This window comes from Sus scrofa, chromosome 4 (genome assembly GCF_054392235.1).
Source record: "Sus scrofa isolate SSC_HxYL_T2T_F1_AM1 chromosome 4, Sscrofa_HxYL_maternal_Yorkshire_Landrace_v2.0, whole genome shotgun sequence".
In the NCBI taxonomy this organism is placed as follows: domain Eukaryota; kingdom Metazoa; phylum Chordata; class Mammalia; order Artiodactyla; family Suidae; genus Sus; species Sus scrofa.
Genome location: NC_139386.1, coordinates 130,764,009 through 130,835,145, shown reverse-complemented (window position 1 = coordinate 130,835,145; position 71,137 = coordinate 130,764,009). Strand labels below are relative to the sequence as shown.

General features: G+C 44.2%; 1 protein-coding gene, 1 long non-coding RNA gene and 1 other non-coding gene across 25 annotated transcripts; 2 read left to right on the top strand and 1 right to left on the bottom strand.

The window, feature by feature from the left end:
- Positions 1-15,536: 15,536 nt before the first annotated feature.
- LOC106510230 (uncharacterized) lies at positions 15,537-43,369 on the bottom strand. Of its 4 annotated transcripts, none has more exons than XR_002343621.2 (5): positions 43,253-43,369; positions 34,183-34,318; positions 31,617-32,005; positions 19,599-19,792; positions 17,551-19,016 (listed from the first exon to the last, which is right to left on the bottom strand). It is a non-coding gene; the product is annotated as an uncharacterized LOC106510230 (long non-coding RNA). The 4 variants fall into 4 exon arrangements; XR_002343623.2 differs by lacking the exons at positions 17,551-19,016; positions 19,599-19,792 and adding exons at positions 22,387-24,005; positions 25,235-25,286; XR_002343620.2 differs by lacking the exon at positions 19,599-19,792 and having other exon boundaries at positions 15,537-19,016.
- On the top strand, positions 22,095-22,201 carry LOC146404270 (U6 spliceosomal RNA). Its single transcript, XR_014845058.1, has one exon. It is a non-coding gene; the product is annotated as a U6 spliceosomal RNA (small nuclear RNA).
- Positions 43,370-43,477: 108 nt separating the features above from the next.
- On the top strand, positions 43,478-69,936 carry CDC7 (cell division cycle 7). 20 transcript variants are annotated; one of them, XM_085024028.1, is made up of 13 exons: positions 43,478-43,561; positions 44,270-44,413; positions 48,879-49,115; positions 50,852-50,935; positions 53,001-53,136; positions 56,368-56,461; positions 56,547-56,689; positions 58,281-58,533; positions 59,129-59,224; positions 59,998-60,176; positions 61,192-61,274; positions 63,464-63,613; positions 68,247-69,936. In XM_085024028.1, the coding sequence occupies exons 3-13, from the start codon at positions 49,052-49,054 to the stop codon at positions 68,642-68,644; spliced, it is 1,680 nt and encodes a 559-aa protein (XP_084880154.1). In that variant the 5' UTR covers positions 43,478-43,561; positions 44,270-44,413; positions 48,879-49,051; the 3' UTR covers positions 68,645-69,936. The 20 variants fall into 20 exon arrangements, with proteins under 20 accessions (XP_084880154.1, XP_084880158.1, XP_084880151.1 ...); XM_085024032.1 differs by having other exon boundaries at positions 44,236-44,413; positions 63,485-63,613; XM_085024025.1 differs by having other exon boundaries at positions 44,236-44,413.
- Positions 69,937-71,137: the final 1,201 nt, after the last annotated feature.

The following is a 71,137-nucleotide window of genomic DNA, read 5'->3' as shown; positions in this document are numbered from 1 at the left end:
TATTCTTCACTGCTTCTGGGAAGCTTTCCTCTACTTTGCCATGTATGCCTCCCCCAGCACCGCCTCCCTGAGTGAGGGCCTTTCCCTGTGCTGTTCTTAGAGCAGCCTGTACAGACGTCAATGCCAGCTTGTGGCCCCTGCATTGTACTGTCACTGTTTGCTCACACGTCTGTCCCTTGAAGGCCTCATGTTGTATTCACAGTACAGCCCCTGACACAGAGAGGAGTAAATGAATATTTAATGATTGAATCTTTACTATAATTTCACTGAAATAGAAAAGAGTATAACTTATAATTTTCATGTTAGAAAACCATTATCAAAACAACCACAAGCAGGTGTAAAATAGAACTTCATGACATCCGCAGCACACTTACAACTTCCGATCTTTTGCAAGCACCTTCCTTATTAAAACTTGTCTTGATCTGGACAGGCCTCACTCATTCTCAAATACACAGAACTCTCTCTTGAGACCTCTGTAAAGCAGTCATATTATTTGTAAAGTTTCAGCCTTCATGCTTTAAATTTCATCGCTCTTTGGGCTTCAAAAGAACTGTGGTCTCCATTCCTAAAAGTTAAGAATTCCTCACGTAAATCAAATAACTCGAGGCCCAAACTCCGATTAACGGAAAGTTTAGGTAGATGTTTGGAAATGTGTGTGTTTCAATTCCTTTTCTCTCCGAATACCGTCTCCAAGTTCCATCTCGATGAAATGCGATTAAGATCATGTCACCTTTAATCAGCTTGATTTATAAATTTGATCAGTTCACGCGGATTAAAAGGGTGTTCTCGTCTCATAAAGATATCTGCCTTGTATTGATTTTCATAGACATATATTCACAAGTTGGTCATATTTTTATAAATGATAGATAAAGCATGCCTTAAAATCAAGAGCAACTTCCAATAAGTATGCCTTGTTCAACAGCGCTCAAGCTTTTCTCAGGAAAAAGGAAAATGCTTTCCGCTAGGTCCTGCTTTCTTGCCTCAGGCAATATATGGTCGACAGAATACTTAGAATGCTTTGAGTTGCAGTTACACAGACATAGCTAATTTTCAAATCTTTTAAGACGTCACAGTCTTAAAAATGCTAGCTAATTCTCTGTGAAGAAGCACTCTAAAAGTCTTAACTCCAGAGTGGGAGTCAGAAAATTTTCCGCCTACAAAGACTCAACGTTGGTCCCTAAACATGTGCAAACTATAAATCATTTGCTATTTATTTCTAGTCTGTGCTTAGGTTTACTTGTTAACATGAGTCAATAATACCAATTTTGACATTTGAATTGGTAGAAGATAGGATCTAATTCTGTTGAACATACTCTATTTTGTATTTTGAATACTGATAAGCATATATGAGGATACTAAGTAATATTTAATGATAATATGGCAACTTTCAAAAGTTCCTTCTGGGAAAACGCTTTTTTCCCCAACATTGTCAAACATAGATAAGATAGTCAGATGGGCTATATTCAGTTGAAAGTTCTCTTCTAAATAGTCTTTCAGTATTAAAGAATTCTGACCTCTGACCCTGCTTTATTTTTTATGGAGAAAAATTGACCCTTATCTATGAAGGAAGCCTATCTTTCTAAAAAAAGAGTATCTCTCTCCCATTAGCTGAGTGGATAATAGAGTCTGGATTCCTCTTTCAGTAAGATTCCCCTGACACCACCACCCCCAGAGCTTAGAGGGGAGTCTTTTATTTACATTCCAAACTGGCCTTGTTCATCTTTATGCTAAATCAATGGTGTCTAAGCCAACTCAATCAAAATGCCGTCAGGTTTTTATTAAAGAGCTTCAGGGCAGGGAAGCTCACAGCATCTCTAGCGATAACTGTCTGTATGTGAATAAGAAGGAAAGGAAGAAGCAATTTTAAAAAAAGAAAGAAGAAGGCAAGGGGAGGGAGGGAGAGGAGATCTGGAGGGAGCATTGAAGACACTGGCCCTTCCTATTGAAACAGCCTCCCAGTCTCAAGACTTGAGCAGATGGGAAGGGCAGAATGGCTGGGCTCGTTCCAATGGCCCCTTGAGTTTCTTTTGTACCACCCCCATGCCCAGATTTCACTCCCCTTAGAAAGCTGGCTCCAGCTGAAACGGGGACAATGACCAATTCTTTTCCCTTTTTCCCTAAAGGGGAAAACTGAGAGCCTCAATATGGTGAATGCGCATGCACCATAAATAGGAAATTGCTTAGAGCAACGAGTATCCATAAGGATGTGGATTAGCTCCCGGCCCTACCCAGAGGGCTGGGGATCTGGCAGTGCCATGAGCGAGCGGTGGTGCGGGCCGCAGATGCCGCTCAGATTCCAGGTTGCTGTGGCTGTGGTGCAGGCCAGCGGCTATAGCTCCCATTTGCCCCCCAGCCTGGGAACTTCCATATGCTGCTCCTGTGGCCTAAAAAGCAGGAAGGAAGGAAGGAAGGAAAAGAAAAGGAAAGAAAAGGATGGAAGAAAGAAGTTATCTTCCTTGATATGAAATGGAAAACTCATTGATATGTAATGGAAATATTTGGGTTACCAGTTTCTAAAAACATACAATTAAGGCCATGAGGTCGAGGCTGCTAGCTGTTATCCAGTATCCATTCTCTCCTTCTTTATTTCGTAATGAAACCACCGACTTTGAGCTGCTCAGAATAGAACTGTATTTCCCAGTCGGCCTTGGAGCTCTGGGTATAATCACCTTACTGACATCACGGAATCTGAGTAGATATGATACACGCGTACCTTGATCTACCCTTAAACGGGAAGGATACACCCTCCGTATTTTTCCCCTGTGGTGGTAACTGGAGCGCAGAAGTGATGCTGAACCATTCTGAGCAATGTGTGCATGGGAACTACCTTGTGGCATCAAGACAGAAGCAGCCTGAGTTCCTAGACAACCACTAAGTCTCCTGGAGCAAAGCTACCTTGTAGCCCTGGACCACTGACTGCTAGACTGCTACATAAGAGGAAAGAAAGGAATAAATACCCACCTTGTTTAAGCCATGACTTTGGGTCTCAGCCTAGGTACTGAACCTACATTCTAACACAGACCAGTGTGCCCGTGAGTTAGAGAATACCAAAAAAACCCTAAAGTTGAAAAAAATTTTAATTATCTCCAAAAGGATGCAGAGGAACTCAAATGTAGTCAAAACAATAGCATCACAGGTGAAAAGCTGACATTTAAATTTAAATGTTTTTAAAAGGCTGACATACCATTTGAAGATTGATGACAGAAAAATGAAACTGCTAGAAATTTGAAAAAATAGCAAAGAACATTCAAAAGATTAGCAAAAAATATCAGAAGAAAGCAAAAAACATCTTGTCCCACATGAGATGTTAAATTTTAGCAAGGAGCAATTGGAATTTCGAGTTGATAACAGTTTGCAGAAAGGTTTGACATTCTTCTGTTCAAACTAGTGGAAAGGAAATAGGATGTCTGGAAAAGCTTTCTAATTTCAACTGTATAACTGTATGTTTAATTTCTCAAATAATATTCATAGTTTTTCTTTTTTTTTTTCTCTTTTTAGGGCTGCAATGGCGGCATATGGAGGTTCTCAGGCTAGAGGTCAAATCAGAGCTACAGCTGCCAGCCTACACCGCAGCCACAGCAACACCAGACCTGAGCTGCATCTGCGACCTACACCACAGCTCATGGCAACGCTGGATCCTTAACCCACTGAACGAGGCCAGGGATTGAACCTGCAACCTCATGGTTCCTAGTTGGATTTGTTTCTGCTGCACCATGATGGGAACTCCCATACTTTCTTTAATCAGTAAGAAAATATAGGGAAGTATGTGTAAAAGATTAAAAAATACATTGACTAAACCATCTGAAAATGCCAAGTGAGAAATGGCAGAATCAACCGTACCACATGATAAATTTGTTGATTGTTAGAAATAAACTAGCTTCAAAAATTCTACTTAAGAAGTTGGTGAGAGAATCCTAAGAACTCTAAACATTGGTAGGACAGAAATGTCATTGAAAAGGTTTGAAAAAAATTAGTATATGCTGACTTTTAAATATATATCTGGCATTGCCATTAGCTGTGGTGTAGGTCACAGATGTGGCTCGGATCCTACGTTGCTGTGGCTGTGGTGTAGGCCAGCAGCTACAGCTCCGATTAGACCTCTAGCCTGGGAACCTCCACATGCCATGGGTGCTGCCCTAAAAAGACCAAAAAAAAAAAAAAAAAAAAAAAAAAACCACGCACACACACAATTGATACGGTAGAAAGAGATTGAAAACAGAGGCAGACATAGATGAGAATGGGGTGGAGGGGAGTGGTGGGGACACAAAGTGAGCAATTGTTTTGTTTTATTTTTGTCTTTCTAAGTCCGCACCCACGGCATATGGAGGTTCCCAGGCTGGGGGTCCACTCAGAGCTGTAGCCGCCGGCCTACGCCGCAGCCACAGCGATGTGGGATCCGAGCCATGTCTACGACCTACACCACAGCTCACGGCAATGCTGGATCCTTAACCCACTGAGCAAGGCCAGGGATCGAACCCACAACCTCATGGATGCTAGTTGGGTTCATTTACTGCTGAGCTATGATGGGAACTTCGAAAGTGAGTAATTGTATGAGCTGTAAATTAAACGTCAAATGAACTTCACCCCTGATTGGGAATACGAGGGCAAAAGTGACCAGATTTCTCCCGTTTTATTCTTGTTCAGCACACAGTGGAAGGTTTTTAAGCTAGAAAGTTTCCAAGTTTTTTTTTTTTTTTTTTTTTTTTTTTTTTTTTTAATGATGCTGATCTGTTTTCAAAAGTAATCTTGTATAAAAGCCCAAAGTAAGAAGCAAGCAGTAAGCAGGGGCAGTGGCTCTTCCTGAACCTGAAGCAATTGCCAGGGCCCAGAGTGTGAGCCTTTTCTGAATCTTCTTCCCGGGCTCTGCGTGGGTTGTTCGGGGGATGGGATCCCTTGCGGTCTTAGAAGTCCCATGAAGACTCATTTAAATGCCGTTCTTATGCTGTTACCTGTTTGTCCTGATCAGTAATAGCATTGATATCTATTTGCCTGGAGAGCAAATATTTATTTCCCCAGTGAAAGGAAACGCTTATTCCCTTGAAACCAATATTTAGCTCCCTTCCTTTTGCTAGACATCCGTTTAAGTTAGGCGCTGTTTTTCCTCTGGCAGGTGGTTCACGGCAGGCGCTGCTTCCTTGTCCTGACCGTAGACACAGAACGTTCCCTCCCTTCAACCCCTCTCTCCTTTGGAGAAGGATTATGGTTCAATACCAACATCAAATATTTGGTTAGGTCTGAATAAGAAGTTGTTGAAACCTTTTTACTTCTGGTTTTAAAAAGAGGACAAAAAAAAAAAAAAATCCCAGACATCTTCCCTTTAGCATTATTTCCAACGATGTCTCTTTTTTCTCATCCACTTTTAAAATGTGGATTTTAAAACCTCTCTACAGGAGGTTAAGTTCTAAGCCACCCTCTATATTCAACCACTCATTCACAGCTATTACCATTGCCTTGGGCCTTGTCCTCTGGGGACCATTTTGACGATGAAACTGAACGCTGAGTTCTGAACAGTCTTCCAACCAGACCCAAAGCCACAGTACAGTGCAAGACTTGTTTCAGAGGAAAGACGGCAATGCCTTTCTAAGAATGTGTTTATTAATTCCCGGTAGAGGACAGAAACTTCTTTAGTATGAAGAGTATGCATTTCTTCCTCACAATTTCTATAGCCCACAATTAACAAGGAAACTTATCATTAGGAAAAAGGATAAACGTAATTTCCATGCCAAAAAATTGGAAAAGGAAAAACGTGCTAGATCATATGACGCCACTAAATGTTTCCTAACAATGAATTGAGGAGTTCCTGTTGTGGCTCAGTGGGTTAAGGACTCGACATTTTCTCTGTGAGGGTGTGGGTTTGATCCCTGGCCTTGCTCAGTGGGTTAAGGATCTGGCGTCGCTGCAAGCTGCAGCATAGGTCACAGGTGCAACTCAGATCCAGGGTGGCCATGGCTGTGGCATGGGCCTCAGCTGCAGTTCTGATTCCACCCTAGTCTGGGAACTTCCCTATGCTGCAGTTGTACCCATAAAAAGAAAACAAAACAATAAATGGATACATTGTTATTGTTATTTGGAAAAAACTAAGACTGCTCTGATACCCCAGTCCAGTTTATTCAATTCAAAATTTAAAACCATCAAAATTGGCATCATTCATATTGAAAAATTCCTTTTTTTTTTTTTTTAATACTTTGCCTGGCCTTAGTAGGCTATGATGCTCACTGGAATAGAACTTCAAGGGCGAGGAGGAATAAACAGGGTCCAAAGTTTTCTGTGATTCTGTAGCCCTTTAATCATTGTGTTCCTAGAACAGAAGAGTGGGGATAGACAAAAGCAGCTTCAGGGAACTAGCTCCTTCGGAACATAAACCACAGTCCCCGTGCAAATTCTATTTTAACAATAGCCACAATAGTCCTTTCTAAAGTATTGCCTCATCTTTAATATTTTAAACCCGACGCCTTAAGTGATATACTGGTTATTTTCTTCTCTCTAGATGATTCTTGCTTTGATGAGTTGCTTTATGTCTCAGGGTTTCAGCAGATGGTCTGCTGGGTATGGCAAAAACATTTCACATTTGGCTGCCGAGATTCCTGTACACTTCTGACAAGCTGTTGGATTTAGGGTAGAGCAAGATTTTCTCTGAATGTGCTTCTTTGTTCTATCTTGGGGTTTAAAATAATTTTCTTAAAAATCCTCAACCTTTTTTCTTATTGGAAGTGAATGAAAAACAAGCAGAAAACTTATTATAGCTTACTTTTCGCCTAAGCAGTACAAAAGAAGATCCTTTAAAACCCATAATCTTTGTGTCTGAAAAGTTTGTCGATTTTGGTTTCTTACAAATTAAAAGGTAAGGACACCAAGTCGTATTATGGAAAAATAATTTGAAAGAGGGTTTTCCAAGATGGGAGCATAGTAAGTACTTAACGAACTCAGGTTCATTACTTTCTCTTGAGGCCATCAGGGAGGTCTTCCTTCTTCTGCCCACAAAATTATTATTGTGCCAAAGTTCTCCTTGCAGCCCTCACACACTTGGGATCATTATGCTTAATGGGCATCTGGTTACTGAATGCGTTTGAAATTGGACTTGCGAGGCCATGGCTGTATCCATTATTGGGAGGGAGCGGTGGGGAGCAGCACAGGCTGTGGCCAGGAGCATGGCCAGATCTGTGGTGGAGCCCAGTGTTCCCAGGTGGGTCACTGCATTTCTCTGGGCATCTATGTCCTCATGCATAAAAACGGAAGAAATTATACCCGCTTCAAAAGGGGTCGGTAAAAACAGCGATTATGCATGTAGAGCCCAGCCCAGTAACATACCTTACAAAGGCTCAGTGATTGGGTGGTGCTGTTATTACTGTCATTATTGTCAGATGCCCAAAGTGTCAGAGGAGAAAAGCAATATTTTAATTTATTTATAATAAAGATGTGTCTTCTGCATCTATCTATGAAATTAGCACTTTCTACATGTGCTAGGAAGAATATGACAAACCTTTTTATTTTTTAGAGAAAATATACTGAAACATTAGATTTTTATCAACTAAGTGACCAAAAATTATTTTTTATATGTTTACATGTATATGGAAGCAGGATAAGCACTCGGCGGCGGCGGGGGGGGGGGGGAATGCAAAAACAAAACAGTTCTGAGGCTTCGTGTAACATCTCCTCAAGCCTTCTAAGGTTCTGCCTTAAAGATCAACCGTTTAATTTTTTCCTCTGGCTTTTAAAATGTATGCTCTAACACACTGTCACCGCCCACCAGAGGTAATAGAAATCTATTAGAAAGAGCCAAGTGAAAGTGACATCACACTTTTTCATACTCTGTTTTCATGATATTCTATAAACTTAATCATTAAATGATATAATTAACCTACAAGGTGATAAAAACCAGAGCAAAGCAAAAACAGGTTTTTAAAAAAGGCTTCTTAGGGCATACGTGTCAACGACAAGCTCTAGCCCAGCTGAACCTTATAATTTCATCTAGAGATTTTAATATGCTGCCTCTTGACTCTTTCTTTCTTACCTGGAGTTCAACTTACCCCATCCCAAATTGTCTTTGTTTGGGAAGAACTTAGCCCTTACTCATTCCCCATCTTCCTGTACCATTTTCCTGCCGCCTCATTTCTACTTTTTCTCTGGAGCATCTTATTTAGCATCAGCCTGGTACATCTTTGCCCTAAAATCCCTACTTTTCTTCCTCACTTAGATAGGCTGGCTTAATTCAATCCTTCCTTCTTTTTTCCTCACAAAATATGCAGCATATACAGGCATACTTCATTCTATTGCACTTGGCTTTATCGTGCTTCCTGGATACTGCATATTTTTTAAAAAAACAAATTAAAGGGTAACTCTGCACAGAGCAAGTCTATTGGCACCATCTTTCCAATAGCATTTGTTTACTTCATGTCTCTGTGCCACATGTTAGTAATTCTTGCAATAGTTCAAGATTATTATTATTATTATTATATTTGTACGGTGCTCTGGGATCAGTGACCTTTGATATTTACCATCGCTGTTGTTTTGGGGCACCAGGAAGCACGCCCACATAAGACAGCAAACTAGCAAACTTAACTCGGTAAGTCTTGTGTGTGTTCTATCTGCTCCACTAGCCAGCTCTTCTCCCATCTCTCTCCCTCTCCTTAGGCCTCTCTATTCCCCAAGACACAACAGTACTGAAATTAGGCCAATCAGTAAACCTTTAGGGGTCTCTCCAAGTGTTGAAGTGAAGGGAAGAGTTGAACATCTCTCACTTTACATCCAAAGCTAAAAATAGTTAAGCTTAGTGAAGAAAGCAGGTTGAAAAGCCAAGCCAGGCCAAAAGCTAGACTTCTTGTGTCAAAGAGTTAGCTAAGTTGTGAATGCAAAGGAAAAGAAACTCTAAGTGTGACTCCAGGAGTTCCCGCTGTGGTGTAATGGGATCAGCAGCATCTCTGCAGCACCAGGACACAGGTTCAATCCTCAGCCCAGCACAGTGGGTTAAAAGATCCAGCACTGCTGCAGCTGTGGTGTAGGTTGCAGCTGTAGCTTGGATCTTAGCCCTTGCCCACAAACTCCATATGCCACCCGGTGGCCAAAAAAAGGTGTGACTCCAGTAAACACATGAATGATAAGAAAGAAAAACAGTCTTACTGCTGATAAGGAGAACATTTTAGTGGTTTCAAAAAAAGATCAAACCTGCCATGACATTCACGTAAACCAAAGCCTAATCCAGAGTAAAACCCTAACTTTCTTCAATTCCATGAAGGCTGAGAGAGGTGAGGAAGCTGCAGGAAAGAAGTTTGAAGGTACCAGAGGTTGGTTCATGAGGTTTTAGGAAAGAAGTCAGTTCCAAAACATGAAAATGCAAGATGAAGCTGCAGGTGCTGATGCGGAGGCTGCAGCTAATTATCCAGAAGATTGAGCTAAGATCGTTAATGACAGTAACTACACTAAACAGCAGATTTTCAGTACAGACAAAAACGGCTTCAAGGTGGAAGAAGACGCCCTCTAGGACTTACATGCTGGAGACCAGAAGTCAATGCCTGGCTTCAAAGCTTGAAAGGAAAGGCTGACTCTCTTGTTAAGGGCTAAGACAGCTTGTGGCTTGCAGCTGAAGCCAGTGCTCATTTTCCATTCTGAAAATCCTAGGGCCCTAAAAATCAGGCTAAGTCTACTTTTCTGCCTGTGCTCTATCAAAACAAAGTCTGGATGAAAGCACGTCTGTTTACAACATGATTTACTGAATATTTTAAGCTCACTGTTGAGACTATTCAAAAAAAGAGAGAGATTCCTTTCAAAATACTACTGCTCATTGACACTGCGTAGGGTCCCCCAAGAATTCCGATGGAGATGGACAGTGAGATTCGTGTTGTTTTCGTGCCTGCTAACACAGCATCCATTCTGCAGCCCATGAGTCGAGAAGTAATTTTGATTTTCAAGTCTTATTATTCAAGAAATACATTTCCAATGGCTATAGCTGCCACAGAGACTCATTCCTCTGATAGATCTGGGCAAGGGACATTGAAAACCTTCCGGAAAGGATTTATCATTCTAAATGCCATTAAGAACATTCATGATTCATGGGAAAAGATCAAAATATCTGTATTAACAGGGGTTGAAGAGAACTTGATTCCAACATGTATGAATGATTTTGAGGAATCTGAGATTTCAGTGGAGGAAGCAACTGCAAAGATGGTAGAAATAGCAGAAGCGGTTAACGAACCCTATTAGGATCCATGAGGATGTGGGTTTGATCCCTAGCCTCACTCAGTGGATTAAGGATCCAGTGTTGCCATGAGCTGTGGTGGCTGTGCTGTAGGCCAGGAGCTGTAGCTCCAACTGGATCCCTAGCCTGGAAACTTCCATATGCTTCGGGTGCATCCCTAAAAAGCAAAAAAAAAAAAAAAAAAAAGTTTATTTTACTGTCAATCAGGTATTTCCCGTGTGTTATTTTTCAATATTTGTGATGAATTTCTCCCTTTCTCTACTTTAGGATAAAAAATATACTGTTACAAAAGACTGTCTCGGGCTAAAGTAATATTTATGTGGCAGTTCTTTGTTGTAAAAAGGTAAGTGACCCATTAAAAATTACCCCACTCCCACTGAGCATCAAACGTAAACCAGTGAATTTATTTACCCTGCCCCACGTGACAGATAGATCTCCTTACCACTAGATGGCCTGATTCTCTCAAAAAATGAATAAGAGCAATTTAATATTGAGACTTTGGCGTTAATTGACCTATAAGTAAGAGAGAACTAAGTTCAAGTAAGGAGACAGGACTGAAATATTTTCATTGTAATGAATGAGCTTTAATTAACTTGTCCCGATACACTTTTTACAGTTATTCCCACTTCTACTATTATTATTTCAATTAATATCCCTCCGTTTTGTTTTTCGACATGATATATGCTATTTGCCTTTTAAAATTCTCAGACTATCTTGCTATGGTAACGATTAGCAATGAGCTGTCTAATTCCTATTATCACACATTTTTTCAAACCACATGATTATAGTTTCATCACTGAAAAATAGATACTCATTGTCTTGGAAGCCTTTCATTAAGGAAAAAACATGAGGAGGTGTCATTAAAAAAAAAAAGACCAGGAGTTCCCGTCGTGGCGCAGTGGTTAACGAATCCGATTAGGAACCATGAGGTTGCGGGTTCGATCCCTGCCCTTGCTCAGTGGGTTAACGATCCGGCGTTGCCGTGAGCTGTGGTGTAGGTTGCAGACGCGGCTCGGATCCCGCGTTGCTGTGGCTCTGGCGTAGGCCGGTGGCTACAGCTCCGATTCAACCCCTAGCCTGGGAACCTCCATATGCCGCGGGAGCGGCCCAAGAACCAAGAGATAGCAACAATAACAACAACAACAACAACAACAAAAAAAAAAAAAAAAAAAAAAAAAGACCATATGCCTTTCATAAAAGTCCTCTGGAGAGAGTTCCTGCTGTGGCCTAGGGGTAAACATCCAACTTGTCTCTGGGGAGGCGCCGGTGTGATGCCCACCCCTGCACAGTGGGTTAAGGATCTGGCGTTGCCACAGCTGTGGCACAGGTCGCAGCTTGGCTAGGATTTTGATCCCTGACCTGGGAATTTCCATATGCTATGGGGTTTGATGAAAAAGAAAAAAAAAAATCCTTTGGCGTTCTTAAAATGAAATAAATTCTTTCTTTTTTTTTTTTTCTTTTTTTTTAATCTTTTTGTCTTTTTGCCATTTCTTGGGCCGCTCCCGCAGCATATGGAAGTTCCCAGGCTAGGGGTCGAACCGGAGCTGTAGCCACTAGCCTATGCCACAGCCGCAGCAACTCGGGATCCGAGCCCCACCTGCGACCTACACCACAGCTCACAGCAACGCCGGATCCTTAATCCACTGAGCAAGGCCAGGGATCCAACATGCAACCTCATGGTTCCTAGTTGGATTCGTTAACCACTGTGCCACGACAGGAACTCCTGAAATAAATTCTTTAATAAATAAAATCCTTTAGTAAATACCTTAGATCTAATTTTCTCTCCCTTTACATTCATAGCACTTGCAATGATTCAGGGCTTGAGCCTTCATTCTGCAAGCTAATGCGGAGACCTAGTCCTCTCCTAAGGGCAGCTTCCCTTCGCTTATGTCCCTTCTCCTCAGGACCACGACCACAGGATGGACAAGGAAAAAGCAAACACTCGGGTCTTTTCGAAATGCGCTCGTGGAATGTAGACGACTGGTGTTGCCCTCGCTCACATCCTGTGTTTTGAAAGGAAGCAGATAGAAAAGAATTAAAGATGAGCTATGTCAGGCACAGCTCCATACCCGGCCCCACGGGCATAGCTAGACTGAGTCAGGTTCTGCTTTGAAAAAGCAGAAACAGAGGCTCTCTTGTCCAGGTTCCTGGAATTTCCCTCCATTTGTATTTGCGAGTGTGAGTAGAACGGCCTGACCTTTGGTGCTTTTCCCTGATCGTTCCATTCTGTGAGCCCAGAAAAGGAGCACCACATGGACACAGACGATGTACGTGCTTCTGTAAAATCTCCATTTTATTGGACAGTCTTGGGCTTGCCTTATTTCTTGAAAAGCACATGCAGGTTAGGGCTACTCTCGCTGCATTCACAGAAGCTCAGACTTACGGAAATACTCCCAATTAATCTACCAACCACAGAGAGATAAAGTGAATATAACAGCAATTGCCTTGCCGAGTTATTAGAGGATATTAACATTATTAGAGGATTACAGACCTAGGTAATGGGTGCAACACAATGTCTTGCACAGTCATAGATGCTCAATAAATGACTATCACCGTCATTCAACTGAACTATAGTAAAATATATTCAGCCATGACAGCAGTCTTAATTACTTCATTATTTACAGTATTTACTAACAAACTTATTGTCATCATTAGGTAATTCAGAAGGAGCCTCAGAACCTGGAAGTATCTCCAGGTCATTGTCCCTCATACCCAGTTGGTGGCCATTATTGCCTACAGCTCTGAAAGCACCTAGCGGCCCTGTATAAGCTACAACAAGCGGGCTTCAAAGCCCCACCCGAGACCTTTTAGAATTTCTGCCGCACTCCGTCCGCCCTCTCTCCTTCCGAGTCCTTATCTCCCTTCCATATCCTATTTCTTCCCTTTCCCCCACCCCAGTGGGTCAGTAATCTTGATCATAGTTCTTTGTCCTAGCTATGACCTTAGCATCCTTCAAGCCACAGTGTCTGGAAGGTCAGCAAAAGGTCGTACCCAATGTGCCACCTCCACCCTTGCTGATGGTGGAGAAAGATTGGGTACCGGACTGCACCGATTTTGGCACAAGTAACAGATACATTGCAAATTAGCTTTAGCAAAAGGATTTTTTTTAATTTTTAATTTTATTGATTGATTTATTGATTTCGTCTTTTTAGGGCCGCACCTATGGCACATGGAAGTTCCCAGGCTAGGGGTCAAATCGGAGCTGCAACTACTGGCCTACACCACAGCTCACAGCAACGCCGGATCCTTAACCCACTGAGCAGGGCCAGGGATTGAACCTGTGGTCTCATGGATCCTAGTTAGGTTTGCTACCACTGAGCCACAATGGGAACTCCAAAAGGAATTTATTGGCAATGATTCTGACTCCAGTCCCCATGTGTGTGTGTGTTGGTGGGGTGGTTCCCACATCACTAAGCAGTTCTCCTACAGCAGCTGAGTGTCTACAATTTGATCCAACTCTATCTGGGGACAGGGTCAGATCCCGAAGGTTAAGGTCTCATCCCACAGAACTTCCTTCACTCGTTATCACCTGGGCTTCTGACTGACCAGTGATACACTGCAAGTTCCAAAAACCCCTTTCATGGGCTTAAATAATTTTCTAGAGATGCTTGCAGAACTCAGAGAGACATTTTACTTGCCAGATCAGTGATGTGTTGTAAAAGGATACAATTCAGGAACAGCCGGGTGGAAGAGATGCTTCGCAAGGTGGGTGGCAAGGGGCGTAGAGCTTCCATGCGCTCTCCCAGCACGCCCTGCTCCCCAGATCTCCACCCATCCTTTAGGGGTTTTCTGGTGTCCTCATTACGTCTCCAAATCACTGGCTATGAGCGATTGATTTAACCCCTCAGAGACAATGGTGGGGAATGAAATTTCCAACCCTCTAATCACATGGTTAGTTCTCCTGGCAACCAGCCCTTATCCTCAGGTGGGGTCCACCATCCGCCTAAGAGACCTTTATGGTTGTCCTCACTGCAGAAATTCCGAGGGTTTTAGAGGCTCTGGGCTAGAAATGGGGATGAAGACCAAATACATACATCTTACTGTAAATCACGATATCACAATTGGAAACTGCGATGGTTTTACGGACTCAAAGGGCAAGAACTGAAACAGGACCTCAAGGAAGAACTGGAACCAGGGACCAGAAAATTATCAAGAAACTAGGCCTCACTTTCACCCCCATCTATCTCTATTTTTCTTCCAAAGCTGCCCTCAGTTTAATCTTCATGTAGCCAACATAGCTTCTATATTTATACCATCTTTGCTCATGGGAAGATGTCAAACTTATGAGATGACTCAATCCAAATTTCGAATTCTCAGGAAAGGATGTGACTGGTCCGGTTTAGGTCAGGTGTAACCCACCTTGGTCCAGTCAGCTATGGACAAGGGGCAGATTCAGGTAATACATATATGGCAACTCGGGGTCCACTTTTAGGTCCTCAGAGAAGAGCTGAGCCATCAGACCTGAATGCTATCTCCTCTTTGTCTCTTCTTTTCGTGCCCATCGCCACTGCTCTTGGCGCTTCAAGTCAGGGAGGGCTTCCCATTCACTTCCCCCAAAGCTTTCCTCTTTCTTTTCTTACACCTCTGACTGTTTTCATTCACTTGCAGCTGTTTCTGTTGGTTTTTTTTTAATTGCGGTATAATTGACATCTAACACCATGTTAGTTTCCGGGGTCCAACATGATGGTTACAGATGTGTGTACACTGTGCAATGATCCTCAAAATAAGTCTAGGTACCATCTGTCACTACACACAGCTATGAAACCTTTTTTTCTTGTGATGAAAACCTTCACACTTTGCTCTCTTAGCAACTTGCAAATATGCAATTCAGTGTTATTAACTGCAGCCATCCTGCTACACCGTACCACCTCGTGACATTTACCTTAGGACCAGAAGTCTGTACCTTTTAACCCCCTTCAGTGTTTTACCCAACTCCCACCCCCGACCCCTTTGGCAACCACCAATCTATTCTCTTTATCTGTGAGTTTGGTTAGTTTGTTTTCTTTTTCTTTTCTTTTTCTTTTTTTTTTTTTTTTGCTTTTTTAGAGCTGCACCTGCAGCATATGGAAGTTCCCAGGCTAGGGGTCAACTTGGAGCTGTAGCCTCTGGCCTACACCACAGCCACAGCAATGTGGGATCTGAGCCATGTCTGCGACCTACACCACAGCTCAAGGCAACACCGGATTCTTAACCCACTGAGCCAGGCCAGGGATCAAACCCGCATCCTCATGGATCCTAGTCGGGTTCGTTAACCTCTGAGCCACAAAGGGAACTCCTGGTTATTTTGTTTTCTTTTGCTTATTTTGCTTTGATTTAAATTTCACATATAAGTGAAACCATACAGTATTTGTCTGTCTTTGTGATTTATTTCACTTAGCAAATGCCCTCCAGGTCCATCATGCTGTCACAAGAGGCAAGAGTCCATTCTTTTTTATGACTGAACAGTATTCTGCTGTGTATATGCACCATATCTTCCTTATCCATTCATCATCCATCAATGGACACGTATGGTGTTTCCATATCTTGGCTGTTGTAAATAACGCCACAAGGAACAAGGGTTGCACGTGTCTTTTCAAAGTAGTGTTGTCATCTCCTTCAGATAACCACTCGGAAGTGGAATTACGGGATTGCCCAGTAGCTGTTCTTAATTGTTTCGGGACCCTCCACACTGTTCTCCTTTGTGGCTGCACTGATTACATTCCCACAGTGCGCAAGCACGCCTTTTCCACATCCTCATGGGCATCTGCCATCTCTTGTCTTTCGGGCGTAGTCATTCTGGCAGGTGTGAGGTGATGTCTCATTGTGGCTTTGATTTGCTTTTCCCCGATGATTAGAGAGGCTGCGCATGTTTTTCACCTCTTTAATTGTAAATTCTGGTTTCATTCTCCAGCTTCTGTTTTTGCTCCTGGTCTCTGATTTTTGTGACCCTTGACCACTCAGCTGGCACATTAAACATCAACCTTCCCTTATGACTTGCGAGTCAGCTCACGTCTCTTGGCCCAGCAAATCCACTGGCCATCTCAGACGAAGGGCCCTGCCATAGTCCCAACCCCTCAGAACCCTACCCCTGCTTCCCTGCCCATTTCAGCAAAGGTCCCAGGAACGGGGAGAGGGAGAATGAGCCTGCAAACTGCTTCCACATGAGAACACTGTTACTGACACACTCCTCGGATCACGTCATTCCTTGCCTCAACAATTCTTCCATGATTCTTTAGCCTGATATTCAAAGATCTTTCAGCATCAGGCTCCAAACCATTTCCCCAGCCTTTTCTCAATTTCCTTAATGAAGATTCTAATCTGTGCACATTCCCTGAAGGCTTTGCACAGAGTCATATGGCAGGTCTATTGTATCCTTGGCACCTGCAGAGCCGTACCTACCTGTTGCCTGTATGAATAAATGCACAGGAAAGGTAGGTCTAGGAGTTCCCATCGTGGCTCAGTGGTTAACGAATCTGACTAGGAACCATGACGTTGCGGGTTCGATCCCTGGCCTTGCTCAGTGGGTTAGGGATCCGGCATTGCTGTGAGCTGTGGTGTAGGTCGCAGACATGGCTTGGATCCCATGTTGCTGTGGCTGTGGTATAGGCCAGTGGCTACAGCTCGGATTGGACCCCTAGCCTGGGAACCTCCATATGCCAAGGGAGCGGCCCAAAAAATGGCAAAAAGACAAAAAAAAAAAAAAAAAAAGAGGAAAAGTAAGTCTGCTGGTCTGCTGTCACTTGATGTATTTGACCCTGAACGGTTTTCAGAGTATCGCTATATGGAAGATGGGAGAGATGACACTCAACCTGACTGACCTATGGCACATGTCGGTTTGGGTTTTTAAAGCAAAATTCTGAAAAACAGCATATTTCCTATTCGTCTTTTTTTTTCCCCCATAAAAATAGAGTGCAGAACAGGAAGGGAAAACATCTCAGTTATTTTCATATGCTGGTTGTTTGAATTCCAAGATAAACAAAAGTTTACTGTATTCCTAAACGCATCCTTTACTAGATGCCAGTAACTTGGGCTGTATTGTGAAGCCGTCTGTAATTTTTTGCCGCTAGGATCTTTTGGCCTCTGGACAATACTGTTGCTTATCCTCTTTATCATGCTTGGCCAAGTAAAATGAGACAAAGCCTGTTTTGTATGCCATAAGAGCAACCACTTCAAGTTAAATTCTTTCGAGTCTTTTCTCACATTATTTTGTGTCACAGAGACAAAATACCTTGACCTCCATTCTCTAAAATCTGCCTTTTGGAAGGTCGTAATGAATCACAATACTAAAAAATGATTTAAGCATAAACATATTTCGCCGACATATGAAGATACTCTTGTCAAAGGGATTTTTTTTTTTTTACTATTAAACAGACGACATCTGTTTTAGCTCACCACATAAACTAAGCTTTACTGTGGGTATCAATAAACACTTGTTAAATGAATGAATATGGAAAGTCAGAGAATTATGCATTTCTAGTCAATGACAACCACATTAAATAGAATGATGTATACGGGTCAATTAACTTCAAAAAATAATTAAAGAAAATAAAATACCTAGTGGAGTTAGCTAAATGTGTTCTATAATATTCATCCCATGCCTGTCTTTCTCCCCTTTTCTTCTCCTCTAAAAATGAAAACAGTGTTGAAAAAATGTTGGTCTTAAGATTTTTCACCATTGACATTACTAGATAAATTTCTAATGCTTATTTACTGCTTCCTTACTGGATTTTAAAATGTGTTTTGTCTTGGCATAGTGACCTTTACATTATTTTATTCAATTTTTTAACTGTCATGTATGCAAGATGGAGTTGGGGGAGGGGAGGCATGGTATCCTCGGCTTGAGTTCCTAAAACTGATGCTAGGAAAATTTTTGGAGGAAGCTTTCTCAGGCTACTTTAGCAGTGGCTACTTTAGAAGTGGTGATCACCGCTAATTAGAGGGTCATTCTGTCTTTGCCTTTTTAAAAATCATAATCCAAATCTCTTTAAAGATCCTTTAAATTTCATGGAGTTCCCGTCGTGGCTCAGTGGTTAACAAATCCGACTAGGAACCACGAGGTGGCGGGTTCGATCCCTGGCCTTGCTCAGTGGGTGAAGGATCCGGTGTTGCCGTGAGGAGTGGTGTAGGTCGCAGACACAGCTCGGATCCCGCGTTGCTGTGGCTGTGGTGTAGACCAGCGGCTACAGCTCTGATTCGACCCCTAGCTTGGGAACCTCCATATGCCACAGGAGCAGCCCTAGAAAAGGCAAAAAGACAAAATAAATAAATAAATAAATAAAATAAAATCCTTATAAAAAATAAAAATAAAATAAATAAATTTCAGAGGAAGATTTTTAATATCTATGAGGCTCATTCTCGAAGCTAAGAGTCCAGCAACTTTTCACTTATAATATTGGAAATGTTATTGCCAAGTATGTTAAAATTATGCCAGTGGTTTCAAACTTGAAAAATGTATTTAGTTGTGCTAATAGTTCACATTTATTCAGGGTCCTTCCTCTGTCAGACACTATGGTGGGGCTTTAACGTGCATTATCTTACGTAAGCCTCACGATTACCCTGTTTGTGCCCATTACACAGATGAGAAAACAGGAACTGAGAAGCAAAGCAATGTGCTCAAGATCATACAGCTGGTGAATGGCAGGACCAGGATTTGAAACCAGATGTGTCTGATGCCAAAGCCTCCAGTTTTCAAATCTGCTACCTTGCAGTGAGGTCCCCGAGTACCACCGTCCTGATGGAGGGCATCTCAGAATGGCAAAGCCTTGAGCCAGGTGGATTCCTCCCACAGCTTCCTGGTCTTTGGTACAGACTGGTATTTGCCTGCTTGCCAGAGGCAGACGGAAACCTGAAGCGGAAAAACGAGTTCTTAGCTATTGCATGTCCTGGGTTAGTGCACAGCAGCAGCAGCTACATCTCTTGCCCTTTGGAAAATGGATTAAAACAGTGATGCTTAATTATGAGGTTTAGAGGAAAGAGAATGTGAAGTCTAAAGACCTATTTTATTTTATTTATTTATTTTTTTTGTCTTTTTGCTATTTCTTGGGCCGCTCCCGCGGCATATGGAGGTTCCCAGACTAGGGGTTGAATCGGAGCTGTAGCCACCGGCCTACGCCAGAGCCACAGCAACGCGGGATCCGAGCCGCGTCTGCAACCTACACCACAGCTCACGGCAACGCCGGATCGTTAACCCACTGAGCAAGGGCAGGGACCGAACCCGCAACCTCATGGTTCCTAGTCGGATTTGTTAACCACTGCGCCACGACGGGAACTCCTAAAGAGCTATTTTAAATTGTGGAAGCATGGGGGTATGGAGACGATTGTTTAAGGAGAAATAAAGGAATTCTCTTCCCTGACCTTCTTCACCCCAAAAGGAGAAAATAATCCACAAGCCTCCTGCTCGTGGATGCATCTGGATTTTCCTTTTTACCTGGTACTACAGGAATCAGACATCTCCGGGAATTCTTCAAAGTTCATTTGCTCCCAAAGGAGTGCAGAGGAATGGCCTGCTTTTAGATCCCTGTTTGTTGGTTTAAGCCAAGAAAGATGCTCCTAGACAGCAGTGGGAGTTGAGGACGTGCCTGAGTGCGGCCTGTGGTCCCTTCATTTCCTTAGAGCTCCATCCTGCAGACGAGATGTCACCTTAAGTGTGTGTGTAGTATTTCTCCGTTTTGACCTTACTTCAATCTGGGCAGGTCATATGCAGCTATTTGCTTTTAACATGAACACCAGCCTTCCTCTTGCATCAGTGTTTCAATTCAGAGCCCTTGGGTATCCAATACTCCCAGCAAAGGGCTAGCATTTCCAGACTTAATTTTTTAAAAGTCATCACGGATGGCTCTTGAAAAGAAAAAACAAACTAGCATGGTACAGTGAAATTTTGAAGCCTGAGTGTACAATAACTTTTCTTTTTTCTTTTTTTTTTAGGGTTGCACTTGGGGCATACGTAAGTTCCTAGGCTAGGGGTTGAACTGGAGCTGCAGCTGCTGGCCTACACCATGGCCACGGCAACGCCAGATCCAAGCCGAGTTTGTGACCTACACCACCCCACTTAGCGGGGCCAGGGATCGAACCTGAGTCCTCACGGATACTAGTCCGGTTCCTAACCCACTGAGCCACAATGAGAACTCCTACAATAACTTTTTTTTAAGTTATTTTGCAGAACTCTGATTCAGTTCTTCCTTTCATGTTAAGTGGCATATATTTGTCTTGCGTGTGCACCTACACTCACAGATCTTCTAGAAGCTAGTCTTTAGTTTCATATTCCAGTCTCATTCCAACCCCATCACTATACCGCAACTGCTTTGTTAAGGTCACCAGAAGACTTCATATTGCAACATTCTAACATCTACTTTTAGTTCTTTCGACGTTGTTGCCAATCTAATTGAGTTCCTTATCCCTTTTATATAGCAAAAGATACATAAATTTAGTCTAAATGAAGTGTCTTCCACCTCCTAACACGACAGGATAGATGCAAAGGATTTTTCCAAGACTCCTCACAGTCCCTACAAGATGTGTTGCTGCCATGACTGCTCTGCACCAGGCGGAATCTTACTAAATCCAAGACACTTTTTTGGAACTTACGTCACCATTCAGGAAGCACCTACGCACCTTTCTTTAAACAGTTTCTGGTTTTGGTTTCCATGTTAGCACACTCCTATTTCTTTTCTTTTATTTTTATTTTATTTTTTTTTTTTTAGCTCTTCTTTCTTAGTCTCTTATGTCAGCTTCTCCTCTGCTACCTGGCAATTAAATGTTAGTATTCCTCAGAATTCTGTCCTAGGCGCTGCACCCTTTCCTCTGAAAAAATTTCATCCATTGCCATGACTTCAATTGTCAAATCCCAAATTGGCATCTCTGGCACAGATCACATTTCTGAGCAACAGATCTGAACAGGGAACGGCCTGCAGGACATTTCACCATGAATGTTTCAAAGGCATCCTCGAGTCATGCAGTTTTCCCAAGACTGAACTCATGACCACTGCTTCTTGCCTCAGTATGTGGCTCCATTCTTCACCCGGTTACTCAAGTGGTAAACCGGGGGCTTGGCCTTGACTCTGACTTCTCCCTCATCCCTCCCATCCAGCCAGCCAAGTAAACTCTTGGCTATGATTTACCACCCTCATCATCCAACGGAGGGGATGTCCTTGGCCACAGATGCGAGCATCCTAGTCCTTGGAATGGGTTCACCTCCTTGATGGGTCATCTAGTACCAAACACCGAAATGAGGAAAGATCATCACATCTGCAGCAAACACTCCCCGAATGATAGCAGTTCACTGCCAGATGGCCCAGCAGTAACACCGGCTGCAGGTGATGTGCAATTCCTGGCAGTAACACCAACCCCTTCCGTTCCTCTCTCGCAGCTGTATGACACATGGAACTCTCCCTGCTATAATCCATACTCAAATTTCATTTCCTAAGCAAGTATTCCAGTCCTTGGGACACTCACTCATTCTTCATCCGTCTTTGTGGGCTGATGAGCACGAACCACTAATGGCAAATACCTCTATGTTGTAAGGGTTGATAAAACCCAGTTTCTAAATCTACAGGGCTGAGAGCCAGATCATAGGCTGTGGTAAATTCACCAAGATAATCCACCCTTCGGGGCCTCTTGAAAGATGGCCAATGGATCTTGCCTGGAGATGGCCATGTGCTTTCTATTTGAAATGTCTCTGGAGGGCTTCTTGGGCAGACGCCTAAACCCTTAAAATGTTTGTTGAAAAAAAATATACAAAGTTGCTTGATTTAGTATAAGACATGCAGAGACTTCCTTTAGTGATGGGGATTATTTGCAAAAAACATGCTGGAATCATGAATAGCAGAGGGAGTTGCTTCACCAACCATTCAGAGAACCTGGATGTGGTTTTCCTCCTACACTGGAAAATATAGTAGCTACACAGAGAATTAAGAACATGGCATTCTGGGGGCTCACTTCAGCAGCACCTATACTAAAATTGGGATAATACAGAGAAGATTAGCATGGCTGCTGCACAAGGATGACACACAAATTCATGAAGCATTCCATATTAAAAAAAAAAAATATGTGGTATTTCTCATGATAGCAACCTGAATATAAATGTCTTTATTCATCTAACATTTTATCCTCCCCTCAAAGAGGACTGACCACCATATGAAATATGCCTTTGGGGTCCAGTTTGTGACAAGGAACCTTGGAGATGGCTTGACCCAAATACAGTTGACTCTGGCACATACAGAGCCTGTCCAGTTGAGTTTATTAAGGCTGGGACACTGAATACATTCACTAAAAGCAAGACTTGGAAACAACCTAAATACCCATTGACAGATGAATGGATAAAGAAGATGTGGTACATATATGCAATGGAATATTACTCAGCCATAAAAAATAACGAAATAGTGCCATTTGCAATGACATCAGTGGACCTAGAGATTATCACACTAAATGAAATAAGTCAGAAAGAGAAAGACAAATACCATATGATATCACTTGAATGTGAAATCTAAAATATGATACAAATGAACTTATTTACAAAACAGAAACAGACCCACAGACACAGAAAACAAATGTATGGTTACCAAAGGGGAAGGGGTAGGGAGGGATAAATTAGGAGTTTGGGCATAGCAGATACAAACTACAATATACAACACCACAATGTACAAAACAGAACAAGGTCCAATTGTTTAACACTGGGAACGATATTCAATATCCTTAATAAACCATACAGGAAAAGAATATGAAAAAGAACATGAACATATATGTATAAGTGAATCACCTTACTGTACATCAGAAACAAACACAACATTATAAATCAATTACATTTCAATTTAACCCCCCCCAAAGAAAGGTAAAAGAAAAAAAATGTAAAAAGAGAAAAAGAAAAAAGCAAGCAAGCAAGCATCCTGCCGGGATCGTTGCAGCCTACACAGGAAACAACTGGCTGTTCTCTGTGTGTGGCAGGTATTTCAAAGCTTCAAGGACGCCTCCTGTGGCCCATCCAGAAACCACAGACTACTTTAGGAGCTCAGACTGACGAGAAGCAATGAGGCTAAAATAGACAGAGGACTTCAAGGAGGAAACAGCTTCCCCTGAGTACAAGGGGAGAAGGGAGGTCGTTCCAGGCAAAGAAAAGGTTTGGCAGCAAAAATCAGCGTTAAGGAAACCAGCCTGCAGGGAGCAGAGGGTACACATCAGGCCACGGTTTAGGAAAACAGGTTAAATGGAGTGTTGATGCTCGGTTGTGCAGGTCCTTGGAAGCCAGAAAAAGGAGTTTAACCTTGATATGTTTGGGAAAAGGGAGCATCACAAGGACAGCTTAGAGAGTGGAGACCAACAACGAGGAAGGCCAAGCAGGTGACTACTGTTAGTAACCAGAATCTAAGGATGGGAGCTAAACCCGTTGCTGTAAGAAAGAGAAGCATTTCTGAGAGGAACATGGGACAGAGTAAACAACCCAATTCACATAACCAGCCACGATGCAGCAGAGAGAGTGGAGGACGTGGCACCACGAACCTCTCCACGGCGTCCATGAAACACGCGCGAGACCCCCCCTTGGCTTTCATTCATCACACAAGCCTTGACTCAAAATTCCAGAACGTTTTCCTGTTCCCCATCCGAGTCATAGAACTTCTTGCAAAAGGAGAAAGATGATGTGTGTTGCTGTTATCATTATGAGGAGAGCCGGTCATCACACGGCCTTGGTCACGGAAACTGCTTCCCGCTTGCTTTTTACAGGTACTGTGTTCTTCCTTTTCTTTGCTTATGGCTATTTCATTCCAAACAATTCAACCAAAAGACCAGGCTTCTCCCACACCTGCCCCTGCTTCCTGCTTCATTCTTTCTTCCATCTTGGATTCCACTATTGCAAAACAACAGAGAAGTCCAGAGGAAAGATTTTGCTTTGCCTAGCCAATAAAACATACCTCCTGTTTTATTTGCAGTGGGGAATATGCCATCTATTTTCACTTCCCAGCCCTCACCCCCCAGGCAGAATCTGCTGTCTCCTGGGAATTTCCCCCAAATATGGGAAATACTAGCAACAGACATTTAATGAGGGCCCAGTAGGATATGCTCAGTTTCCTGTCTCTTTATTAGGAACTGGGGTATTTTTTCTTCTCCACATCAGACCTGAAGGAAAGGGTGAGGTCTTTCATGTTTCCAATAGTCTCCACGGATAACTTACTTAATGTCCCAAAGATAACAAATTATAGGAGTAGGCATCATTTAAACAAAATGCCCCTCACACAATTTTTATATACTTGTCTTGATAACAATTTGATTACAAGTTACACACTATCCAGTTTTGATGTAAATATAGTCGCAATTTAAAAATCCTTATCCACTTTGCCATGTTCTACAAGTTCCTCAAAGCAAAGAACAATTCAGTTTTATTTTGGAAATACTGCTCATTAGGAAACAGAACTTAGTTCATAATGCTTATGTGGTCTCTTAAAATTATTTGAATAATAGACATACATAAATTTGCCGGAATAGGGTCAATATATTTTTTCTCTAAAAGTGACTTTTTACCATTTATATTTTATAGTAAATATACTATCGAGTGAGACATTTGAAAGAGTAACTGTAGTGCCATGTACACAAAAAAGTTTATTTATTAATGAAAATAAAAGAACTACATTTCCTAAGAAGAAAGCTGAAAAACAGCATTCCATACATGACAGTAAAGGTTTCCAGGGACAACCTTCCAGCAACAAGAAGAAATGAAAGAAGGCAGGGTTATTCTAAGCCATAGAGTGAGTTCATTAGGTTCTAGGACGACTGGTTGACCTGCTGACTCCCTGAGCATCCCTGCCAACTCTTCAAAAGGTAAGAGGTGCTTCAGGGAGCAGGGCCAAGGGCAGGGGATCTGTGTTTCCTGGAAATCACCGTGGCGTCGGGTCTTTTCGGAATCGAATCAGCTTCATGGGATACAAACACACAGACATATATGCTATCTATGGAAAACATATCCAAGTCTGGTAATTTGACTAGAAATTGTCTTAGTGGACGATCACAGAGTGTTTGAAAGGAGGGTTTTATCTGGGGGCATATATTTGTATTCTACTCATGGGTAATTAAGAACTCTACCTTGATACAAAGCGTAGAACCACTGATGATTTGAGATGCTCTTTGAAACAAGCTGAAAGGACAAAAGTTTATAAAACCACAGTGATAAATGTGGATCATGAAACAAAAGGTGAAATAACTAAATAACACACACTTATTTATATACATATTGCAATTATGATTTTTATATCAAAGTATCCATTGTCTTATGTCATCCTAGATTTAAAAACAAAGATCCAGGGGTTCCGGTTGTGGCTCAATGGTAATGAACTCGACTGGTATCCGTGAGGATACGGGTTCGATCCCTGGCCCCATTCAGTGGGTTAAGGATCCGGCACTGCCATGAGCCATGGTGTAGGTCACAGATGCCGACTGGGATCCCACGTTGCTGTAGCTGTGGCAGCTGCAGCTCTGATTTGACCCCTAGGCTGGGAACTTCCAAATGCCAGAGGTGTGGCCCCAAAACAAACAAACAAACAAGCAAACAAAAGATCCTTCTCAATCTCTGACTCTTGAGTTGACTGCACTGACTTTGACATTCAGAAAAACCTTGGGTAATTAAGGCTTTCGGTGTCTCTAGCCTAGCTTCGAAGGGGAATATTTTAACAAGCTTCTATAAACTAGAAAGAGGGTAACCACATAACTTATTGTCCAAACCATGACAGTTTTGAGAGGAAAAAGGGGGCACTAGCCAGATGGCACATGAAGAAATGAGGCATAAACTGGTGTCTTCATCGTCCCTTTGAGAGATTTCTGCATCAGGGATATCCAGCACTTGCCTACACGTCCAGCATCCATCAATCACATGACCACCAAAATTACACACAACATATCTGTCAACTAGAGGGAAGATAAAAGACTTTCAAAGACTAAAGACAAAAGCGATGGCAGGTTATCGCCGGATGACTCTGTTTAAGATGTGCTGGAATAATATCTGTGAAGAATTCACAGATTATTTTTCTTTGACCCTGTCCCAGCTTTTAAAACTTTCCCTCCCTCGTCGCCTCTGGGAAGGGCTGTTACAGAAGAAAGCAGATTTAAAAAGAGACTCGTAGCTTTTAAGTTTCAAAACCTGGGCCCTGGGGGGAACTGAACAGACACCCAGCAGTTTTCAGAAAAAAAGAAAAAGAAGAAAAGAAACAAAAATCAGCAGCTGGCACCTAGAAAACAAACTTGTGATCGCCCAAGGGAGGCAGGGCGGGATAAATTAGGAGTATGGGATTAGCAGGTACAAACTACTCTGCATAAAGGAGATAAGCAGTGAGGATTTACGGTATAGCACAGGGACACAGAGTCAGTATCTTGTCATAACCTGTAATGGAAAAAAATCTGAAAAAAATAAATATAAAAGAAAATAAGAACCTGCCTTCAGGCCTGGAGGGTGGAAGGAGAGCAGAGCTGAGAGGAAAAGACAAGAGCGCAGAAGCTTGGGGTCCTTGGGAGAAGAGTGTCTGCACTTCCTCCCCCATCCCGCAAGCTGAATTGAGATCTGCGGGAATCTACGGGATTTAGGAGAAGCAAGAGTGGAGGTGAAGTCCTGCGGGCGGGAAGAGCCTGGGGGAGAACGAGCACCTTCAACAGCCTTGCCCACATCCCCAAGGTGGTAGAGAAACCACGGGATGCCCTCATTGTGTCCAAGAGGGTACCCAGTGACTCTGACATCTTCCAGGGTTTTCCATTCCCCAGCGTGTCCTGGCAACACCTGACCGAGCAGCAGAATGAGAGCTGCTGCCCCAGAGGAAGAGCCCGAACCACAGGGGGCTTTAGGAATGAGCCTGGGAGCTGACTGAGCATCCACTGAGGTGACAGTGGCCCCAGAAGATGTCAGTGTGGCCCGATGATGCCAACCTCACACCCCGCCACTCCTAGAACACAGGCACTACTGTGGGAAAAGGAAGGAGAAATGCCAATTTGACTGAAATTATGTTTCTGCCATCCCAGGGGGAGGCGCGACAACAGAACGTGGGTTGAGCTAGAGGAGGAGAAAGCCCTGTCCATTTCTTGTACACCTGTGTTGGTGGATGAGAATCTGAGCCCAGAACATAGACAAGGACGTTCAGGATGGCAGCAACAGTGCAACCTAGTCTAAAACAACGAAAAGGAAGAATGTCACCCGGAGCAGCTTTGAATCCAGCCCTCCCTCACCCACACGGTGAGTTCAAACAGGCCCTCTGCCCTGCCATTGCTTTTAAATCCACCTCTACACATTCTGTTAGGAAGACCTTTCAATGTCATTTCCTTGACACCATCTCCGTCCTTCTCTCTCCAAGGCCCCTGCCTCAGCTCAGACACGCGTCATGTCTCTTTGCACTAACATATTAATAGTAACAATATCGGCAACAACAAACTAACATTTATTTGGACCCTCATGTGGCAGACATTGTGCTGTTTTCTGTGTCTATTAACTCTTTCAGTTGTCACATCAATCCTATGAGGTACTTGCTGTCTTTATCCCCATTTCACAGATGAGAAAACTGAGATGCCAAGAGGCCAGGTAAATTGTCCATGGCCATAAAGCTAGAAAATGGGAAGCCAGAAAATCTGGGCTCAGCATCTGCCCCCAGAGCTATTTCAAAGGACTATTTTTATACTCCCTCGTCCTAGTTCCGAACTCCCCCTGCATCTGATATTGCGCCTCTCTCTTCCGCACCATTGCCTATGGAGTGTTTCTAAAGCAGAAATCCGAACAGAGTACGTCTTCCATAAAATCCCACAAAGGCTCCCCATTACCTTAGCATAAAATTAAACTTCTTAGAAAGCTGACATGATTTAGCTTCTGACTGTCCAGTGTCATCCCACAGGCATTTTTTCCTGGCAATATAGAATTTTCCTGACATGTAGTACTGGTAGTTATTCCCTGACCCAAGAGAATGGACAGGATGTCACACACACACACACACACACACACACACACACACACACACACACACCCCAATCCTCACCTGCTCCTTTTAAGAGTTCACGCGTATGACTCCTGGTTTTAGAAGCATGTTTCTAACATCCTAACCTAAAATATATAATACTAAATTCTAATCAATAACTGCCTTGTGGAGTTCCCATTGTGGCTCAGAGGAAACGAATCTAAATAGTATCCATGAGGACGGAGGTTCGATCCCTGGCCTCGCTCAGTGGGTTGGGGATTCAGCGTTGCTGTGAACTGTGGTGTAGGTCACAGACGTGGTTCGGATCTGGCGTTGCTGTGGCTGTGGCACAGACCAGCAGCTACGGCTCCCTATCCTGGGAACCTCCATATGCTGCGGGTGCAGCCCTAAAAAGAAAATAAATAAATAAATAAATAACCGTTTTGTCTGATCATTGAATTTTTTGTCTATATTTCCCATTACATTATGAGCATCCAAAAATCAGGCTATATTTTGTCTCTGTTTGTCTCAGGCCAGAAGGCGGCAGGCACTCAATACAACTGCCAAATGAAATACTTGATCAAAAATATCTTTCATATCCTTATCTGCTGCTCCATTCAACAATAATTTCACAAACATAGATGCCAGGCATGTGGAGATATTCTTAAATTCAATTCTCCCAGCAATACTGGAAGATAGCCATGAGCATTCCAGTTTTAAAGATAAAGAAAACTGAGGCTGAGAGATGCACAGAGAACAAAACAAGATTATGATATATTATCCGGCAGCATTTTCTGAGAATTGAAGATTACATAAACAAGTGCCAAGTTCTAAACACAGCAGCAACAGCGCAGTGACTGGGGATCCTCATGGTTACTGATGGGTGGTAACTGCCACGGTTTCTTACTGTCTTACACGCCAGGGCCGGTTCCTTACTGTCTTACACGCCGGGGCCGCTTCCTTACTGTCTTACATGCCGGGGCCGCTTCCTTACTGTCTTACACGCCAGGGCTGGTTCAGATGCACCAGATCTGCTCCTAACTTAAAACGAATGGCTCCTCTTCTTCCCCCAAGACTGCGACCTCCTTTCCTCGGCACTCATTCCCATCCTTGGTGCCCTCCCTTGGTGCCCTCCCTTGGTGCCCTCCCTGGGCTCCCACAAGGTCCGGATTTCTAATTTCTAGAGATCATTTCACACAATGAGACACAGGTCCCCTTTGGGACCTCCTGACCCTACTTTGGAGGAACACATTCTTACATTTTTCCCAGCATTTTAAAAGAATTTCCTTCCTGGCTTTAAGAAACTGGACGCTGCCCGCCTCTTGTCATGTTCAGGGTTGATGAACTGCAGCCTTGCCTGCGCGCAGTGGCGCCAGCCCGGCCCTGGGGGCTGTGAGACACCCAAGGAAGATGCCCTCAACCTTCAGTTCCGGGTCCCAGCCCCTCTCCACTAGCACCTGGAAAAACGTGCTCTCTAACGCTAACAGGGGACCGAAAAACCTGTGCTTCCCACTGTGGGGTAGGGTGGGGCTGGCGCTGCCCTACCCAAGAGAGCAGTCCCTAATTTGGGGGTACCAGTCCCAACTGCGCCCCCACCCTGCTGCGTGCCTCCCACCCCCACCCCGGCACTCCCGTACCTTCTCAGGAACTTTAGTGAGAAGGAAAGGAAGAGGAAAAGAACGCAAAGAAAAGCCAGGACAGGGTCCCAGATGACCTCACACTCACCCAGCCAACAGGATCTAAACTGGAAGGTTCTAACGTTAGGAAAACGTATTATTCGAGGAGTGGACATGGAAGCCAATCAGTTCGATGGTGAATACACGTCATTGCATTTGGGCTCAGATACAAATGTCTGCAGATGTGCCTGGAGTGAATCTTTGCATTTTTTTCCCTCCACCTTTCCTCCCACCCCCTAGCTCTTCTCTTTGCACAGGTGGCAGACAGAATCCAGGCAGACATCACCTCAAAGAAAAGAGGACACAGCAGGCCACAGACAAAAATTCTTGGCTTACGACTTTCAAATTCAGAGGCTTAATGATAGTATTTTATCAAACCTCACATTTTACGTGTATTCTCTCGTTTAATCCCCATTCTAATTCTATTACTTTGTGTGGCGGGCGGATAGAATAATGGCCCCTCAAAGATCTCCATGCCCTAATCCCTGAAACCTGGCAGTATGTCACCTTAGATGGCCAAAGAAACTTTGCAGATGGGGTGAAGTAAAAGGTCTTTTGTTTGTTTGTTTTGTTCTTGTTGTTTTGCTTTTTTAGGGCCGCCCCCGGGGGCATGTGGAGGGTCCCAGGCTAGCGGTCTAATTGGAGCTCCAGCTGCCAGTCTATGCCACAGCCACAGCAACGCGGGATCTGAGCCACTTCTGCGACCTACACCACAGCTCACGGCAACGCTGAATCCCCAACCCACTGAGTGAGGCCAGGGATCAAACCGCATCCTCATGGATACTAATCTGTTTCCTGCTGTGCCACAAAGGGAACTCCAGCAACTATCTTTTTGAATATCTGTTACATGCCAGATATTGGGCGAGGTGTCAGTGACATGAAAATGAGTAAGCTCTCGTTCCTGTCCCAGTTACTCCAGAGAGAAAATTAGTTCCAGCTTGGAGGTTGTATAAAATAGATTGTTCGAATACTTTAACCATCAATAATTTTGCCAAAATCGACGTACCTTCTGCTCTTTACTGCTACTCAAACACTGAAGATTTCCCACTTTGGTGTGAAATACTAATATCCATCAGCTCAGTTGGATCCAGGGAGCATGGGACCGACTGGCAATATGACATAAGTACAAGCAGTCGTGACAGTAATGTGTGGGAGTGAGTAAGGGTCACAGAAGACCCACAGAACGTCGAAGGTGTTTCCTAGTTTAGCTCAGATACTTGTGTGAAATTTCCCAACCAACCCGGGAACAAGAGGCTCGGCAGAGATTATCTCATTAAGTGAAGTGACCAGTCTCTAAAGACTCTCAACGTTGCTGTTACTTACCTGCTAAACATCCTATGTATGGAACGCCTCTAGTCCATGTAGGGAGATAATTTTCTGCTGATCTCTCACTTTCGTTTATATCTCGTGAGTAGAATCACTGAGTAGTTCTAGACTATTTTTTAAGGGTATTTATCTAGCACACAGCTTTGGAAGTATTTTTCTCTGGAGAGGAGGGCAGGTTTTTTGTTTTTGTTTTTGTTGTTTTTTTGGGGGGGTTGTTTTCTGAGCATTAATAAAGATAATGTCTTTTACCAGGGAAATGCTTGAGCAGGTTTGCTTGTGGCCATCACACACAGAAAGAAAGAAAGAAAAAGAAAGAAAGAAAGAAAGAAAGAAAGAGATAAAGCAAGGAAGTAAGAAAAGAAAAGAAAGGAAGAAAGGAAGAAAGAAAGAAAGAAAGAAAGAGAGAGAGATAAAGGAAGGAAGGAAGAGAAAGAAAGAAAGAGAGAAAGAGAGAAAGAAAGAGAGAGAGAGAGGAAGATTCTTGGGCTCAAACTCCTCAGCTGTTCTCACACTGTGTGTGCCACACACCCTTGAACCCACCTCTTTGTTGTCCCTGTGGGACTTGGGGAAGCAGGAACCTGCAGCTCAGGCTGGCTGTGCCGTAGGTAATGAAATCCTTTGTCTCCGACCCAGCCGTCTCATGTCTTCTGCCTGCTTCCATGAACCTGCGACAGCCCAGCTTTTAGCATGGAAGTAGGTAAAATGCACCCCTTCATAGGTCTGGATGGTGAATCACTTCCAGTCTCATCAGACACAGCTCTCGCTTCAGCCACTGCTGCTGCAACTTCTCCCTTGCAGACCTCAGCGATTCTGTGTAGGAGCAATTTGGTTGTGCCCTGGTTTCGACCTCTAGCTGTCTGTTCTGGGGAACCTCGGACGCCCCTGTGTGGAACATCTGTAGGAACCCTCAGCCCTCTGGCACATGCAACCTGCAAGGGAGGGAGCAGACCAAATGGGAAACAGAAAACAGTGGATACTTTTGTGTGTGTGTGTGTGTGTGTGTGTGTGTGTGTGTGTGTGCTTTTTAGGGCTGCACCTGCAGCATATGGAGGTTCCCAGGCCAGGGGTCAAATGGGAGCCACAGCTGCTGGCCTACACCACAGTCACAGCAACGAGGGATCCAAGCCGTGTCTGTGACCTACACCACAGCTCAGGGCAACACCGGATCCTTAACCTACTGAGCGAGGCCAGGGATCGAGCCTGCATCTTCATGGATACTGGTGGGGCTCCTTACCTCAGGGCCACAACAGGAACTCCCTAGTGGATAAATTCTTCCTTCCTCATTTAAACCCAGGTGAAATGTGCTCCCACCCACTTCAAGAGCCCCATCAGAGGATTCTGACAGATAGTGCGCCAGTCACCCACAGGAGGGGCCAGCCCCTCAACACAGCGTCATCTTGGCTTCCCTCCTTTCTGTCTTTTATGCCCGCTCCCTGGAATCACACAGTTAAATAAACATCACTGGCTTTAAGGGGAACCCACACGAAGACACCTCACCTATCTCAGTTTTAGCAGTGGTTATTTTCCCGTAAATTAATGTCTGGAACATTTGAAAAGTGTGTTTTCTTTTTTTATGGCCATAGTTGGGCATATGGAGGTTCCCAGGCCAGGAGTCGAATTGGAGCTACAGTTGCCAGCCTACACCACAGCCACAGCAACGCCAGATCTAAGCCATGTCTGTGACCTACACCGCAGCTCCTCATGGGTAATAGTCGGGTTTGTTTCTGCTGAGCCAAGACAGAAACTCTTATTTGAAGAGCTATTACTATCAGTGTTGGGACTAAACTGTTTAGTGCAAAATTCTTGGCTTCTAACAAAAAACACCAATGCTTCTCAGGTGCCTTAAGAAGTGTGGTTATTTCTGGTATTAATTTCCTAATTTCATATGGAAAAACAGAAATAGAGTATGGAAGAGAGAAGGAGGCAAATTCGATGAAGACATTAGTTTCTGTAACTGCCTACTCAAGATGAACTAAAAGGAAAAAAGACAGGAAAATGTGGGATGTGGTTGTTAAAACGCTTTTATAATAAAGTGTTCACTTTGTTCAAGCAAAGTGTAAAGTTCAGGGAGCTTATCCTTCATTTTTAATATGCATGATGACTGTCCGTGGGTAAACTACAGTGGCAGCGTGGTGGAAAGAACGCCTTGGCCAGGGGTCTTGCTACGAGGAACTGTCTTGTAAAGTTAATTTGCTTTGACAAGTTCCAGATGTGCTTCATCTGACCAGAATTATTGAGACCCTGCAGCTGGGCATAGATCAAGGCAATGTCCTTTCTTGCTACACAGAAAATGAGTTTTTATATAATCAACTGTCTGTCTCACAGGATCTAAAAATAGCATATATAATCTTTATTTTAATCATTTTTCATTAAGACTGCTGTTAGGCTTTCTGTGTGTGTCACATGAAAGAAGACACCCTTAGTCTTCATTTGGGGGCTTCTATTTCCCCTTCTCTTTTATATTTTGGCTCAGCCACTTTCTTAGCTATATGATAGCTTGACGAGGTGGTGGCTATACCTTCCTAGAGCCTACAGCTCACTTCCTTGGATGGCTAGTAGGCAAGGGAGCGTCTTCAGCTTCCTCTGACATATCCTGAGATCAGAGTTCCCCTTTTTGAGGAACCTCCAGATTTTCAAAGAGGTGCCATAAAAAGCCCCCCAAAAAGTTTACGATGTAATTTATCATTTGCTCCAAATTGTTAGGTGCCTGTGCGGCTCTGTCCTCTCCATGTGGATCAGAATGTCTGAGTAAACAACACAAGTGTGACCAACTGGTGAGAGCACCTCGAACTATTGCCGTTGAGAATGCTGAAGTAATCTCCCCGGCTTTACCATAACCCATTCCCAGCTACTCCAACACAGGAAGGAAGGCTTGGTGGATCTTTGACTTCAAAGAGGTTTCTCCCTCCTCAAATCAAAATTAAATACCAAAGCCATTTTCTTTCTTTCTTTTTTCCCCTTGTCTTCTCAGGGCCACACTTGCAGCATCTGGAGGTTCCCAGGCTAGGGGTCTAATTGGAGCTGTAGCTGCCAGTCTACACCACAGCCATAGCAACGCAGGATCCTTTACCCACTGAGCAAGGCCAGGATCGAACCTCATATTTACCAGGAAGTCATTTTCCATCGGTAGCCACACTGTTAACAAAGACTTCAGGACCCGGATTCACATCGTATTTCCTCCTCTCTGCCTTCCGTATTTTTTCTTTTTTTTTTCCACACAAAGACGGTGGATTGAGGCTCTCCTGTCAAGAAAAAGAAACTACCCTTAGAAAGCACGACTCACGGAGTTCCCGTCGTGGCTCAGTGGTTAACAAATCTGACTAGGAACCATGAGGTTGTGGGTTCGATCCCTGACCTTGCTCAATGGGCTGGGGATCCAGCATTGCCGTGAGCTGTGGTGTATATCGCAGAAGTGGCTCGGATCCTGCGTTGCTGTGGCTCTGGCGTAGGCCAGTGACTACAGCTCCAATTAGACCCCTAGCCTGGGAACCTCCATATGCCACGGGAGCGGCCCCAGAAAAGGCAAAAAAAAAAAGACAAAAAAAAAAAAAAAGAGAAAAAGAAAGCACGACCCACAATTCTTAACTGCTGTGATTAACGAATACTAACATAGTTTTGTCCATTCTTTCTCCATGTTAAACAGCTGATGTCCTGTATGGTAAAAGTTTCTTCTGCGCTCTTCAGTGGCATGTGTTTGATTTGTATGTTCCTGCCAAAATGTAAACTGCTTTTGCGACGCTCCAGAAGTTGACAAACTTTTCCCCTAAAGGTCCAGATAGTAAACGCTTTATTTATTTATTTGTTTATTTATTTTCACCTTTTAAGGGCCATACCTGAAGCATATGGAGGTTCCCAGGCTAAGGGTCAAATCAGAGCTGTCGCTGCTGGCCTACGCCACAGCCACAGCAATGTGGGATCCGAGCCACGACGACACTGCCAGATCCTTAATCCACTGATTGAGGCCAGAGGTCAAAAATTTGTCCTCATGGATACTACTCAGATTGGTTTCTGCTGAGCCATGATGGGAAGTCCCAGACAGTAAATATTTTAGACTTTGCAGGTCACACATCTCTATGGCAACTACTCACCCCTGCCATCGTAGGGCAAAAACAGCCATAGAATTTACATAAACACATGAGCCTGGCCACGTTCCAATACAACTTTATTGATGGCACTGAAATTTGGTGTTCATGTAATTTTGTGTGTGTCACAAAATAGTCTACTCTTAAAAGAATATTTTCAATAATTTTAAAATGCAAAATCCATGTTAGCTTTGTGGCGTGGACCAAAGCAGGCAGCAAGCTAGATTTGGCCCACAAACTGTAGTTCACAGACAACCAATGTTCCATCAGTAATAATGCCAAACTTCTGAGAGTTACAGCTTATCACTGTGTTTAAAGATTTCGAGTAAATTGTGCCTGTGTCTCAATTTTAAATTCAATTTTAGTATTTGGGATGAGGGGCAGGAATTTAAAACCTAACTTTAAAATTCTACTTGGGAATGAAATTTGGTATTTAAAATCTAAAGCGAAGACAGTAGTTCTAGGAGTCCTTGCTGTGGTGCAGTGGTTTAAGAATCCAGCTGCAGCAACTCAGGCCTCAGGTGAGGTTTGGGTTCGGTCCTTGGCCTGGAGCAGTGAGTTAAAGGATCCAGCTTGGATTCAGTCTCTGTCTCAGGAACTTCCATATGCTGAGGGTCCAGTCATTTAAAAAAAAAAAAAAAGGACAAGAAAAAACAATGGTTCTAAATATGAAAAATCACTAGCACTGAACCTTAATTAACATTGCTTTATTGAATTATAGCTTGATAAATTGTCTTCAAAACAGTAAATATTCACTTCCTTAAGTAGTTTGAATAAAAGTTGAATAGTTGTTATCCTATTCTGGAATTTTAAAACATGTGCGAATACTAAAGATTTCATACAATATCATTTAAAAACTTTACTTTCAAGCATATTTCTTTTCTACCAAAAGGGCACAAGGCCCTGAACTTGGAATTTCTAGGGGCTTTTCAAAACCATAAATCATCCTCTTTAAAGATAACAAGAAAATGGAAGTTAAACGATTATGACTTCACTGAGGCAGACATTTTTCCCATTAATATTTGAAGTGGAATTGTCAGCCCATTGCAGAGTGGTACCAGATGCTAGCAACTTTTAGTCCCAGAGATGACACTTGACACACCACAGCACCTGCCCTTTGACCTCCCAGTTCAAACAGTGTTTTACATTATATTGAAGCCCGATGAATATCAAAAAAGTCCCAACTTTCATAAGTTTGCATTTAAATTTTAAAAATATGAATTTGGGAGTTCCCGTCGTGGTGCAGTGGTTAATGAATCCGACTGGGAACCACAACGTTACAGGTTCCGTCCCTGCCCTTGCTCGGTGGGTTAAGGATCTGGCGTTGCCGTGAGCTGTGGTGTAGGTTGCAGACGCGGCTCGGATCCCGCGTTGCTGTGGCTCTGGTGTAGGCCGGTGGCTACAGCTCCGATTAGAGCCCTAGCCTGGGAACCTGCATATGCCGTGGGAGCCGCCCTAGAAATGACAAAAAGAAAAAAGAAAATATGAATTTGGTCCTATGAGTCTCTCTGAATTTTAGCAATAGTAACAGGATTTACTCCAAAGTGTTTGAAATGTATACGATTTAGGGGAAAATACGTTGTTTTCTTTCGATGCTTAAATCACCTTCAAGTAGAATATGCTTATTTCACCTTATAAATATTTTTTCTCCCTTGGTAGATTTCCACTTATTTCTTTCAGAGCTGCCCAGTCTTCCTGTTTTTAATTTTGCAACTGGGTTACAACTACCCACAGGTAGCCCAAAGATGAACAGATGAACAGGTATACAAAACAACAGGATAGATAAATATTACAGTAAATAGATTAGCTTCTTTTATTTTTTCCAAATCCTGAGACATACGTATCTCTTTAAACTATGCTACCAATAATAGAGCATGTAATTACTTATTACCATATTTTCAAATTGAATTTCAAACTTAACATGAGCCATGTATCTGCTAGCTATGCTAAAACTTGTTTAAAAAATTAGCTGAGATCTACTGGAAAAACTGGATATCCACAGGCAAAAAAATGAAGCCGGAATTTTACCTAATACCATACACAAAAATTAACTCAAAATGGATCAAAGACCTAAACATAAGAGCTAAAATTATATGCCTCTTAGAAGAAAACAAAGGTAAAAGATTTGGCAATGATTTTTTTGAATATGATACCAAAGGCCCAGGCAACAAAAGAAAAAAAATAGACTAATTTGATTTCATAAAAATGAAAAACTGTTGTGCATCCAAAGACACTATCAGCAGAGTAGAAAGGCAACCCATAGACTAGGAGAAAATGTTGGCAAATCATAAATCTGATAAAGGATTTATAACCAGAATATACAGAGAGCGCCTAAAATTCAACAGACACAAAACCCAAGTAAAAAATTGACACAGAACTTGAATAGAGATTTCTTCAAAGGAGATGAGCGAATGACCGAGGAGCCCTTGAGAAGAGGCTCAACATCACAAATCACTGGGAAGAGGCGAATCAAAACCACCGTGAATACAAACTCACACATATTAGTATGGCTCCTATCATAAACAAATTAATAAAAAACAGAAAATAATAAGTGTTGGCAAAGACGTAGGGAAGTTAGAACCTTTTATGTGCCGTGGATGGAACTGGGAAGTGGTACAGCTGCTGCGGAAAACTGTATGGCAGCTGCTCAAAAAATTGAGAATAGAGTTATCACGTGAGCCAGCAATTCCACTTTGGGTACACACCCCAAAGAAACACAGGCGAGGTGTGAAGAGATATCTTGTACACCCAGGTTTGGAGTGTCATTGTCCACAACAGCTAAAATGTGGACGAAACCTTAGTGTCCACTGGTCGGTTAATGGATAATTGGGTGTGCGTACCACAGAATCTTATTCAGCCACAAAAAGGAAGGGGTTTCTGCCATGTGCTACACCCCAGATCAACCGTAAGGACATTATGCTTAGCGAAATAAGCACAAAAGGACAAATGCTGTATGATTCTACTTACATGCAGTAATCGGACTAGTCAGATTCACAAAGACAGGAAGTAGAATGGTGTTTGCCAGGGGGTGAGGGATGCAGGAGACGGGGAGTTATTGTTTAGTGGGTTTACAGTTTCCGTTTCAGGATAAAGAATCCTGGAAACTGGTGGTGATGAAGCTGCACAACACGTGTGTGGATTTGATCACCTGAACTACACACTTCAAAATGGTTCAGATGGTTAAGGTTATGTGTATTTTACCACTATAAACAATTTTTATTTTAAATATAGTTGAGATCTACTACAAACCGAGACCTTTGTAAGCAGAGTCCTGCCAATTACCAGCCAGTTGTAATTTCAGTTCTGCCGCTTCCTGGCTGGTTGTCCTCAGCAACTGACTTAATCTTTCCCAAAGCTAATTTCCCTAGTCCATAAAATAGATTCAATAATTAAAGACTTAGAGACAGCACATATCAAGATCTTACTAGAGTGCCCAACTGAGTGCCTGTGAAAGTCCCGTTCAACATATCCTTCTCTCTTCCTCTCATTATACCAATAATTCAAACATACAGCAAATGGGCTTGAAAGGGAATCCTTGGAGGTTTTCTCTTATTGCCCTGCTATCGAACTTCCCCAATTTCTATTCAGGATGCTTGGATAGGAGGGCAGCATCTAGTTTAGCTGCTAGAATGTATGTCCCTCAATGCCTCACTATTCCAACGTAAGACTAAACTTAAACATTATCCACCTGCCTCAATAGAGCTGGACCCTGAGGGTAGCTGTGGGGTTAGAACCATTTACCCAGTTCTCTCTCAACTATCCACTCGGTTTTTTACAACAAATAGGCCTATGTGAGGGGACAGCGAGCCAAAGAGAAAATAGTGCCACTGGCTCTTAGCCCCCTTTTGTGAGCCCGCACCTGTATTTAGGGCATATATGTTCTGTCTGTTCATACTTCCCCACCACGGACCTCAGAGCAGCATTCTCTCTGGTTTTAGGTTTTTTTCTCACCGTGCCGTGTTAGTGACCCTTCCTGGACTGCGACTTTGATGGCTGCGGACTCTCATCTTCAAGGGGGAGCAAAAGAGGGGCAGCATTAAGTCTCAATCCATCACCCAGACAAACAGGATACACATAGAAACTTTCCTCCTGTGTCCAGGGTTCAGGCTGACCCCTCTCCGCCCCTACTTTCCACAGGTCCGCACTGCTCCCTAATCCACCTCTCACTGAAATGGCTACATCATCAAGAAGGGGTGTCTTTTTCACGGGCTCATTGGTTCCTACATCCACTCGTGAGAACCACTGAGCGAGTTATTATTTTGCTTCAGCTGTTTTCCCTGCAAAGGAGACCACACTTGGTGACACTAGAAACAACATTTTTGTGGTCACATCAGTAAGGCTGAGAACAGGGTTGTTGCTTTGGCTTTCGGGGAAACCTTTCAGTTTATAAACACACTAGATGCTCTTCTCCTTTCAAACTCTCTCAAGGAGAAATAAACAGAAACAAAATCAAAAGGGCTTGTATGTGGCAAAGAGCCTCATGTAGGAATAAACTCCTTTTGAAGCTTTTTCCCAAAAGAGACTGCCAGATCATGGAGTTCAAGTTCTCATTCTCGCTCACTTGCTCGTTAGACGTTTATTGAAAAGGTCACCAAGCTTATAGAGTCTTCCTCCTCTGGTTTATTTTCTACTCCCTCACCTAAGTGATCTTAATAAAACTCAAGTCTATTTCTCTCCGTCCCGCACTGAATACTTTGCTAGCTCCTATCACCCTCGGTTTGGGATCAGCACACAAGGAACTTCACAATGAGGTTCCTCTTTACTCTCGAGGTTTCTCCTCCTCGTCTTTTTCTATTTGTGCTGACATAGTATCGAACAACTTGCAGTTCCCCGAACAGTCCTCGTAGGATGCCCGGGAGAGTGTCTCTTCCTCCCACTGTCACTGGTGAACCCCTGTCTGTTTTTCAAAACCCAGGTTGGGCTTCAGTTTCGCCAGGAAAAGTTTTCTGATTCAGAGTGAATAACGCTTCTATGCACTTATTCCATTCTACGCATTCATTTATTTGATGAATTCAATAACATTTGACAAATATTTACTGGCCTACTTAATACCTAACACAGGACTTAGAATACCAGCATTGTAAGTACTGTACAAGGGAATTTCATCACCATTGTTGTCATCCTGGCTAATGCACAGAGTTTGCCATGTGCCAGGCACAGTTCTCAACAGCATCCTCTTCTTAACTCATGGACCTGGGCAAAGCCCTGTGAGGTAGACTCTATGGCCCTTGGGCAAATAGGAAGCAACGGAGTCCCTGAGAGGCTAAGGAACTTGCTCATCCTCCCCTGGCCGTCCGACCTCAAGTGCATAGTCTACACAAGCTTCATCTGTAGCGTTAACAGAGTAACCAAGCCTAATGAAGAAGATGGCCATTAACAAGCAATTATAACAAAATGTGGAAAAAGAAGGAAGACAAGATGCCATGGAAAGCTGCATCTGGAGACCTAACCTTCTCAGTGAGGGGAGGCTCCCCCGAGAAAGACGTGCTTATAGCTGGCTTTTGGTGAAGGATGAGCATGGAAACTGTCCACTTCAACCCCTAGACAGACTTCAAACTACTTAAGAGAAGAGTCCTCTCCTTAGCCATCGCCATACCACAGGACCTAGTCTACTGCTAGGCACAGTCCGTGCCAAATCACCACAATACATCCAGCAAATTTAACCACCCTCTGGAATGCTCTTATCTCTGAAATCCCAATCTTCACCACGCCACCAAACTTCTGCTACCTCTATCCTTCTAACGCAAACTTATACCTCCATTATACCAATCCTCAGTTACAGCAAGAGTTCCAATTCACTGGTCCCTGCACTTCTTATCTATTGCTTCATCAATCCATCAAGCTAATATTATCATCAATCACCTTCCTAAAACCTTTCCTCTTCACTCCCAAAGATTCCGTGACGCATCAGAACAACCCCTTCCTTGTAAACATCCTCACTTGCCCCTCTCTGTGTGATCTTCATCCTTGGTGAAACCCAACGACCCCTTTCCAATCTGCATTCTCTTGACTGAAGCTTCCTTGAGAAAATAAATATAACGCTCAGCTGTCTGGACTCACTTTAAATTTACAACATGAATAGAAAATAGCCGTCCAACCCTGCTGGCAGTCTCACAGTCTTTCTAGAGTTACCTTCTCACTCTCAGAAGATACTTCTGACCTCATTGAACCTCTAATGCCCCCCCCCCCCCGCTGAAGACCTCACCTCATATTAAAAAAATGGATGAGATCAGGTAGGAGATACCTTATTCTTCCCAACCCAAACCATTGTATCTGAATTAAATCTTCTGGTTTTCCCTCTTGTTAAAAGAATGGGAGGCTGGATACTTTTCAAAGGCCTATTCCCCCTCCTTATGCTTTGGATCCATTCCTTCGTCTTCCTCTATAATTTCATTCCTATAGGTACTCCCTTTCCTCCAGCACCCACAACTTCTTTCTGCACGTCATCATTCTCACTATAACATAAGCATTTACCTGCCAACACAACATCAACCACAAAACACTTCCCCTGCTCTATTCTGCTCTATGTGACCAAGTGGGACCACCATCCTATTTCTCTGATCTTCCCCTCAAAGCAAAAACAAGACAAGAAATCAACCAACCGAAGAAACAAAACCTGAAGACTTGTCTCCACTTGTACACCTTTTGTTCTTCACACAGCTTAGTCATTCCGCCTCCCTGTGCCTCTGAAACTACTCTTGCCAGAGAAGCTACCGGTTCCCATGTTGCCAAATTCATTATCATTTCTACGTCCTCACCCTTTGACTTCCATGAAGCACGTGCTATAGTTGACCCTTCCTTCCAACTGCAAAACTTCCTCCTCCTGATCACTATGGCATCACCTTCTTCCTCACAGGTCACTCCTTCCCAGTCTCTTGCTGGCTCTTCTTCTTCCTCTGCCCAACTCTGAAAGAGTGGGGATACCCATAGCCCCGTTCTCTATCTATAATCTTTGATTAGATAATTGCATCTAGTCCCAAAGTTTTAAGTTTCATGCATAAACTCATAACTGCCAAATTTATGTCTCTAGCCTAGACTCTCTTCCAGACCTATATATTCACCTGTTTACTTGACATTATCACTTAGCTATCTAGTAGACACCTTGGACTTGAGTACTGTCAATGCCCTCCAGCTAAAGAGCAGGAGGAACCGCAATTGAACAAGTTAGGTTTCAGTGAGAATGCACACCAGGGACAACCATATAGCATCTCAGTAAGAGGGTGTTAGAAATCTGGGTTTGTGTTACATGATTTAGGGATGGATTCAAGGAAGAAGGACTTATTGGAAGCTGTAGGAAGGCAGGAGTAAATCTATAATTGTGTATTTTAATAAGTACTATCTAGAATGGCTGAGTGTTTACAGAGGCTAAAATTATAATTAGTAAAGAAGCAGCAGTCGCTCCCATTAGCCAGGAGAAGAAAATGTTTGCTCATTTTTGTGGCTTGACAAAATGTTTACATTTGGTCTATATCTAGACAAGATTACAGAATGACCTTATTTCTGTCTTGATCCATCATATCGAGGTCACAGAGTGGCCCTGCCTGATGCTGGTGTTCTGTGAAACTCCCTCCCCCCAACTTACTAAGCTGATATCCTACCCTTGCACTTGATCTACCCTTGGCCAACTAGTCTCTTTCCCATTTGGCTCCCAACACGATGCCTCCTTCTGTCACGATCGCGTCCTTCCACTTTATTCCCTTCGGAGCGTTTATCAACATCTAGAAGAATGTTGTTCATTTATTTATTTATTGTCACTGTCTCACTGGAACTTGGCTTCATAAAGGGACGGCGGGGTTTTCTAGGGCGTCTTCTCCGCTGTAACCCCAGCCTCTCGAAGCCAGCCTCAGAGCCAAGGGCTCAAATATATGCTGACTGACCAAGTGGCAGAGAGAATGTCACTGGGCTTGTTTCTTTGAATACAGCCACAAACAACTAGCAATTGCCTTTGTTTGTTGGTTTGTTTGTTTTGAACGGACAGGTGGGGGCATTCCACCAAAAGAAGTGAAAGCTGGGAGTCGAGAAAGTGAACGTCTTTTATCCGGAGGTTCCAAAGTCTCTCTAGGTGAGAATGAGACTCTGCTGTCTCTGACTTACTCTCTTTCCTCCGAGTGCTGTTAGATCCTTAACCTTAGGGGTCACCGTTTTCCAGCGAAGGATCACTCCCCGGCTCTCCATCAGCAACCGTTCCTGGACCAGCCTCCGCCTTGGGGCAGAAACCCACCCCCTGCGCAGGCGCTCGGCGCAGAAACCGCGGCGCGCCGGCTTCACACTGCGCATGTGCGACTCGAGGCGGCGAGGCGGGAAGCGCTGCGCAGGCGCGGTTGGCCGGCTGGCTAGGTGGGCGCTCTTGGAAGCGGCAACCTAGGCTTCTGGGGAGCCACGGAAGTCGTATTCCTTTAAACCGTGAGTTTCCGACGGTTTGTCCCATGGCGCGGGCTCGTGAGGGATTAGAAACGAGTTCTGGATCGTGACTTCCATTTTGTCGCAGCGCAGTGCCCCCCCCCCCGACTTTTCGGACCCCTTTGACCTGCGGCGGGAAAGTCGTGCGCCTGCGCACTCAGCGTCCCGTGCGGTCTCGGGTTTGCGGGCACCGGGTCTCCCCCCGCGCAGCGCGCGACCCGCGCTGCCGGAAGGATCCCATTCATGCCCGCTTCCCCGCCGGGCGCTCGCGAGCAAGGTCGTGTCAGTTCTCCACCAACTTGCGTGGGGCCTTGGACGGACCCCCGGCGCCCCCTCTCAGTAGTCGGGCGCTCTCCTCTGCCAGCCTCTCCCTCGGCTCGAACCGCTGTCCCCACTAAGGCTTCCCCGACCCGGGTCGCAGCCTCTGCAGCCCCCGGCGCCCCCGTCCCACCGTCGCCGGGCGGTTTTCCCTTCGGCCCCCTGCTGGCTTTTTCTGCGATGTGAAAGTAAAGCCAATGGAATCCTCAGAAATGGCTCAAGTTTCCCCTTCCTTGGGGAATTTTGACCTACGGTGCGTTTTTAAATGTTTGCCTCTTGGGGGACCGTAGCACTTTTTAGTGTTTAGTTCACTGAGTGATGTAAACTTCTCACCTGCTCCAGAATTCTCATTTTCACAGCTGCTTTGCTCCCCCTGTGGACATGACCCCTTAGCTGGCATTTTGCACCCCACTTGCTTTGTGATGGAGGCGTCTCTGGGGATTCAGATGGATGAACCAATGGCTTTTTCTCCTCTGCATGGCCGCTTTCAGGCGGATGGCTCATTAAAAAAACATGAGCAGAATTTTAAACTACCAGGTATGTGTTTATTTCCAAAGATGTGCAGGCAACAATTCTGTAATTTCGATTATTAAAAAACAAACACAAGGCCCAGAACACTTCCTGAAATTTCAAGTGACTTGTGTATTTAAATAGGAGCAGTTTACGAATCAGTAAAACTTTCTAAGGTCTAGTTTGGGGATTGGATTGCATTTTGGGAGGATTGTCGTCTAACCATACCATTTTACAGATGAAGTTGCTAGTCTAAATATTCTTGGTTGTCGAACACAAAGTTTGTTGATACTCGACAGGAATTTCTCTTCTGGAATTTCTACCACTATATTGCATTGAGCTTGGATTTAGCAATTGACGTTGGTGGGATTTTGGTTTAAGTATGCAACAGCAGTATTCACTGACAAAAGTAAATGAAATGTTTGCAATGATAATTAGGGACTGTATCTCAGTGTACATCATGAAGTTTTATTTGCCACTTAGCCTGACCTTGAAATGAGAGAGAGGGTCAAACAGTGCCTGAGTTTGCATTCTGTAATGTGCGTCTTTATTCCTGCTCTAGCACAGTGCCTGGGACAAGGCAGGCATTTAATAAATATTGGTTAAATAGGGGTTCCAGTTGGTTGTTGGTTGTATTTCTTTTTTCCTAAATGTAGCTGAGTCTTTTTTTCCATCTTTGTCTTAAGCGTTATTTAGTACTTGTTCAAAAATATTAATTTTGGGAGTTCCCGACCTGGCTCAGCAGTAACGAACCAGCTAGTATCCATGAGGACGAGGGTTTAATCCCTGGCCTCGCTCAGTGGGTTAAGGATCTGGCGTTGCTGTGGCTGTGGTGTAGGCCGGCAGCTGCAGTTCTGATTCAACCCGGAGCCTGGGAACTTCCATATGCTGTGGTGCAGCCCTAAAAACAGAAGGGGGAAAAAACCCACTGCAGTGAACAAAGTATCTGGCATAGTATTAAATCAAATGTTTATTCTTTCCTTTTCTCAGCAAACTTTTTTTTTTTTTTTTTGAAGTATCTGCCATATGCCAAGTTTAGTAAGTGATAAAACCTTTTGAGTTGAAAGAATGAGATATAAACTCTGTGTGCACTGAGTGTCTCCTCCATACTGTTGAGTAGAAGGCTTGCTTGCGGGGTGCTATCTGGATGCCCTTGGCCCACACTTCTAAGACGGGTTACAGGTAGTGTTCTGGTTTGCCCGAGACGGGTCTAGTTTATGCCTGTTGTCACAGTGTAATTCTTAGTGCCCCCTTTCACTCTCAGAGTGTCCCAATTTGGGCTAAATGGTATGATGTCCCTTGTTATAGGAGACCTGATTTTAGGCTGTACATGAAGCCCCAGAATAAGCATGACATATATTTCTAGAGTGTCAGTTTACTGCTTGGTAAGAAATTGAAACCATTTCATTCGTATGGTGAATATTTCTTAAATGTCTGTTAGTGCAGGCAGCTTCCTGGGTGCTGGTAACACATCAGTTCACGATGCACAAAAATCAATGCCCTCAAGTCGTAGTAGAGATAGAAAATAAAAATTAAATAGTGTGTTCAAACATAATTAGTGCTGTGAAGACAATGCAAAGAGAAGGAGTGCCAAGACATTTTGGGGAAGAAAATTGTGATTTTAGTCCGAGGAGGTTTGGGGTGGTAACATTTGGGCTCCGACTTGACGGGGTTAACTGCCCGTGCATGTGTCTGGGGCCGAGCATCCCAGGCAGAGGAATCAGCGAGTTTGAAGACCTTAAGCTGGAGTGTGCCCAGCACTCAGAGAGGGCCAGCTGCTCACGGAGCTGCAGAACGGCAGGAGAGGGGGGTGAAGTCAGAGAGGGGCGAGGAAGGAGGTGGTTCTATGGCTTTTGGGTGGCACGAGATGTGAAACTTCCGGTGGGTTCGGGCAAAACAGTGATGTGGTGACTTGCGGTCACTCTGGCTGCTGTGCTACAAATCGATGATAGGCCGCCCAGGATGAAAGCAGGGGATGTAGTTAAGGAGGCCCTTGCTATAGCCAACCCGGACATTACGTCACAGAAAAGAAAGCCAACCTGGGTCTTAGGTCACAGAAAAAACCTAATTCGCTTAACATTTCAAAACAGGAGTTCCCATAGTGGCTCGGGGGAAACGAATCCGACTAGGAACCATGAGGTTGCGGGTTAGGTCCCTGGCCTCACTCAGTGGGTTAAGGATCCAGCGTTGTTGAGAGCTGTGGTGTAGGCCACAGACGCGGCTCGGATCCAGCACTGCTGTGGCTCTGGCGTAGGCTGGCAGCTACAGCTCCGATTCGACCCCTAGCCTGGGAACCTCCATATGCCACGGGTGCGGCCCTAAAAAGACCAAAAAAAAAATTCAAAACAGAGGCCCAGACCTTTCTCTATGAAATATGGGCCTTTAACTAACATTTTGTTAGTGGGCTTTTCGGGTCTTACCCCAGTCTTCAAAGTATATTATGTAGTGCTTGGTCTCTGCTCTTAGGCGTCTCCTAGCTTTTGAATGAGTACTGTCTTCCTCCTTGAGAACGCGGGGAGTTTTCACTCACTCTGGTGGTCAGGGAGTTTTTCCATCGTTCAGAACCCTCGGAGTTGTTCTGCCGAGACAGGAAACCTTAACATACACGCAGTTTGGGTTGTGCAGCGAGAGGCGGGCACCTGGTAAGCGAGTCGGGGTGGAAGCACATCCAGCTCCGTCATCCCCGTGGCTTCACATTCCGTTAGTCTTTTCCTACTACTTGCATTTTCCTTCTGGTTAATTCCAACAGCTAACCAGCATCTCTGCTACAAACTCCCAGCTCACACTTATGCAAAGGAAAGTTCCAAAACATGGCACTTGCAGGAAAACCATAGACTGTTATGGTTGGAAGGTTCATCTAAGCCAGTTCTTTTGTTTTATAACAGGTTAAAAACTTGAACCCTCATGCAGTTTAATGGACTCTGGATTCCAGGCTTTTTTCTGCAGCAGCCTGTCCCAGAGGACTTTCTGCAGTAACAGAAATGTTTGTATGTTGTCACATGAGGCCAGTGTGACTGAGGAGATACATTTTTAATTCAGTTGTAATTAATTTAAGTGTAAATAGCCACGTGAAATTAGTAGGCAGTACACCTTGTTGTCATCCGATAAAACATTTGTTATTAATCAGTTACATGCAGTAAAACACATAAACACTCCAATACGTTTAGTCATTTAAAAGACTGCAAATGGACCCTAAAATACTGTGTCATACCTAAATACCATTGATTTAAGATACACCGTCCTTTTATGTACTGCTCAGAAATGCCACCACTTATACACGACCCAGCGCTCTCCTCATCACCTAGAATTGGTTTCTATTCTTAGAAGCGTCCTTTTAGACCTAACTAGACACATAATTGTCCATCTCTGGCACATACGTGAAAAGGAAAATAAACATTTCAGATCTGTCTCTTCTGAATCACTTTTCACGCTCGGACTCATTGGTAGCCTATTTTTTTCTCATAATATTGTTTCATGCATTAGTGATGCAGAATTTCTTTGAAGAGTGCATTTTTCTTAAAAAAAAAAAGAAAGTCTTTATGAGTGGGTTCTTAGGAAGAGACTGGTTCTGTGGAGCTGGCCGGTATTTGATTTCTACGTCATCACCTCCTTTCCCTCCCTATAGCCACTTGGCTTTTGGGTTACATGTGACTGCACCTCTGATTTCTTGACTTTTCTTCAAGACATTGACACCTATTGTGGAAGTTTCCAGGCTGGCCAGCAACAGAAAGTTGCATCCCGATTTCAGAGCTATTAAAATTGTGGCTTAGAATCAAAGGAATGTAATGGCAGATTGAATTTAGTGTAGTGCCTTTTCACGACGCCTCTCCTCTGACCCTGGGATTTGAAGCTGGTTGGCCTTGACACCCATTAGGAATGATTGTAATTGACTGTGGCAGCCATGACTGCTGGAGAGCCAGCTTTTTCCCCAGGCCTTGGTTTTGGTCTCTAGAGCAAAGTGGTGTGGTTGCTGGTGGTGGTGTGATTGCTCTTGTTTTTGGCTTCACTCTAGTGTAATTTCTGCACTTTTGGGTTTTTTTTTTTTCTTACAGCTATCTCTGAATGCCCATAATGATAGTAAGAACTCACTCATTCAGCACACAGGCCAGGCACTGCTCTAAGAGCCCAGTGCACTGTGGTGAATTATGCGGACAGAGAGCCTGTACTGGTGGGAGCTTGAATCCTAGCTTTGTTTTGCAGATGAGAAGGTCAGAGACAATAGACAGGGTATCATGGGTAATGGGAGGAGTGCAGATTTCAATAGGATGCCAAGGAAACTGACAGCTGAGCGGGACATGGGAAGTTACGGAGGGGAGGGGATTTCAGGCAGAAAGGAAAAGAGCAAAAACCCAAAAGTTAATAAAAAATAAAGTTAATATAGTAGCTACAACAGTAAGAACTGCCAGTATCTTTTACCTAATATTAGTGATGTGTCACCATTGTCTTAAAGCTTCTCTTGTGTTATGTCTGTTATTTCATTTGATCCTCCCAGTATTTCAGCAGCCTGAGCACTCTTATCACCCCCTTTTCTACTGATGGGGAGACTAGCGCTCAGAGAGAGAAGCTGTGTGCCCAAGAGAGGACGTACGGCCTGGGTAATAGTGACGCCAGGATTTGGATTGAAGCCTCTCAGCGCCACGTAATTACTGTTTTATTGCCTCTTGTATGGAAATCCACGAAGCTTCTCCAGTTGGCCCTCAGAGTAGATGGGAAAATGAGGGTAATTTACGTAAGTTCTTCCCGTTACCTTACGTGGCGACGCCGTGGAAAGACTGCTGGATTGGGGCTTGGCCTCTTGTTTAGTCTCCACCTTTTAATATTCTTCTTCAAATTCATCCTCCGCTTGTCCTCTTCCTGCGTGAAAACTTTCCAGGGCTTTCATGTGTGTCGTCCGCCTTTCCTTCCTGCTCCGTATTGAATCTCATTCTCTCTCCTACTGTCCCTCCCCCCACAATAATCCCCCCCTTTTCCCTTTCCCTTGTCTTTGCAAGAAGGGATTCCTGATGTCCCTTCTGGTACTTGCTCTGCTTGGTAAATGCTGCAGAACACAGGTTCACGGTCACCGGAAGCTTCCTGGCACATTCGGAAGGGTTCGGATGCTTCCCTCTGACATTACAACTAAAGTCTTGTATTAAAAGTGAGCTCTTAACATCTGTCTCTTCCACGACTAGGCTCCTAGAGAACACGGGCGTCACCAACTTGGATCATTTATTTTTTAACATGGCAGTTGCTGGGCACTTTTTAAAACATGGCGTTTGCTCAATGAGGGACTTTGTTGACTTAGCAGCAGTACCTCTTTGAAATTGGGCCAGGGATTTAACTTCCCTGAATGTGGTTTCCTTGTCTGAAAGATCAGGATAATTATTTCTGTTCAATGTGACAGTGCTATTATGTAGATCTAAAAAGGTGGTACATGGGAAAATACTTTGAAGATGTCTTAAATTCTTAGAAGATGCAGAGTGTTATTATAACTTAGAATGTAGCTGATGCTTGGCCTGGATCTTGTGATGCGATCTGAGGACTCTTCTTGTGTGTAGTTCTTTTTTGTATCCACTAGTTTGTCACATTTTATATTCTTGCAAATTCCTATTTGAAGCATGTCCATTTTGAGGAAGAGCTTGTATTTATTTAAAAGCGGCAGTTTATGTGCGGTCGGGGTGTCGGATATGGTTGGTAATTGAGACAGTTTTAAAGAATAGGTTTCAACATCCCTGAGACCTTTAGCCACCCTCCTCTCTGGCAGCCTTTATTGTGACTATTCCGTATGTAAAACTTTTCCCTGCCTGTGACATTTTGTATGTTTCCGGGAAGGGAATCGCTTCAGGAAGATTGCGTTGTGTCCTTGTCATGCCATCCAGTGATCATAGCACACATTGTTTATTCTTTAGGCTTAGCTTCCTAACCATGCTGTACTCTGTGCAGTGTCAGTAATTTCAGAGTAGGAGAAATTGGGTGCGAGAGATTCTAGTGCTTCTCAGCCTCGTCTCTTAGTTCAAGAGGTGGTGTGAGTTAAAGCGGCTCGATGGGGGTTTATGCTTACCATGATTTTAAGGTTTATTATAGCTATTTTTATTTGTAATTTAATTACTTATATATAAAGATAATTTTATTGATGGAGCTACCGTCGTGGCTCAGTGGTTAATGAACCCAGCTAGGGACCATGAGGTTTCGGGTTTGATCCCTGGCCTTGCTCAGCAGGTTAAGGACCCGGCGTTGCTGTGAGCTGCGGTGTAGGTCGCAGACACGGCTGGGATCTGGTGTTGCTGTGGCTGTGGTGTAGGCTGGCAGCAACAGCGCCTATTAGACCCTTAGTCTGGGAACCTCCATATGCCACGGGTGCAACCCTAGAAAAGGCAAAAATTGAAAAAAAAAAAAAAAAAAGATTATTTTATTGAGATTTTTTTAACCTAAGAAAATATAAATATACTTTCATTAATTGTAACTGAATTCTTTTTTCTTTGGTAGGTGTTAAAAAAGATATTGAGAAGCTTTATGAAGCGGTACCACAGCTTGGTAATGTTTTTAAGATTAAGGACAAAATTGGAGAAGGTAATTTGGAACTATACTTCATTATCTTTGTAAGCTTTTTTATCCTTCTGTTTTCCTTTATATAATACTGATTTTCACTATTATTTCATATTAAACAATACCCTTTTGAAAAATACTAAGACTGTAGTTCTATCACTAATTACTGTAACAGCTTTTCTTTTTCCCTGGAAAGAATGAAAGAATAAATAAGTTTTTACAGTAAAATGAACAGTCGTATTTTAACCTTTATACTTTTAAGCCATTAAAAGTATTGCCATATTAATACATGGTAATTAATTCTTAACAGTGAAAAATTTAAGACTCAGATGAGGGGATTTGATCTGAGAAAGCCAAAATTTTTTTCTCTTTCTTCGTTGCAGTTAGGTAGACTTGTGCACAGAAACGTACATGAAACTGAGGATGACAAAATGGTGAAAATAAAGTGGTACAATATTTGTGGGATGGCCAGTATTTAGATAAATATCCTTTGTTTATCCTGGCAGTCATAATGACTGAGTAGAGGGTGAACTTGGCAGACAGCTGTAAAGGGAGTGGGAGTATCAAACACAATAGAACTTTTGGGCAGCCGTATTGAGAAATAGTAAATAACAACTTTTTTTTGTCTTTTTAGGGCTGCACTGGCAGCATATGGAGGTTCCCAGGCTAGGGGTCCAATTGGAGCTATAACCGCCAGCCTACACCACAGCCACAGCAATGCAGGATCTGAGCCGCATCTGCAACCTACACCACAGCTCACGGCAACGCCAGATCCTTAACCCACTGAGCAAGGCCAGGAATTGAACCAGCAACCTCATGGTTCCTAGTCGGATTCGTTAACCACTGCGCCATGATGGGAACTCCTGAGAAATAGTAAATAACAACTTAACAGTAAAAAGAAAACTTCCAAAGTTCCCACTGCGGCACCGTGGGTTAAGCATCAGACTGCAGTGGTTTGGGTCCCTGCAGAGGCTTGGGTTTGACCCCTGGCCCGGCAAGGTGGGTTAAAGGATCTGACGTTGCTTCAGCTGTGGTGTAGGTTGCAGCTGTGGCTCGGATTCAGTCCCTAGCTCAGGAATTTCCATATGCCATGGATGCAGTCCTAAAAATACAAAGCACAACTTGCATTTGGTCATTTTTTGCTTTTCACAATGAAAAGTTTCAGAGGAGAGAAGGCTGTGTTGGTGAGGGCAGAGAAATTAGAAGATGGGATTATTGGGGGATGTAAGAAGCAAATCTTTACATCTTTTTTTCTTGTCATACTGACTTGGTGTTCAAAAACTTTGTTCTGGAGAACACCGGTGTCCTTCTGACAAATAGACAGCTATTCCTTGAGAAGGGGACAGGTGGAATGCGATCTGAGGCTAAATAAGTTTGAAAACTATAGTGTGGAGACCTCTTCCTGGTTTTTTATTATGTGCTTCAGTGCATTAAAGGTCTAGAAAATTTTGTAGTTAAGAAATCTATCAGTTTGTTTTAACTCAGTATTTCTCAAATTTAATTGACCATCAAATCTTTTATGCTGTTTAGTTTCATGATAAAGTTAAAAAACCTTTTGTGGGGGCTGGTCGGGGGGCAGGTCCCTGGTGGCTCAGTGGGTTCAGGATCTGGCCTTGTCACTGTTGTGCGGGTTGGCTCGCCGCACCCAGAACTTAGGCATGCCATGGGTGTGGCCAAAAAACAAAACATAGCTTTGTTTCCCCCTTATGACTATTATCGTTTTATTTCTAATAGACCTGTATCCAAGGCTTAAAATAATCTCAAATGATAATATTGCAGAAGAATACTGACTGGAATGGGTCGTACCATGGAGATGTTTTTTGCTAAACCTAGTTGACTGAACGGGTTTACCATGTAGCTTTGCTGAATTACTGTGTCCCCGAAAGAACTGAGGACAGTTAAGAATTTATTAAAAATTGAAAATAAGTTGTATTTACAGATGTGTTTGCTTTTCATGTTCAGTCTCATTAAAATATTAATGGTAGCTGATGATAATTTTATGGGTTCCAGTTTTTAAGAACTGTATTAGCTTTATCTCATTCATATTTATACAACCATATATTGAACAAGCTAATACATTGTTTTACAGGCACTTTCAGCTCAGTTTATTTGGCCACAGCACAGTTGCAAGTGGGACCAGAAGAAACAATTGCTCTAAAACACTTAATTCCAACGAGTCATCCTGTAAGAATTGCAGCTGAACTTCAGTGCCTGACAGTGGCGGGGTAGGCAACGTGCACATGTTACTTGAACTGCCGCTCTGGTTTGTAAGATTTTTGCGTCGATCACTAACACGGGTGATGAGGTTCTTCAGGCAGGGGCTGGCGGTTTGCTAGCACTTTCCCTCGGGTCCTGGGATGGCTAGGTAAGTTTCTGTGAATTTTTGGAGTGGATTTCCCTTGAAGCTCAGCTTGACTTCCTAGTCTCTTACCACTTTTTCTGCTCTTCCTGCCAAGTCCTAAGCCTTGGCTCCCATGGTCGAGATGTTTTTTAAAATATGGGAAACTGACCCTCATGTCTCCCCAGACTTTGGCAGCCTTGTCTCATTTTGGTTTGGAACAGCAGAACCATGTGGCATGTGTTTGTCGTTGGCCTTTCTCTGCGAGGCCCTCCCTGTCAACGAGAGACATGACGGGCTTTCTCTGGAGCTCCCTGTGCCGCCGTCCCCCTTCCGGCCGCTCCCCAGCCTCTGCTCCCCTTCACAGCCAGACTCCTCGCAGCCCACCTGCTTGGCTGCTTCCTCCACGCCCGCCTCCTCCACGCCAAGCTGAAGCTACTTCAGAGCCAGCTGTGGCTTCGGCTTTTTGGTCCCTTTCTCTGTTCCCGTGCGCGCGTCTGGCAGTGTCAGTTTAGGTGCTTTGGGCCATTGTCTCTTGACTGTACTGCCATTGATTTCCTCCCGCCTTACGTGGCCTGTGTGTGCAGTGTCCTCTGCCGGTTCTTCCTCTTCCCCTGACCCCAAACACGGGCGATCCTCAGCCCTCCGCCCCGGGCTGTGTTCCTCCAGACGGCCGTGGGTGGGGTCGTGTGTTCCACCCGGCCTTGGGTGCACACATGGTCAGGGTCCCCGTGGGTGTGTATCTGGCCTCAGACCTCTCCGCTGCAGATTCGCACCGCTGACGTTTCCGTTTGGGTGGCTAATACACCGCTCGTCCTCAGTGCTCCAGCAGCGACGTTCTAACCCTCCTTCGCCTGTCCACAAATGCCGATGGCAACCATGTGTTTCCATCCACCCACCTCAGCAAGTGGCCCCGCTGTCTGCCTGGCCCCTCAAGCCAGAAACCGAGTGGTCACCCTCAGTGTCCCTCTTCTGTCCTTGTCCAGCCATCCCCTCAGCCCAAGCCTAGCTTCCCACAGCAGCCTGCTTCTGTTCCCTCTTCATCTCGTAGTCACCGGACAGCCAGAGTGGTCTTTAAAATGTAAAATAGGTGTGTGTGTGTGTACTATCAATTGGATGCTGTTCTGCCTCTTAAAATTCTTAGGTGGTTTCCCAATGTTCTCCGGAAAAAACAAAGCCAACTTCATCTCCTGCCAGTCTTCGCGCCCCCTCGCTGTGCTCCAGGGTCTCCAGCTCCGCAGATTTATCCAGGAGCGCCCTCACCTCGGGGCCCTGCACCTGCTGTCTCCCCGTCGGGGCTGCTCCCTCCCGGGCTTTGCGTGCCGACTCCTCCTCTTCGGCCCTGAGCAGGAACCCTGAGCAGGAACCCTGAGCAGGAACGGTACCACTTCAAAGAGGTCGTCTCCGAACACGTTCTTGCCAGAGCCCTTTGGATCCCTTTCAAAGCCCTTGTCGTAATTTGTCGTTACTGTTCCCTTGTTTGTTGTCCTCATCGTCCACCAGACAGGAAAGTCCAGGAGGGCAGGGATGTTCGGTTCCCTTCCCCATCGCATCCTGAAAGCCCAGCATCGTGTCTGGAGGGTGGTGCCCACTAAACAGCGCCCGGAGGAGTGAACACGCCTGCTTTCAGTTTGCCCTCTCTGTGTATGACGGAAGGCGAGAGAATGAGGCGGCCGCTCTGAGGCCTGATGACAGCCTCTCGTCCCCTGAAGAAGCTTCTTCCTCCCCCACACACTCAAAATAACTCCCTTGACCAGTTTTCCTTGCCTCCTTCTTCAAAAATGTGCATGCTAAAAAAAGAAACAAATCTACCTGATCTTGCTTCCTTTCTAGCTCCCACACTGGTTTTTATTCTTTTCTTTGCCAGATATTTCAGGAAAATTGTCTTCATGGTTTTTTTAAGATTTTTATTTTTTCTGTTGTAGTTTATTCCCGCGTTCTGTCGATTTCTGCTGTACAGCAAAGGGATGGATATACGTATATACACACGTATGCCTTCTTTTTCTCGCATTGTCCTCCATCGTGTGCCATCACGAGTGACCAGATAGAGTTCCCTGTGCTACACAGCAGGCGTCTTTCTGTGCTGTTTCTCGTCTGTCCGCTTTCCCTCCTTCAATCCTGTTTGGCCTCTTGCTTTCCGCTTAAACTGCCCTCTGAAAATTCTCTAATTCCTCTTGGCCGGACCAGAAGCCTTCCCTCAGTCCTTGTTCTTGGGCCCCAGGCTGACCACCCCGTCCTTCACGGCAGCTCCCTGGGGTGACACCCCCATCCGGCCTCGGACTCGAGACTTTTCCAGGGCTCAGTTTTCTCTTCTCTCTGAATCACTTTAGGTTTCTGTCGCTCACTCCCACTTGGCTTCTCACTTAAGATAGAATCTTGTATCGAGCATCTTTATCAGAGTGACGAGGTTTTGGGTTCCGGTGTTTCTTTTCGTGTCTGCGCGGCGTGTTTTGCTGGTATCCGTGTCGTTTTACTCACGCAGGTGCAGAACCATGGGAACCGCTTTGCCCCGTTTTCTCATTTCTCCGAGGCAGAGGAGGACCGCGGTTGAGAGTGTAGATCTGGAGCACACTGCCTGGACTCAAATCCTGGCTCCGTGACCTGCTAGCTTAGTTATCTTGGGAAGTTCCTTCACTTCCCTGTGCCTCGACTTCAGTATCTGTAGGCGAGGGAGAGCACTCGTAGCACCATCCTCGGAGCGTTGTTGTGAAGGTTAAGGGAGTCTTTTGACAGATGTGAAGATCAGAACTTGGTTCAGTGAATGTTACCAATTACTGATTTTTAACTGATTTATGGACTACCTCTACCATCTTATCTGCTGTGAAGTCTTACTCATTTTCATTCTTCATGTTTTCCTCTCATTCTGCCACTTTCCCAATTAAAAGTGTAATTATCTTGGTTTTGAATTATAACTTCATAACTGGTGTTGTTTTTGTTTCAAAAAAACCCTTTATCTTGTATAAGTCACTTAACGTGTATACTCTCCTGTGTGGTGATGGTTTTGCGTTAGTTTTCTAGCATTATTTATGCATTGCTGCAGTTGTATTTGTTAAAACACTGAGCTTAGAGTTTCAGTTCATTTGACCTTTCTGCTAAAGTTCTTGCGTTTTTCCACTAGGGGGCAAGACAACGTCATGGGAGTTAAATACTGTTTTAGGAAAAATGATCACGTGGTTATTGCTATGCCCTATCTGGAGCATGAGTCCTTCTTGGTAGGTTTTAATCGTTTTTGAATTTTTATTAACAACGTATTTGATTAAAAGTAATCTTACCACCTTATTCATCACTGTATTTTAGGACATTTTGAATTCTCTTTCTTTTCAAGAAGTACGGGAATATATGTTTAATCTGTTCAGAGCTTTGAAACGCATTCATCAGTTTGGGATTGTTCACCGTGACGTTAAGCCCAGCAATTTTTTGTATAATAGGCGCCTGAAAAAGTAAGTATGGAAAGGAATCAGAAGCTGTTTATACTTGAGTGAACTTAGGCTGTGGGGTCCAACTCTTAGACGTGGGTCTTACCGCAGCAGCCGTGGGCAGGTTGGTTTCGCTTGCCACTTGGCATTATGATTGGGGAGGGAAATATACTCAGGAGAAGATAATTAGTGAAACAGCTTGCATCACTAGATGGACCGTGGCTCAGTGGAAATTGCCCTTAGTAAAAGAGACTCAGAAGGAGTCTAGGTTTTTTGGGGTCTTTGGTTTTTTACCTTATGCCTTTATCTCTATGCCTCATTTTTCTTTTCTTAGTAAATAAGAGGATTGTACCACATGATAGCCGAGTTCCTGCTTCAACATTGAAGTTTTGGGGTTTTGTATACTTTTTATGCTGATTATATACGTAGAGGCACTGTAAGTGGGAAACTTAAATACTGCTGTTTACACAGTGGGTTGTTTTGAATATAGTAAGGAAAATGGAACGATAACTTCTTTTCTTGGGCTTTTATACTATACTCCTGACTTAAATTTTCTTTAATTTAATTTTTTTTTTTTTTTTGTCTTTTTTAGGGCCGCACCTATGGCACATGGAGGTTCCCAGGCTAGGGTCTAATCAGAGCTGTGGCTGCTGGCCTACACCAGAGCCACAGTAATGCCAGATTCGAGCTGCGTCTGTGATCTACACCACAGCTCACGGCAATGCCAGATCCTTAACCCACTGAGCGAGGCCAGGGGTCAAACTCGTAACCTCATGGTTCCTTGTCGGATTTGTTTCTGCTGCGCCACGACAGGAACTCCCCAATTTTCTTTAATGAAATCAGGTTTTTAAACTGATTTTAATTTATTTTTCTTTTAAACTTGTTAATTAAAAGTTATCTTGAAGTTCCTAATGGGCTAAGAACCCAAGTATATCCATGAGGATGAGGGTTTGGTCCCTGGCCTCGCACAGTGGGCTAGGGACCCAGCATTGCCAACAAGCTGGGGTATGGTTTGCATGTAGGGTTTGGATCCCACGTTGCCATGGCTGTGGTGTAGGCCAGCAGCTGCAGCTTCAATTAGACCCCTAGCCTGGGAACTTCCATATGCCGCAGGTGTGGCCCTAAAAAGAAAAAAAAAAAATTATCTGGAGTTCTCCTGTGGCACAGTGGGTTAAGGACCCAGCGTTGTCACTGCAACAGCTTGGGCCACTGCCGGGGCGCACGTTCAGTCCCTGGCTCAGGAAGTTCAGCATATGCCATGGGCGTGGCCAAACAAACAAAAATAAAACAAGTTGTCTGCAATGATGCCACCTCTTTCCACTGTCAGAGAACAAAGTATTGCGTTCACATCCTGCATTCCTTGTCTGCACAACCCAGTGGACAGAGGGGACAAAAGATGCTTTTGTGTGTAGGGGTTACATCTTTCCTTAAGTTTCAGTAGTTAGCTATTAAATCCTTACCTTGCCTGTAAATCTTAACTTTTCTTTTTTTAAGGATTTTATAAACCCTTAATTTATCTTCAGAAGAATTACAGTTTCTGTGTGAATATGGTTTGTATTATGATGTTACCAAGCTTTAACTGTCACAGAGAAGTAAAAATGCTTTTGTTTCCTAGGTATGCCTTGGTAGACTTTGGTTTGGCCCAAGGAACCCATGATACGAAAATAGAGCTTCTCAAATTTGTCCAGTCTGAAGCTCAGCAGGAAAGCTGTTCACAAAATAAATCCTATGTAATCACCGGAAGCAAAATTTCACTGAGTGGCCCAGCAGCACCTAAGGAGCTGGATCCGCAGCCTACCACAAAAACCTCTGTCAAGAGGCCCTACACACATGCGCAGATTCAGATTAAACAAGGACAAGATGGAAAGGTACCTCTTTTGCTTTTTAAGGGCTCGGATGATTTTAGAAATGTACTCCATCCAACAGAGTTATTATTCCGGGATAATGCTTGCAACTAAAAATGTTTTTTACATTGGTTAGATATTCAATTGATTAGATTTCACTAAGATTTATAAGGGAGGGTTTTAGGATTTCAAAACTGAAATCTGCACTTGGTAGATGCATAATGGCTTTGTCAGTACAGTTGCGTTATATAACAAAAATAGAAAATAAATTTTCCCTGCCTGTTATCGAGTTTATAGCAATTATCCTTTTTAAAAGAAAGCATTAGTTGGTGGGGACAACCCTGAAGTGTCCATCTCCGTTTTAGCAGCGCAGCAAAACCTAACAGCTGTGCAGGTGGCTCTGTGTATTTGTGGGCTATGATAACATTGCATGGGGGGTGAAGGGTGCTGTCTAGACTGTCTTCTCTTTTCACAGAAGTGTTTTGGTGCCTGAGAATGACTTGGATGCAGCTGTTTTTGTTTTATGTCACTTAACTCTTTCAAAACTGTGGCAGAGTGCAGCTGGCAGAAAGTGTTACAGATGTAATCCTTATTCTCCTTGTTTTTGTTGGTATCGTAGGAAGGATCTGTAGGCCTTTCTGTCCAGCGCTCTGTTTTTGGAGAAAGAAATTTCAATATACACAGCTCCGTGTCACATGAGAGCCCTGCAGTGAAAGTAAGTAACGTAGCTTAATCGTGCACCCTTCAGTCAGTCGTACCCGGGGGAGACTTTTAGGGAACGGCCAGATGAGCTTTTATTAGCGGTCCTTTTTTTTAAGAGTTTTGCTTTGGCAGAAGGTATTATTGCTTGGAGCATCTTGTCAACACTTCCGTTTTCTCCAGTTTTTTCTGAACCTTTCCGATGGAATTTTTCATCATTTTTTGATGAGCTGACGGTTGCTGCTCTTTCTCTCAGGGAACAGGAACATTCAGAGCATTGTGGCCTTTTCTCTCATTGGCTGGGATGTGACTCCCAACAACTAATGCGTTTCTGACACGCAGTTGATAGCGTAAAGATGTTTGTAGCGTTTACAGAGTTGTCGCCAGTGTTAAGTGGTTTTAAACTGATTGATGATATCCTGTAGCAGCTAGATAGCATGAGCAGCAAATTAAAACTCTGGATTCAGCCGCTGTAATTGCGCAGTTTACAGCTCTGAAATGGAGTTAGACACTAAAACGTCAATGTTTCATACTTAAGTAACATTTCAAGGAAAAGTTCTAATAAAGTATAATTTAATATTCCCCGAAGTAGGAATAATTAGTAGATTTTAATGTTTATTCAACACAAAGAACTAGAGACCTTCAATTTTAATAGACATCTGTTTATTTACAATCCAACAGCACATTCAGCAGCTCAAAGTTATGCTTCCCCTGTTGCTTTTTGCCATCGTAGCATTTGAGGCATCATTAGATGCCGTGAAAACAGGGAATATGACTTTTCTCTTACAGCTTATGAAGCAGTCAAAGACTGTGGATTTGCTATCTAGAAAATTAGCAACAAAAAAGAAGGCTATTTCTACAAAAGTTGTGAATAGTGGTGTGATGAGGAAAACTGCCAGTTCTTGCCCAGCCAGCCTGACCTGTGACTGTTATGCAACAGATAAAGTTTGCAGTATTTGCCTTTCAAGGTAATATGTTTTGATGGTGCTGCACGCTGCCCGATGAGCCTGCTGATTCTGGTGGGCGGTTGATTTGAGTGAGTAAAAGGGAACAGTGCAGTTCTGAGAACCGAGGGCCCTGGTGCAGCGCGGTACCTGGACGTGCAGGTGACAACCCTTGACACACATGCTCGGGAGAGCACGTTTGCCTTTGCATGCAAGTAGGAAGAGCTCTTCAGAAACTTGAGAGTGGCCTCTTTTACTTGGTGATGTCATCTTGTTTTCTTTATTCCTGGCGACGTAGAATAACCTGAACCAAATAATAGAACCTTTCTCACACTCCCACCTCCAGTTCTTTGCCACATAAATTCTTTTCTTCCCTTCAAGACTTTCTTAAGCTTTCATGAGCTTTTCTGATTAACTCTAGTACATATGTGAACAGATAGCTCAGTAAGTAATTCCTCAAAATGGAAATACATTTTTTTTTTGGTCCTTTTAAGGGCCTCACCCGCGGCATATGGAGGTTCCCAGGCTAGGGGTCGAATCCGAGCTGTTGCTGCCGGCCTACACCACAGCAGTACCAGATCCGAGCCACGTCTGTGTGTGACCTACACCACAGCTCATGTCAACGCCGGATCCTTAACCCACTGAGCAAGGCCGGGGTCAGACCCACAACCTCGTGGTTCCTAGTCGGATTCATTTTCGCTGTGCCACAATGGGAACTCCAGAAATAGGTTTTTATACCTCAGCGTTCCTGATGTGTTCTGTTTTTCTGTTTTGGCTGTCATCATCTACTACCTCTTCTTATGCCTGGATGTTACCTTAAAACCTGTCTGGAGCAAGACCTGGGAACTAGTGGGAGGGGAAGGGACCCATAGAAGCAAAATCTAGGATTTCCATCACACTGGATTATCATTTGCCTTCTAGTAACTTTTATTTGCATAGATACTACTTGACTGTGAAGTAAATGGGTTAAGTGTTATTTTTTGTTCTTACGTAATTAAACTTTAACGTAACTAGAAACATCTCCTTTCATCATCATTAGGCGGCAGCAGGTGGCACCTCGGGCAGGTACACCAGGCTTCAGAGCACCAGAGGTCTTGACCAAGTGCCCCAATCAGACCACAGGTAGGTCACGTTGGAAACACAGAACCCAGTTCAGCTGGTTTCCACGGGTGTATCTTAGGATTGCTGTCTAGTTAGGACTAAGTCGGAGCTGTCCTGCTTCTCCCTAAGGTCTGGAGGTGATCCTGGCACTTCAGCGTAGTCCCGTTTTTGACCTGGTGCTGTGTATGAAAGCTTCTAACCCGAGTGTTGCTTTGGGTTGTTTTTTTTTTTCCTCTGTAGATTAGGTTTTGCTTATCTTTCTACAAGGTGATTTTATCAGGAATAATTCTAACATCACCTTTGTGGGGACTTGGGCTTAGCAGTCTTGGCCAGCTTCAGTCTTGCAACGTCTTATGTTTGCCTCGTACCTCAGACGTCTTCTGTGGTACGCATATGATTGTGTGTTTGATTAAAATTTTTTGGTTGTGAAGACAGTGTGATAGCATTGCGGAGATTTGCAAAAGAGAAAAAACTCTAACCAGAAAGAGTCGTCACGGATCAGGATCCCAGAGGACACCTTCTTGAGGTGTTGCGTCTTCACGTGGGTTATGGACTTGACGGAAGTGGATTCGTTTGGCAGATGCTCCTTCTGTGCTTTGCGGGTGACAGAAAAGGATCTGCTTTCGCTGTAGTCAGACACTCGCTCCGGTGATTATGAAGCAGTCTGTTCAGTATGCAGAGTGTTTTAGGGTCTCTGACTCCTCTCATCTGAGGGGTCATGGAAGGAAGCTCACGGGAGAGGGAACGCCTGGGAAGAGAATGTAGATTAGGACAGGAGGGTCACACGAGCAGGGGAACCCAAGATAGCGCGGTCACGCGGGAAGCCGTCCAAGCTTCGTGTTGCCAGACTGTGTGGGAAGTCAGAGTGGTGACACATGAACGGGGAGAGAGGTGGCGAAGGTCAGGGTTCGGGTGTCGTGTGGCTCGGACCACATCCTGCAGGTTCGGGAAAGGGGGAGAGCGCCGGAGCTGACGGTCTCCTGGAGGGTCCTTCGGCAGGTGTGCAGAGAGGGCTCGGCCCCGGGGAGACGACGGAGGCCCGGACGCGGCGGGAGCGGGAGGAGTGAACCGAAGTGAAGACGGGACAGGCAGAGCTTGGAGGATAACTGGATGTGGGATTTGGGTGGCAGAGAAAAGGCCTCCAGAATGCTTACCAGATTCCTAGCTTGGGGACCTTTAAGGGGCAACCGGCGTGGAGAAAAAAGAAGTAGCCGGTGTACAGGGAAGGAAAAAGGGGACGGGGGCATCGCTGGTTTGAGAGCGTGTGGAACATCCAGACAGAGATGCCCAGCGGGGTGATAGTGCGTCTGGAGCGCGGGGACGTCTGGGCCGCAGGTGGCACCGAGTGTCTTCCTTACCACGCGAGGGGTAGTGGAAGCTGTGGACGGGCCGGTCCAGCAGAGTCCACAGGGGAGGCGTTGGAGCTCTGGGGGCACCTCAGCCCCTGAGGCTTGGAGGAAACACTGCAGGCGCGGGCAGAGGTACGCAGGGAGCCAGGAACGGCAGGTGTGCGGCAGCGGCCAAGGGAGTGGAGCAGGTAACCTGGTGATGCAGGGAGTTCAGCAGTTAGGACAGAAGACGAGCTTCCCCAAGCTGTTTGTTTCCTTTAATGAGCTTCTTCACGGGAGGCTGAGCTGGTCCTAACCGGCAGGACTCTGGAGACGGACGTTGTCACAGCAGAGGTGGGGTTGGCACCTGGCTGAAGGCAAGCCTCTGATGTTCATACGTTGCGCTGCGGGGCAACGCGTTCACTGCTGTGGTGTGTAGATCCTGGCTCTTCTCCTACACAGCCACTTTGGATTTGTTTTGATGTTATAAAATGTGCATTTACTGCGTGACGAAACACCCTTTTAAACAGACCAGCACGTTGCTCGAGAAAGAAGATTGTGTATTTTGTATTAAGGATGTTAGACAAATTACATTAAAAGCACCTGAGGAACTTTTTTTAAAAAAAAAAAACTGATGCTGTACAGTAAGGGAAAAAAAATTGTATTGGGGAAATAACTATTAAAAAAACAAACAAAAAAAAAAACCCTGATGCTTAAGCACTACTCCAGAACAGTTGAATCAGAACCTCTTGAGGGGATTGGGCATCAGAATATTTTTAAGGCTCTTAAGGTGGTTGAAGATACAGTAAAGGTTGCGAACTGTTGATACAGAAGTAAAATTATGGGTTGGGGATTTTTCTCAAAGCTGATTTTCTGTTACAGCAATTGACATGTGGTCTGCAGGTGTCATATTCCTCTCTCTGCTTAGTGGACGGTATCCATTTTATAAAGCAAGTGATGATTTAACTGCTCTGGCTCAAATTATGACCATTCGTGGATCCAGGGAAACTATCCAGGCTGCTAAAACTTTTGGTAAGCAGTTTTACATTATAGAACAAAACAAATACCTTTTGCATATCTCCTATACATCACTTAAATTGTGAAATTCTCTTGACAAATAAACATCTGCGTTCGTAAAGTTTTCTGATGTTGGAAAGTTTCTTAGTTGTTTGAAAATTAACGGCAATGTGTAAGAAAGTAATTTATCCCTTCCCTTCTGTAGGTGCGATCCTTTCACCTTAGCAAGCGCAAAGTACTGTGCTTCTCTGTTGTTTAAAGCTCAGCTTTATAATCTCAAAAGAGTAAGGAATAAAATCTTAACTCCTTGTACTTGTGGTTTGACTGTCTTACATGTTTTTCATTTGCTTGGGTTTGTTTACTGTTACATGCATTAAGCATCGTGTGTGCTTGGGCCTGCCGAAACGACCTTAGTCTGTGCTAAGAAGAAAAGAGGTAATTTGAATAGAGTGTTGTAAGGACGCCGGGAGGGAACGAGATCGGAAGCCTGTTAGGGTGGCTGAGGACGGAATGCCTCCACTCAGCGGGTGCTGCCGTCAGCACTTACTGGACTCGGAAAGTCCGCTGCTCAGTCACATGGGTTCTTCTCTGTCAAGGCTTGGATATTCAGCAGGTTTCGTAGGGTCCCTGCGAATTATCTCGGCCTCGCTCTGGCCAGGGATTTGAACGTGAATGTCCCCTTGGGTTTCTCCTCCATGCAGCTTTGCAGTTCGCACTTTCCAGAGCGGGTTGGCGTGATTGCGTCCGCCTGCTGCCACGCCACACGGAACACTCCTTTGGGACAAACTTTCAGTCAGCAGACCTCAGACGTAGCTGGGTGCAGTGGGACTTCATCAGGAGGCATATCAGAATTATCTGAGAAACTTTAGAGACACGTAGGTCTGTCTCACCCCAACTTTTCCTGGAAAATATGATTCAGAAAAATATGATATGCAGAAAGGGTTGAGGTTTGTTAGTTTGTGAAAACAAGTGATTTTAACCAGGAACTGCTTCCGAGTAAGAGGCACCGCAGGGTGAGTCCTCCCTCTCTCAGGCCCCAGTGCACACGGCCAATCCACCAGGTGGACTTGGTGGCGGTTGCAAAGAAAGCCACAGAATAGAGGCTTCCCAAAAAATGTCCCCCTACCGCTTGTGCCTTTCTTGAACCTATTATAAGAAAATGGTACCTGAAGGTAGTAAGGGTGAAATACCACACCCACAGACGTGGGAAACGAAGCCAGAAGAGGAAGCACGGTTGATAACTTGGAAATTGTATTCTTACCTGACTGAGAAAACTGTCTTCCACTGCTGAATAACTCCATGAGACGTTCGGGAAGTGTATCAGACACTAAAACACGGTGTTGAAGAGCTGAGATTTCCCGTTTGTAAAGTAAATGATGACCACAACTGGAAATGCAACATCTAACCAAAAAACATTCCAGGGCCGGCGTCACAGGAAAGGCAGGGCCTTTCAGGGATTTACCGTCGTCATGCTTGTTCTCATGTGTTTACAGAAATGCCGTAGAGCACTGTCTTAGCTTCGTTCGTCTGGCTTTTGTAGTCACACTTGACCCTTGGATCACACGGGTCTGAGGTGTGTGGCGAATCCTTCGCAGTAAGTACTACAGTGTCGCCGGAGCCACAGTTGGTTTAATTGCAGATCAGAGCTGCAGATGTAAAGGGCTGACTATAAATTGATGTGCAGATTCCTGACTGCATGGGGATTGGCCCCTTCTCACTCCCTCCCTGTTCAAGGGTCAGCTGTGTTTCAGTCAGAGCTTACTGTCACTTTGGGCTGAATACAAAAGGACTCAAAACTTAGCAGCTACAACTGTGCTCCCCTCCCTGACCCACAGAGACTTACGAGGGACTAACAGCAGGTACTTCTCTGCTTTTCTTGTGTGTAACCTGCCTCAGCCGTCTTCAACCCCTAGACCTGGCCCCGTGGTAGACTGTCGTCAAGTACTTGTTGAATTATAGCAGATAAATTCAGAAGAAAACCCTTGAGCTAAAACAAATGCCTGGCACAGAGTAGTCTAGAAACAGGTTTTTTTTTTTTTTTTTGGTCTTTTTGCCATTTCTGGGCCGCTCCCGCGGCATATGGAGGTTCCCAGGCTAGGGGTCGAATCAGAGCTGCAGCCACCGGCCTACGCCAAAGCCACAGCAATGCGGGATCCGAGCCGCGTCTGTGGCCTACACCACAGCTCACGGCAACGCCAGATCGTTAACCCACTGAGCAAGGGCAGGGATCAAACCCGCAACCGCATGGTTCCTAGTCGAATTCGTTGACCACTGCGCCACAGCAGGAACTCCTATAAACAGTTTTTTGTGTTTTTTGTTTTTGATTGAATGTATTAGTTTAAAATATTTTCCCTGAATAATGAGCCCTCGCTTTGGTCATATAAAAAATGTAGACACATTATGTACCTTGGGGAGATACTCTAATGCATACTGCAATTATTTTGTGACTTCAGAGTGGCCTTATAAATTAAGGAATGAAACTGTGTGACGATTCTCCCTGGGTGTAATTTTTTAGAGAGAATGGAAATGATCAAATAGATTTAAAAGTAGAAGAGGATTGATGAGTGTTAGTTGGGGGTAATTTACTTCTCTGTCTCCTCCCTGCCTGCCACCCCTCGCCACCCGCACGCTTCCCCCTGCCTTAGCACACCTGTCCAGTAGAGGTGAACATTTGTGAAATTAACTTTTTTTTTTCTTTTTAGGGCCACACCTTCAGCAAATGGAGGTTCCCAGGCTAGGGGTCGAATTGGTGCTGCAGCTGAGGGCTATACGCCACAGCCATGGCAACACCGGATCCAAGCCACAGCTTGTGTGAGCACCAGATCCTTAACTCACTGAACAAGGTCAGGGATCAAACCCACATCCTCAGGGATACTCATTGGGTTCTTAACCCACAGAGCCACAATGGGAACTCCAAAAGTAACTTTTTATCATGCAGAGCTGGGTTAATTGTTTTGTTAGCAATCTCCATACCCAGAAAGGAGTCGTGGCGCCGAGCAGCTCATTTCTGTTAGTGAGGAAGCATGTGACAAAAGCAGTAATATTTGTGTGCTTAACTTCTTTTTGCCCGTGTCTGGTAATTCTCTTGGGAAATGTTTCAAAGACATTTATGTTTTTTAAAACGGAGATCTGGTTGGTTTGTTAATTCATTTAAAAATGTCTATTGGGACTTTATTTGTACTAGGACAATAGATCAACTGTTGTTTTTTTTATTACTCAAATGAAGTTATCACATCTGTAGTTGTATAATGATCATAACAATCTGATTTCACAGGATTTCCATCCCCCAGCCCAGGCACATCCCCCCACCCCCCAAACTGTCTCCTCCGGAGACCATAAGTTTTTCAATGTCTGTGAGTCAGCATCTGTTCTGCAAAGAAGTTCTGTCTGTCCTTTTTTCAGATTCTACATGTCAGTGAAAGCATTGGATGTTGGTGTCTCATTGTATGGCTGACTTCACTTAGTTTCTAGGTCCATCCATGTTGCTAAAAATGCTGGTATTTCATTTGTTTTAATGGCTGAGTAATATTCCATTGTGTATATGTACAGTATGAATTTATTTCGTCTCCCCTGTTAGAATTTAAGCCCTATAAGAAGAGATTCTGTAACAGTTGATCTGTCAAACACATGGGTGGTGCTGAGAAAAACAAGGGGCAAGGGAACAAAGAAGGCTTAGTCATTTTGAATAGGCTGGTCCAGGACAGCGTCCATAAGGATGTGATATGTGGATAAAGACACGAGACGCTGGGAGTTCCTGCCGTGGCTCAGTGGTTAACGAATCCGGCTAGGAATCATGAGGTTGTGGGTTCGATCCCTGGCCTCGCTCAGTGGGTTAAGGATCTGGTGTTGCCGTGAGCTGTGGTGTAGGCCATAGATGCAGCTCGGATCCAGCATTGCTGTGGCTCTGGTGTAGGCCGGCGGCTACAGCTCCAATTTGACCCCTATCCTGGGAACCTCCATATGCTGCGGAAGAAGCCCTAGAAAAGGCAAAAAGACCAAAAAAAAAAAAAAGACACGAGACACTGAATGATGTCATGTTGCCTAACAGGCATTAACGGAGAACCTAGTATGCACCAGTCATTGTCTAGGTTTTGGGGATTCAAAGATAAACCATATAGTTCTGTCTTCAAAGGGCTCATGGTCCAGTAGGCGAGACAGTCATGTTTTATCCATGACAATTACGGGTACACCAGACGCTTAGAATGATCAACGCTCTGGGAGTGTCAGGCCGCACAAGGAATGTCTGAGCTGAGTGACGACGTGGTGGGAGTGTCCTGGGCACAGGGGATGCAGAGCATCCCAATCGAAGACGGGGACCATGTAGCAACGGCCTACGGAAGCTTGGAGGGGGAGGGCCTGGGAGATGCAGCTGATGGAAGGTTGCAGAAGCATGTGGTGAAGCTGGGGACTTTGGCTGACTCAAGTGTGTCCTTCACTCATCAAGTCACTGCCTTCTCCTTAATTGTGTCCCACTCGACGATTTGGCCCCCAACCATGCAGTGTGAAACCCCTCATACTAGAGTATATGCTCCTCTCTTCTCTTCATCGTGAATATATCGCCAACACAGAGAGGGACTTGCATTTTTCTTCAGGGAGAGGCTTCCGATATGTTCAAATAATATAAAATATGTGCATCTTTCTCTTTTAGGCAAGTCAATATTATGTAGCAAAGAAGTCCCAGCACAAGACTTGAGAAAACTCTGTGAGAAGCTCAGGGGTGTAAATTCCAGCACTCCCAGATTAGCAGGTGACGTCCGAGAGCTCGTGTCTCCAGACCCCAGCTTTTCAGAGAAGCCTGACCGGAAAGCTGCAGACCTCCTGCTCACACCTTCAGCACAAGCCTGGGGACCTTCAGTGTGCAAAGAGGGCGGGGACAGCTGTGGGGCTCATTCTGATGAGACTGCTGCTACCAGTGGAGGAGGCTGGGACGAGGTACCCGACGAAGCTTACGACCTGCTGGATAAACTCCTGGATCTAAACCCAGCATCAAGAATAACCGCAGAGGAGGCTTTGCTGCATCCATTTTTTAAAGATATGAGTTTATGATTATGGTTCTTGAATGTTTGCTCTTGTGTATTGTGAGGTGAGGTGAAAAAGGTATTTGTAATAGCCTCAAATTCTTGACCAGAGACCAGGGCGGGGTGAATAATTTATTTAAAAATCTTAGTATTTGCTTTCCTGGAAGATTCTAAAATATGGGTTAAGATTACTTACGACGCTAGATGTGCCCAAGTAGCATCAGCCCTTTCGTTTCCCTAATTCCTTGTCACTGCCACGTGCAGAAGTAGGAGAGTTTTAGCCTAGTACATAGGGATCGAAGGTCCGAGTCTGAAAATTAAGGGTTGTGATAGGGATCAAATAGGAGTCGAAATTCCGAATGTCCTGGTCTCTGGGCCGTATGTGCTTCTGGAAGATGCACCCTGGTGCTGGTCTTCTCAGCTCGGTAGGCGAAGATTTCCATGTGTTACACCTTTTATGGACACTAAGAAGCACTGGGGTGGTGTGACTTACCGCTGAAGCTAATTTATTTTAAAAACATTTCTGTGAGAGCATCATTTGTGTGAATTGCCATGTTTTCCTTAATGGGTTTCTCCCTTGGTGGTTCTGCCTCGGCCAGCCCCACCGAGCGCAGTGTTCTTGGCAGCTTCATGGTGCTCTCCGCACCGTTTCTGGGTGCTTGTTAGGCTCGCCTGTGTTCATGGTTGGGAAATTGAAATACTGTGCTGCTCATGGGTTGAGAAAGGGAAGCGGCGGGACCAAGGTGAAGATCGATGATCCCAAATGCTTTGCTTTTCCTCTGAATATTTATGTTCCTTTCACCCCATCTTAGGTAGAATTAGGTAGCTGCTCAAAGGAAAAGTGAGTACAGAATTGAGGATATCGTTGGAGGTTTTTCCGCTGCTTTGAGCTGTTCAGATCTCTGCATCCTGCTTAGACCAAGCTGGTCCTGCTCAGAGAAGGATGCTTACCGGAGGCTTGGGTGGGAGGGAAGAGTGGGAATGGAGCAGGCACAGTAGAAAAGGAGCTAGGATAGCGATTTCTGTGTCACGACATTCCAGAAGGCTCTTACCAGTGACACGTACCACATTTACCGTGGAAGATAAATCCAGGGGTGCGGTCTGCTGAGAGGCTTCCCACCTGGTCGTCCTAGGGTGTCCACAGCCTGGGGAGCTGGCACGTCCGTCTTGTTCTGAGCATCGGTGTCAGGCTGCCTAGGACTCCGTTGGCCATTACCTCTTAGCTGCTGTCTTCTCGTGCTGACTTAAAAAACAAAACAAACTTGAATGTTCTTGAATTTGTATTTTAATAAAGCCATCCTTTTATATTTTTTACATTAACATCAGACTACTCATTTGAAAAATACTTTTTTTTTTTTTTCCACTTTGTCCTCCCCGTGGCATATGGAGCCTCCGGGCCAGGGATCAGATCCAAGCTGCAGTCTTAAGCCGAAGCTGTGGCGACACCGGACCCTAACCCACTGTGCCGGGCCGGAATCAGACCTGCGTCCCAGTGCTCCTAAGACGCCACCACTCCTGTTGTGCCACAGCAGGAGCTCCAGAAGTGCCTTTTTTAGAAAAAAGTACTGACTGGGAGTTCCCGTTGTGGCTCAGTAGGTTAAGAACCCGACTAGTACCCATGAAGATGCGGGTTAATCCCTGGCCTCATTCAGTGGGTTTAGGACCCCACGTTGCCATGAGCTGTGGTGCAGGTCGCAGACATGGCTCGGGTCCTGTGTGGCTGTGGCTCTGATTCGACGCCTAGCCTGGGAATATCCATGTGCCGCAGATGGAGTCCTAAAAAGCAAAATAAAGTACTGGCCACTAAGGAGTATTTTCCTTCGGAGACTGATAAATTCTTTCTTCAGCAAATAGTAGGTAGTAGGATAGCAGACACTGACCCGAGTAACACATGAGAGATAAGATGTTTTTCATAGAAATGTGGCTCACAATCACGCTAACAGACTCTCAGAAAATTAACAGGAAAAAACTTAGCAGACATTCAGGTAAAGAGACAGTCTCTAAAAAAGTTGACTATTCAGGGCTGTTGTTTCAACCTTCCGTTAATGTTTTTGAGTAGAATTTGGTTGATAAGCAAGGGAAGGTAGGGCGAGCTAATGTTTTAAAAGCTATCCAGTGTTACAAATTAGTTCGCGGGGAATTTCAGTCCTGCTAGGGAGGGCTGCCTCTGTTTGGGGTGTTAGGGAGATAAAAATCAGCAGAGCGTCTTCGGGTCCTTCAGCCTTCTGAATACTATTTATAAGGGCAGATGGCTCCCTAAAAGAAATCAGCCCGAACAGTCCTTTCTAGGGGAAGATTGCGAAGGGAACTAGTTAATGCCATTTCCCGTTACAGTGGAAGTTCCCGGAATATTCAGCTATGTTTCCTTGTCAGCTTTTTAAAATTCTTATTGCCCAGACGCTTGAGATAAAACTGTTAGGGTTGTTTTCATTTAATAAGGCTTGGACATTTAGAACTATTAATATAACAAGCTACAAGTATTGGTTTTCGAGACAGGCAGCAGCTCTCTAGCCTTTTTAAT

What these genes read in the sequence shown, in the direction of transcription:
- CDC7 (XM_085024021.1), top strand. Translation starts at nt 44,299, where the DNA reads ATGGAGGCGTCTCTGGGGATTCAGATGGATGAACCAATGGCTTTTTCT. An exon ending in CAGTGCCTGACAGTGGCGGG is followed by an intron (nt 53,137 to 56,367) that starts GTAGGCAACGTG and finishes TTTTTCCACTAG; the next exon opens with GGGGCAAGACAACGTCATGG. An exon ending in CCAGGCTGCTAAAACTTTTG is followed by an intron (nt 63,614 to 68,246) that starts GTAAGCAGTTTT and finishes TTTCTCTTTTAG; the next exon opens with GCAAGTCAATATTATGTAGC.